The following is a 72,089-nucleotide window of genomic DNA, read 5'->3' on the forward strand; positions in this document are numbered from 1 at the left end:
CTGATTAATTTTGGTTTGAAGTTCACTTTATCTGACATTAGAATAGTAACCCGTACATGTTTATAAGACCCACGTGAATAGTATGTTTTTCCCCAACCTTTCACGTTTAGTCTGTGGATGTCTTTGCTGATAAGGTATCTCTTGGAGACATATAGGGTTGGGTCTTGTTTTAAATACAATCTTCCATTCTGAAGGAGATCCTAATTAGAATAAGTCATAATCCATGTATGTATAAGTCAAAATACACTCTACTGTCATGTATATATAAAAAGAACAAATAAAAAATTACATGAAAAATAAAGTTTGAGGCAATCATTTTAGACATACTTCTTTTCCCAACTGTATGAATTAGGTTGTTGGTATCCAGGTGTATTAAAGGGGGTAAATAATGAAAATTCTATAAAACTGCTAAAAACCAAAATAAACCCAATATCTCAATTATGTCTTTTGATTTTAGAGTTTAGACCATTTACATTCATTTAAACCATTACTGAGAGATGAGTATTTCCTCTCATTTTGATTTTTTGCTCTGGTGTTTTAAATTGAATTCTTTTAGAGAATCAAATTCACAACTAGAAAGCCTGCACTACAAAGCGTACTCAATATTTCATAAAGAAGAAATAAAAAAATAAAAATAAAAACCAACAGAAGGAGGAACTACTAGAATAGTCAAAGAATTGAAATCCAATGTTAAGTAGAAAAATGACTCAAGTCAATGAATTGATAATATTCTTATGGACTATCAAAACTATGTTTATAACCTAGGTTGGTGTTTGGCCTCAGTTTTATTATTACTAAAAACAAGCTTATTCACTATTAGAATTTAGATGTATTTAAAATTTTTCACATGTGTAAGGTAGAATATTATCAAAGATAATAAGGTTTACTTTTTGTCAGACAATTTTATGTAGGTATCATTTTAGAAAATTGAAGATTTTGTTAATCTAACCTTTGTACTATTTAACAGTCATGATGGAATCAATGTGCCCAATTTGAAACATTTGGTTTTGTGGGCAGACTCAAAGGATTAAAACTAGACTAAAATTATACCAAAATTGTATTAAATATTTGGCTTAAAATGCTACTCCTTCATTAAAATTTTTATTATACTAAAGATCTTTGCAAATTGTTGTGAGAAACAATGTTACTTTTTTCTTGAACTACTTCCAAGAAAATTTCCACTTTGATCACTACAGGAAAACAAAGAACAATTTAAAGAAAACTTTAGAATAAAAAAGGTAAATTATACAACAACTACTTCATTTTTGCTTTATTTTAATTATACTTTTATTCTTGGCAATACTAGGGATTGAACCTAGTGCTTCAGACATGCTAGGCAAGTATTCTAATACTGAATACTTCTGTAGCCTTTGTTAAAATATTTTGAGATAGGGTCTTGTTAAGTAGCCCAGGATGGTCTCATACTTCCAATCCTCTTGCCTAATCCTCTCAAGTAGATGCAATTATATGCTGTGCCACCACAACAGGCCCTTAATCATATACTTTAAAATTGGGAAAACTAGAATAAGCAAACATCATTAGTGTCCAAAACACCAGCTCCAAGTAGTCATATACTTTAAGAATTAGTACCGTGTTACATAAGAACAGACTCACAAAAATGATGTGTTGGAAGAAATGGCAACTTATGCCTGGCACTCCTTGAAGATAGTCTACTGAATGAATGAAGCTGTTAAAAACCTAAGTCCACTGGGTGTAGTGGTGCACATCTATAATTCTAGCTTCCTGGTAGGCTGAGGCAGAGGATTCCAAGTTTGAGGTCGGCCTAGGAAACTCGCCAAAAAATAAAACGAAAAAAGTTGCCAAAAAATAAAACAAAAAAAGTTAAATGGTAGGGCACATGTTTAGCATGTGTAAGTCCTTTGTTTAATCTCTAGTAGCTAAACAAACAAAAAACCCTCAAATCTTCCAGCTGTTTTGAGAGATCCAAATGACATTGATATGACTATAGAAAACTTCCTGATGTATGTATGTATGATACAGGTTACCTAATCTGACTCCTGGGGGTTCCTGGCTTTGTAGCAGATTCCATAGGCACATGATGTAAGCCAAATTATTATTGACTTTTTTACTGCCTAAAAATGTTTCTCAGCTGGTATAGGAAATAATTTTATAGGTAACAATGTAAGTCCTTACACATTTGAATTCACGAACAGAACTCTGAATCAGATACCTGGAAGACCAGGAACAAGACTTACATTCCTTCTGCACATTCCTCAGTGTGCAAAAGTAGTAGTATGCATGCACTGGTGTGTTCAGTACATACTTTCCAGTCCTTTCTTTTTGGGATCCTTGTAGAAATAAGTCAATTCTGAAGAATTGAAGGCTTTAATTAATGAGTAAAAGACTCTTACATTATCAATTGTAATTTAAAAATTTGCTGGTAAATTTAAGGTTAGAAGTGGTTACTGTTCCATGAGCTGATATGTAGAAAAAGCAGAATCCAAGGTAGGGAGTTAAAAATATAAACAAAAATATGGAGAGAATATGAAAAGGGTTAGAGTTGAAAATGAATAGGTCTATTATTTTTTGTATAACTAGAATAGTCTATCCTGCTCCCCAATATTTTGTCATAAAGTGATAAGCAAAATTCTTCCAACACAATAAACCATAATATGAATAGGTTTTTAGAAAATGAAAAAGATTCTTTTATTGACTTCTGATCAATTTAAATTTGTACCACTCCATATATTTTGAATTATAACTAAACAACTACAGGTTACTCAGTTTTGTTAAAATGGAAGGAAAAAACTTTGAATCTCAACAACTCTGAAACTAAAAGAGCCCATTCTAGAATTATATACTTGATTTTCTTAAAAAAATAACTTCAGTTATTATGCCAATATCTGAAAAAGCAGCCCCTGATAGTAAACGAATAACTGGAATAAATAACCACACAGTATCTATGTGATCTACAGTAAAGTCTTTAAAATTATCTTTCCTATTTGAATAATGAATAGATTGAAAACCATAACTATGGGGGAAATTAGTGTAAATAAATGATACAGGTCAAAAGAAAACTCAAAAGGCAAATTACGTAAATATTGGAGGTATCTATCAGTGGCAAAATTTTTATGAAAACAATTTCAGAAAAATAAACAAATCTTTAAAATATAGAGCTCTAAATACTTGATATATTTGGGGGTAGGTACTCTATAATGCCCATTTAATTGTTGTAATTTTTTCCCCCTTGGATTTTTTTTTTTTTTCCAGATGATAGGGCAGTCTATAGCATTTTTTTTGCACTTACAAGTGTTGCAAAAAGTTTTTTCAATTATGAAAAATTTAAAGCATTTCTTCAACCTTTAAAAGATGAAATGGAGATACAGCATGAAAACAGGTATCTGTGTATTTTTCTATTGCATGGGTGTTTTTTAAAAACAAAATATATGGTCACATGGTTTTTAGGAGGTGACCAGAAACCAATTTGCCTCTTTCCAGGTCAGCCAAAATACTGCAAGTAGGGAGGAAAAAAAAAAAAAAAAAAATCCACTTTGTACAGTATGTAGATAACAGCAGAGTAGACTCATTAGAGCCAGACATTCAAAACACCATTTCTAGGAGTTAGCACTGTAGGCCCAAAGACTGAATTTGGCCTGTGGTTTATACTTTGTATGGCCCTGAGCTAAGAATGGGTTTTTCTATTTTTTAAAAGGATCATTACAGACAACAAAGAAAATTTAACAAAAAACCATATATGGTCTGCAAAACTTAAAACATTTATGATCTGGCCCTTTACAGGAAGTTTGCAGACCTTTCATTTTATACCAATGTTGTTCAGAATTCAGGCAGTGCAATTACACGTCCAAGGTAATGTTCATTAATTTCCACCAGGAACATAGTTAGCATTCTTTCTTAAAAGGTGTCTTCTGATGCTATTTTCAGACTTTTTTTTTCTTTTCAATTTTTCTTCCATTTTTCAACATCAAAGTTCATCCTGTGTTAATAATGTAAAGGTGATTGAAAAGTATGACTGTAATGTTTACAATAAGGTGAAATATAAACTAACAAACATTTTACCTTTTTAAATGTACTCATTATTCTTAATGAATAACCATGAAACATACCTTTCTTAATTGTAACAATGGGAAGGGAAAAAAACAAAAACAGAATATCTACTAGTTTGCACCTGACACCAACAGATACATTAAATCACATCTGGCATGCTTTTAAAGTTAACTTCAGTTATGATATTCTTTAAGACTAAACTTTTTTATTTTGAATATTTATAATTTCAGATATGTCACAAATTTAAAAATAACCTGAGAAACTAATATTCAAAACACTTCAATAAAACAAGAAAATATAGAACTATTTTTGTAGAATTTTTTTCCCTAACCTCTAGATTTGGATAAAATACTTGGGAAGCAGGCTGTAAGGCTTTCTCTACTGGGGTCTATCTAACAATTTTTAACTGGATTATAACAGAACCTATATCCTTTATTTTTCGTACTCTTGACTGAACCAGGAGTACTTTACCACTGGGTTACATCCCTATCCCTTTTTACTTTGAGACAGGGTCTCACCAAGTTGCTGAGGATGGCCTTGAACTTACAAATTCCCACGTTAGCCTCCAGTGTTGCTGAGATTACAGGTATGTCCACCAGGCCAGGCAAAAAGAACCTGTATTCTAATGGGTTGTAAAAAGCTAGATTTCTTTAGAGTTCTCCAGAGATTTTGCTGTTGTCTTTAACCTTATAAAGAAAGAACCCGGGGCTGGAGTTGTGGCTCAGTGGGAGAGTGCTTGCCTCGCACTTGTGAGACCGTGGGTTCGATCCTCAGCACCACACAGACACAATACCTTTATTTCACTTATTTATGTTTAACTACAACTAAAAATAAATATTAAAAAAAAAGAAAGAACCCAAGATAATTCATGTGATTGTTTTAAATTCCATTCAAAAACTACTCTAATATTCACAACTCTTTGGTCTGTTTCTAAGTACTCCCTAGAATGACACTGAATTAGGAGGAAAGAAATGAACTGCCTTTTGATGAATAAAAGCAAAGTTTATAATGCTGCTTAATACATTAAAAATTCAAGGAGGAACCAAGATGAATAATGGGTTTAAACGTACATTTTCATTATACCAAGAACAAAAGAAAATTTGCTATCCAAAATGTGTTGGGGCTTTATATATTTATTCCTAACAATTATATTTGAATAAAATTTAAATAGTTAATGGCCAACTCATTTTTTTTTTACAGCTTTATTATACATTTAACATGCCATAAAATTCCCACAATTAAAGGAGTCCAGTGTTTTTAATAATATCTACAGTTGAGCAACTAATTTTAGAACAGTCCATACTCCAAAAGAAACTTTCACCCATTAGCAGTCACCCCCAATTTCTCCTCTTTTCCACTCTATCCCAGGCAATCACTAGTCTACATTCTGTCTCTATGAATTGACCTATTCTGAACATTGTATATAGATAAAAGGCCACATATATGATTCTATGGCTGGCTTCCTTGACTAAACATAGGTTTTCAAAGTTACTTAAGTAGCAAGCATCACTCCTTTTAGCGCTAAAAATTACTCCATTGCATAGATAAACACCATATTTTATTCATTATGAATAAAATATTGATGGACATTTTTTCCTATTGCGAATGTTTAAGCATTCACATACAAGTTTTTGTATGGATCTTAGTCATTATTTTCTGCTAACTGGTGTTACTTGTACAAATTTCTAAGCATTTCAGTGTCTAAAGGCTATGTTTTGATTGGAAATTTCTACTTTGGGAAATATATCATTTTTATATATTTTTTAAGCTTCACTTTACATGAACTGCATACTGAGAATACATTTTGGTAACTTTTGCCAGTTAGTTCTAGGTTCAGTTCTCACCTTATTTCTCTTTTCTTGATTTTGAAGAGTTTCCAATTTTCCATGAATAAAGGCAGCAATTGTTTTTGCATCTCTGGCATTTACTTGCTCTTCCCAAATATTTTTCTAAAATTAAAAACATTATCATTAAATACTTAATCAAAATACAATACTTCTGTCTAAGAAACTAGGTTAAATATGCCTTGAAGTTCTTTTGTTCTAAAATTTTAAGTGTTTGAAATTCAGATTTCTTTGAGGTCATAGTGGGAACATATGGGAAAAATGTATTGCTGACCTCAAAAAACATTAACTGAATAAGAAAAGATATCCCTAGGGATGAAATCATTCTAAACTATAATAAGGGAAAGCAAGCAGTAGCTCCTAGTTTTCATCAGCCCACGCCAGAAGGATGGCTAAAAATCAGGGGCAGGAGTAGGTTACTGTATCCCGACCTGCTTAGTTTAGATCTTAAGCCACTGGTTTCTTATACTTTGTTAATCCCAAACTGTATGCTACCATTTTGCTGTTGTGAGTTGGTTTGCATTCATTTACTTCAATCATTATTCTTCTTTGGTTTTCCTCTCTGGCCTGAACTTCTGGATTACCCATCTTTCAGTATGGACAACTTTGTCCTCTGGATACATAGTAATATCATCTTTTCAAATACCTTTATGTCCTGGTTCAGTCTGACTTCTCATTGTATAAATATTTTGCTAGGATCATTCTACCTGAATAATACACTGACTTATGTCACCCATTTCTAAGTTATTGTGAAAACTTAAGATGGAACAATTGATTCCAAAAGAATATTCAGGTATCTTACCTCCATGGTGCCGTTTACCTTGCAAATATGCTAGGCAAGTTGTCTACTACTGAGCTATATCCCCGCCCCAGAGATCAATTCTTGATAAATCTTTCACTGAAAAACCTAGATTTGTGATAATTCTAGGTTTCTAAAATTTGTTACTTAATTTCTTTAGTTATTTCAAATGTATTATAACTATCAACAAATAATATCAGGTGTTAACCTGGTTAGTCTCCCTAAAAAGCATAAAAACATCTGGAATTATTTACTTTGAATGGTTTGCCAGAAAATAGTACATGGCAAATACTTGTTTTATCAGTTTTTTTCTTCCAAAGGAAGTAAGCTCATTACTTGAAAATGAATTCAAGCAGCATAGAACATTTTGAATAGAAATTCTGAAAGTAAATATTTGAAGTATAGTATGTATTACAGGTGTTCTTAAGTCACTATATAACAACCTTTTGAGACACAATTGTTCTTTTTTTTGTTGTTCAACTGGCCACATCATCAAGATTAATAACTTTGTCATTAGCTGCATTCTGGGTAGAATACCACCCATTTACTTAAGAAGACCACTCAAATCTGCCTTCCTTAATTTGAATTTTACTGGACATCAGTGTCATTTATTTAGTTCTTCCACACCTTTTTTTTTTTTTTTTTTTTTAAATTTTAGCTTTACCTATTATAATTAGAATCCTCTTTCTATTTTTGGAATAGAAAATATTTTTTCTTCTTTTGGTAGCTAAGTGATATTCAAAGGTACATTATTTTCTTTCTTTTTCTAGGATCCTACAAGAGAATACATTTTATTTTTCACCACATTATATAATCTCCTTAGTCTTCCTCCTTTTACTTGTTGGGTTTAAAAAAAAAAAACAAAAACCAAAAAAACCTGGTTGTTTTTATACTTATTCATCATTCTCATCATGCTTTCATTACTTTTTTTTTTCTTCAGTGCCGGGAATCTAAATCTAGAACCTGTGTATGTCAGACAAGTGTTCTACCACTGAATTATATTCCTTCATTTACTTACAAATTAATTTAGTATAAGAAATTTAGTCTTCTACTGTCTGAAAGAATAAATTCTTATTAAAATAATATCATAGCTTGTCAAGAAACTTTTTTACTCTGGAAAACAAAAGTCATAAGTACTTTCAGTTAACAAGTTACACTGGCTAAAAGACAGCTTCTGTATCAGTGATCACTCACTTGCATTTTGTAAAAAGCACCTCACTAGTAGAACCTTAGTTTTGCTTTTAAGTAATAACAAATGAAAAAACAAAAAAGTATACTGTTAGTCGTGCCCACAAGTAATTATGACTTAAACAAGGGACCCAAATTTTTATTTTGTAATCTAAGTCCCTGATGAATATTCCTGAAGATATATGCTCATTACTAAGGCTATTTCAAAAGTACAATAAAAGTATTCTTTTAAGTTTTCATAGAACTTAAAAATACATATTCATTCTATAAAAATATAGAAATACAGCCAGGTGTGGTGGTGCATGCCTGTAATCTGCTCTGGTGGCTGAGGCAGAAGGACTATAAGTTCAAAGCCAGCTTAAGCAATTTAGCAAGGGTCTAAGCAACTTGGTGAGAACTTGGCTCTAAATAAAATATGAAAAAGGGCTGGGGATATGGTTCAATGTTTAAGCAATCCTTAATACAACCCCCCCCCCAAAAAAAAAGATAGGAATACAAAATACAAAACTTCACAGAAGGGCTGTGGGTTGTGGCTCAGTGGTAGAGCACTTGCCTAGCATGTGTGAGGCCCTGGGTTCAATTCTCAGCACTGCATATAAATAAAATAAAAAGTAAAATAAACGGTCCATAAACAAATAAAAAAAAATTAAAAAATGAATTAAAAAAAACTTCACAGAAAATAAGTACCTTGAATTCTACCACCTAACCATGTTAATATTTTGTTAGGTCTCTTTTTATGCATGAGCATAAAAATTTCAAGGCTACTGAGGTCCTATCAATAAGACAGAAATCTTTTTTAAGATCCCCTAAATAAAAAGCTTCTTTTAATATTAAAAAATGACAAATGGAGAAGAAAGTGGAAGAAAGCAGTACTCAGACTGAACAAATTCCCTTTGGAGACTGTCATGCTAAAAAAGGAAAACAGAAAGCCTATACATACCTTTGTTTTTTCGTAGGAATAAAATTTAACAGTTGGATAGGCTTTAATACCAGCATTTTGACATGTTTGGGCATAAGCCTGACAGTCTACTTTCCCAGCTTTCACTTTTCCTTTAACCATCTGAAAAAACCAAAAATATGTTTTGCCATTTTTTTTCCTCTTTGGCATAAACTCTTCTGGCAACCATAAAACAATATGACATTACTTCATCCTTTATATATTTAAAATTTCTTAGTCCTTCCTATCAGGTCTCTCATTCCTTTCAGTATATACACATGTGATCACACAAGGATGGCAATGATTCCTGAAGCTACCAGCATCCATCTCATTTTTTTTCCTAAGCAGCAGTCTATTCTTTCACCATTTCAGTCTGGTTTCTGGTCTTATTACTCCATTTACTCAAAACTGTTCTAAGATTATCAGTGACCTCTACCTAACACTATTTGGTCATTTTAGGACGCTGCTAACTACTCCTTCTCCTCTTGGCATTTGTCACTGCTCCTTGTGCTCTTCTTTCTTTTTTAAGCATGGTAAGCTCCTTTACCCTCAAGTTGTAATATCTGATCAGAGTTCCATCTTTGGCCAACAATCTTTTCTTTATAAACAGTGTTTCAGGGTGATTTTATGTATGACTGTGCTTATGAACCCCAATTTCTCCCCTTGACTTCATATTCAACTGTGAATCTGCTTACTTTACATGAATGTCTCATAGGTACCTCAAGATACAACTTGCCTAAAATTGATCCTTTGCCCTTGACATATTACTTTTCCTATCCTACCATTCACTCAGTTCAAGCCAGAAACTAGGGTTATCCTAGACTTTTCTATTTCTCATCTACAGCAAACATTAAATTCTGTTTATTCTTATCTCTCTCATATTTTTCCCCTTCTTTCTATCACCACTGTCCTAATACTGGTTCAAGTTATCTCTCACTTAGGGAAGATTAAAATATCTCTGCTACCTCCACTTTGATCTTCAAACCTATTGGGGACCTCCACTTTGATCTTCAAACCTATTGGTGCACACAAATTTGTATTAGGATACCAGCAAAGTTGCAAGAATTAGAATGTATATGGCTCACATGCGCGCGTGCACATACACACACCCCAATCTCATATTGAAGGTTTGAGAAATCTAAAAGTGTGATTTAAAAAAATTTCTGTCATTCGCAAAATGTTTCAGTTTACCTGTATTTTTAAAATAACTCATGGGAGGGCCCCATATTATTTTTGGTGCTCTAAAAATCTTTCTGTTGGCTCTTGTTTGTCCATCAAGGTAACCTTTCTAAAACGTAAAATGGGTTCTTGCCATAAACTATTAATAAGGAAGATATTCTAAATGGTATGTAATCACTGAGGTAGAATGTGCATTCTGATAGTATGGGAAAAAGGACTAAACTCCTGGTTCCTGCCTGTTTTTTTGAGCTTCAAGTTTTACTATTCACCTTCCATGTTTGGACTCTGTTAATACTACACTATCAATAAATATTCCAGAACTGCTTTTCTCACTTCTTGGTACATAAGAAAATACTGTCTCTATACGAGTATTCTCTAGCCAATTCTTTCAAGCGCTAAGTCATGTAATTCTTACCTCAAATACTAACTTTCCTGTATAGATTTTTGTTTCCTCCTAGTATATATTTGCTCATGGTATAATTTCATTCTAATCTTATTATGGCAATTACCCTGTTGTGTCATCTATATTTATTTGTATTTAATCTTCCCACTAGCTTAACCTCCTTTAATATGGCTTTTCATCATTGTAGCCATAGTATCTAGTATGCTTTTTACTTGATGCTCAGGATTTGTTGAATGAGTAATCCTCCTCATGTTTAATAGTTTTCTGCTATGTTCCAGGAATAATTGCATCACAAAATTTATAACAAAGCTGTTTTCAGTACATAAGGGATGAGGGAGTAAAACACTGGTAAATTCTGTGAGAAAAGGAATCATGAGGAAAACATTTGATTAGGTGGAAAGAAAGAAAACCTCTTATTTGAAGAACCAGTCATTAATCTTTTACAGTTTAAAGAACCTTTCAAAAACAATCCCTTTGTTAAAAAATATTCCTGTGGCATGGGACACAAATATTTTTATTTCAGTTTGGTGGAACTGTTGTTGATTTTAAAATTTTCATTCTGAGTGTTATGAACCAGCAACTCTGAGTTCCTTGAGTTACGTAGGCAAGAAAGCTATGAATTTGGAATAGGTCATCAATATGACTGTTATGACAGAAACATCAAGAACTCAGACTGCATTGAGTTACATATTCCAGTTCAATTTTATAAGCATTTACTGAGTCAGGCACTAGGAATACAAGGATAAGACAAGAACCTCAGTCTTCTGTAAGAGATAGATAAATACACAAATAGTGTGCACTGTATAAATACACTGTTGGAATATATGATATCTAGGTAACATTGATTTAATGAGATAGGCAGAGGACACAGAACCAGTGGCACTGGAGGTGGGTTTCACAGGATGAGGAAAAGACAATTCAGGGAACTAAGGTAAAGATGGGACATTTCAGAAACAGAGGAGCACATAAAGAAACATGTTCAGAGAACCTATAGTGTGAGCTATAGGGCAGAGGTAAAGCTGAGAGGCAGGAAGAATCAGACCAGAGACCTGAAGTAAAATACACATGAAAGAACCTGGTTAACATGCCAGAGAAGGCACTGTTTTAGAAAGATCACCAGGGCAACACTGTACAGGGAACAATGGCAAGTATGACAAGACTAGGTGAGAGATGAAGGCTTACACAAATGAAGCCAGCAGTGGAGATGGATAGATGACAGATCTGAAAGACATTTAGGAGACAGAACTGATAGGATCTTGTGTTTGTTTCTGACGTTTATGGCTAGGTAGAGGACGATTTTATCAGCCAAAATAGAAAATACTGGCTGAAAGCTTCAATTAAAAAGAAATCAACTGCAAAGATTAGCATCACAGAAATGGAATAGTTTTCTAAAACTCAGAAGAAACTTTACAACTAAATTACGAATTATATTTGTTTTGACCAATTACTAAAACATGCATATAATTACAACTTAAGAATATAGACAAGACTTACCCTAGCCAAGAGCTCAAATTCTGGAGCAAAATTTTGGCAAGGCCCACACCAAGGAGCATAGAAATCAACCACCCAATGATTTTTCCCTTGTAAAACTTTTTCACTGAAAGTCTGAGGTGTTAAATCTATGGATACTTGAGGTAAAAATCTGTGAAAAGGGATCAAAATAACTTTTCATTAAATAAAGCCAAAGCAAACACTAATAATATTGTAAGGCTAGGTTAAAAATTATTCCAAAGAAGAGTAATGTAATAAAGTTCAGCTTTATTGTGGTAAATATAATCCTTTTCTAAGTAATTTTAATTGCTAGAATCTTAATCCACAGAAATTTAACTATACACCTATGAGGAAGGTAAATTGATTTGACTATTTTATACAATGAACTTTGATTACTCACCCTAGAGCCCAGATTCTTAGGGAATAAGCATCTCTATTCCAACCATTGTAACTACTAAAAAAAGAGGAAAAAAAGGTAAGATGCAAATGGTATTTTTTGTTATTAGATATATATTCAGAAAGTAATCTTATTTTTAGCAATTTTAAAAATACATTTAGTTAACATCTTTCTTCTAAGAAATACCTAACTACAAATACTGATTACATGGCTTCCAAAATATTATTTTTCTTGGTTTATTTTTTTTAGGGAAGAGGAGAGGTGCTGGCGATTGAACCCAGGGCTTCATGAATGTTAAGAATGCATTCTACCATTGAGTTACATCCCCAGCCCTACTATCTTTTTTTGCTTCAGATAAACCAGAATGTTGAACATCTCTGCAGCCCTACAGGAAGTTCAAAATTAAAAATGTCCAAACCTTTAGGAGTTTCTAAATTTTATTCAAGTTATTATCTATAAAATTCCCATCTGCTTTAGGATGCATGTCAAAAGCTATCTCAAAAATGCACTTTCCCTACAGCTGTGATTCTTTCCTCCTTTGAAACACATGGCTCATTTTGACTTTTAAAAATAACATTCATCATATTCTACATTTGAGTTTTTTATATGAAATACTATGTTGTGGTTGGAGACAGCCTGGGTTCAAGTTAGGCCTGGGTTCAAAACTCAGCTTCAAACCTTAGTAGGAATGTGACTTCGGAAAGTTTTCTAAAGGCTAAGAATCTGTTTTCTTCTCTGAAATGGTAGGAAGGGTAGTAATTCCTTCCTCAGAGCATATGTGAGGATTATTGGAAATAATATGAGTACAGTGCCTGAAACCAGACTATTAAGATTCTTCAAATGTCTTACTATTCAATTCTTGGTCTTCTGAAGTGCTCACTAATACACTATCTTAAACATGGTGGGTTCCCAATAAATATTTGTTAGGCTAATTTCTATTTAGTTAGGATAACTTAGATGTTACTTGTATAATTAAATGTTTATAATAAATGTTTTCAAATTTGAGAGAATACTTACTGATACTGATAATCTTTATTTGATTTTTTAGGAAAAAATCTTATCTCAGGGTATCTTTGAACATTTTCTTGGGCACAAAAAGAATGATACTGTTGGCAGTCTACACTGCCTACATTGATCAGTCCAGTTAATGTCTATAAAAGAAAATGGTATACATATATCAATGATTAGAATAAAATTACCTCCTTTTCTATATTGAACCCAGGGCTTCATGAATGTTAAGAATGCATTCGACCATTGAGTTACTTCCCCAGCCCTACTATGTAATTATTATTTGCCAGTGATTATCGCCAAACAACAACAACTAAGGACTCAACACAGACCATTTATACTAGGGATTTGAAATCTAATAATCACTTTCCACAACTACTGCAGGTTAAATAATTAAATTCATCCATTAATTACGTAAGAAAAATGTATTTCTAAAATTTAGTGTTTAAAAACTCAACACTAAAGGAATCTCAATGCAATGTATTTCAAAGAATTACTTTTTCTAATGGAGGCAATCATTACAGGTATCTTTTGACTCAAAGGTCTCACCCAAATTAAAATTTATTGAAAAGAGCATAAAAACATAATATTCAATATGAAGATATTAAAAATAACTTCAATTGCACTTTCTTTTCTGGTATTTAAACATTTGCTTCCAATCTTTTGTAATTTGCCACACCGTGCCTATTTGTAGAAAATTTTCTAATTTTTTTTGCTCAAGGCTATTTTTACTAATTTTTAAGCTCTAAAAATAAAATGGTAGAAAAATTTAAACAGAAGGGGACACTGGCAAGAATTTGGTCAAAAATGTACCACATACCACACCAAAAAAGGTAGACTATTTTGTACAGTTCGCATAATAGAAATAGAGGTAGAATCTTAATGGTAGGATCAGAGCTATTTTCAGAATAACTGTTAAATAAACATTCTTTGTTAAGTGGTAAGACTTTAAATAAACTATTTTACTATACCCGGGCCATTCTTTTCCACTCTGGCATTAAGACTTGACATGGATGGCACCACGGAGAATAGAAATCTACCATCCAGACTTCGTCATGTTTTCTTTGTTTAACTAGTTCACTGAAAGTGGTCGGTGTAAGAGTGATCACTGAAGGATTCCTAAGATCCTAAAGAAAATATATGCTATTACGTTAGACATACAAGAAGAGTTGTTGATATATTCTTTAAAAAATTGCTGGTAGGTGTCATTCAGAAAGTTCTTGGTTTAGAAAGAGCAGTAGAATACAGGGAAGGGAATGGGAAGTGGAATGAAGAGTGGTGAAGGGGAAGTGCTGGGGACTGAATTAGAACAAGTTATATCCCATGCTTTTATAATTATGTCAAGATAAATTCTAACATCATACATAACTAAAAAGAACTAATAAAAAACCAAAAACCAAAAAAAGTTCCTGCTGTAGAGAAATAAAAAAATGCTAAAGGAAATTTAAGTAAAATCTATAGTAAATTGTTTTTAATATGAAAATGATAACTAAGCAAAATCCAAATTTAGGATTTTCAGTTTTCTTAAATCAGGGTATGGTTTTCTCTTATTTCTTGGGCTGGGAAAAGGGGCAACTTTATTTATTATGAGTAGATAATATAATAGAGTTCTAAGAATTAACTCTAGGCCATATATAGTTCTGTTGAGGAAACAAGAAAAACTGGTTTGGAAATGACCTTTTAATAAATTTGCCATTCATAATTTTATTTTTTATTTTTCATTTTGACTGGAGATTGCACAACCTATTTAGAGAGCAAGTATTTAAATGCTATTTCAATAAACCTTCAGTATATAATGATCAGGTAATACTAACAAAAGTGGTCAGCTTCACTGAAAAAACACAAAACATTACTTTGAAGGAGAAGGGATTAGATAAGTAGAATAGAGTAGGATGGTCATTAAATGGAAAATAATAAGCCAGAATTTATCCCTTCTTCGGAGGTCCCAATAACAATTTTAGTTAAGACTATACGAAGGGAATTAGATGCTGCAGTTGCAGGGTACTTTTACTAAGTAGCAGTCTTGGAATTGCTGTGCTCAGAGAGAACAAGTCAAGGGGATGGGTAAAATTCTATGTGAAAGTATGATTTCATGTATTTAATAAATAGCTGCATCTGTTATGCACAAGGTATTCTAGGCAAAAAAAACACAACATAGACAAAAAATTTCCTTGTCAGAAAATATGGTAGCATAAAAAAAGAGTAAGTCCCATTATTAAACATTATTATTCATTCACAATGTACATATACAGAGAAGGATTTCTAGTCAGAGGCTGTAATGTAAAATACCTCTATGAACTCCAAGATCTGTTTAGCAGAGTGATGTCCTTCATACTCATGGATACTGGACTGGTTGAACACCACTGTTGTTGGATAAGCCTGAATGTTATACTGTTAGGAAGGAGAATAAAAATTGAACAAAGATGTTATATATCTTACCAATTTATTTTAAATTTATAACTAGTTTTCCTTTAAGAGACAATAACAAGATTTAAAAAAAACCCACTGAATTTCTGGTGGCTGAAAAATTTTAACCTAGTCAAATTTAGCAAAGAAATAACTGATTTCTTCTTTATAGCTACTCTGAGCCTTAAAAATCAAAGGCACTGAAACATTAAGTGAGCATGGGTAATTATGTGATTTGTTTCTTTTTGTCCTACTAAACAAAGATGGGAAGAAGCTATAAAAAGTAGATTATATTTCTAATTTCAGTTTCTTTTTGAAATCATAGTTATGAACTCCTCATTTTTCTAGAGGTAGCTAATGACCATGTGAACAAAACAGCAAGTATAAAGAAATAAAAAATTACTGTGTACATAACTTTCTTTTGGTACTAGGGATTGAACCCAGAGGCACTTAACCACTGAACCACATCACCAGTCCTTTTTGAGAAAGTGCCTCAACAGATTGCTTATAGTCTAAGTTGTTGAGCATGGCTTCAACAAATCCTGCCTCAGCCTTCCAAGCCACTGGGATTACAGGCATGTGCCACCATGCCTGGCTACATATAACTATTTTCAGTTAAAGAATTATAAATCATGCCCTAAGAATGTGGTCACTTTTTATTCTATATGCAAGATAATCTTCATGATTAAAAAATGCTTTATTTCTTGCTCAGAATTAATATGGGTGCCAGTTTTCATTTTTGAAGAAGTTAGGGACCCCTATCTGCAGATTTGCTATATCTGATCTTTGCAGGCTTCAAGGTGATAAACACTCACTAGCAAATTAGAAGCTTAATTTCAGGGAAAAAAAAAAAAAAAAACAACAACGCAACATTTATCAAAGTTTTGAAAAATGTACAAATTCAAATAATTGATTGGATTAACAAGTTTTGTGTCAAGCACTAAACATGTGGTTTCTCATTTATTCCTCAGTTCTGCTTAGCAGTTAAAATTTCAAAATCTCCTTAAAAGATGAGGAAACTGAGTTATTGAGAGGCTAATGACATGGTCAAGATGAATCAACTAGTGAGTAGCAACTCACTTCTTTTTCAAGTGAATTGGATACCCCATATTTTAGACTCTTTATCTCAAGTCATTAAATATCACATCATAGGTGTAAAAGTAGAAAAACTACAGGAACTCAAAGAAAATAATTTTTTTTCACAATAATTTTACATTTTTTGTTGGCATTTATTTTCTAAGTCCCACATGACTTTAGAAACTGAAGGACCTATTTACTTCTTAAAACCCCCCAAAAGCATAGTTTAATAAAAATTCAAACTTACTGAAAATAAGAGAATAATTAATAAACATCTACATCTTTCTCCCTTCTAATAAACATTAGATAAAAAATAACAAAGATTAGATAACAAACCTATATATCCCTCACCTATATTTAACAAGAATGAACTTTGACCATACTTGCAGATTGTTGATGTTCTCTTTCTTGATTTCATTCACTTCCTTCCCCCTTACAAGGTACATCAATATCCTGAAATTAGTGTGTATCTACTGATGTTTTTATATTTTTGCTAATATGTATATACTCTTAAGCAGTATGTGGTAATGTCTGAATATATATAAATTTTTATCATACTTTATGCTATTCTTTAACCTGCTTTTCTTACACACACACACACACACACACACACACACATATGCAAAATATGTAACAAAAAAATTGGGGGGGAGGGCTGGTACTGGGGATTGAACTCGGGGACACTTGACCATTGTGCCACATCCCTAGCCCTATTTTGTATTTTATTTAGAGACAGTTCTGAGTTGCTTAGTGCCTCATTCTTGCTGAGGCTGGCTTTGAACTTGGAATCCTCTTGCCTAAGCCTTCTGAGCCACTGGGATTATAGGCGTGGACCACTGTACTTGGTCCTTATATTTTTGAGATTTACCCATTCTGGTAAATACATTCATATGTATGTATATATTCTTTTTGTAGTGTCAGGGATCAAAACCATGACCTTGTGCATGATAGCCAGGTGCTCCACCACTAAGCTACATATATTCTCAGCCCAATATACCTTTTTTTAAATATTCTGCAATCCCAGAGTGTGACTATTCATCTATCTGCTCTTGTTAGATTTCTAAATTTTTGTTCATTTGGTGAAGTTAGCTAATTTTTGATATAATTTGCATTCTCAATCACTACTAAAGTCATAATGTCACTTTGGCAACAGTTCAAACACGTAGTCAAATTCATTAGTTTTTTTATCCTTATAGTTTGTACTTTAAGTATGGAGGCAAGAAATTATTTCCCCACACAGATACTATAAAGATTTTCTACTACATTTACTTCTGTTTTTAAAACACAATATATTTTTTTTGTTTCCCTTCTTTCCATCATTCAGCATTTTAGTTTGAGTCAAAACATCACAAAAATAGAAAGGAAATACTTTCATGTACTCATGTAGTTATGATAATCTATAGAATGGCTTCTCTTATATCATCTATACCTTCTTTCTATTCCTATCAAAATTATTTTAAAGCAAATTTCAGATCTATCATATTCATATACTATCCATCAACAATATATTTAAAACAAAGATTTTCCCAAGTAATATAACCATTGTATTAATTTCACATCTAAAAATTAGCAAGTCTTTGAATAATCAGATACCCTGTGCTAGAAACTGAATTGACACTTCTCAGAAATAAAGATGGTCAAAGAATATATGAAAAAATGTTCAACATTTTTAGCAACTAGAGAATGCAAATTAAAACTACACTGAAAAACGCACTGAAATTTCATCTCACTCTAGTCAGAATGGCAATAATCAAGAATACAAGTAACAATAAATGTTGGTGAGGATGATATATTGATGGTGAGGTGGCAAATAGGTGCAACCTCTCTGAAAAGCAATATGGAGATTCTTTAGAAAGCTTGGAATGGAACCCTCATTTGATGCAGTTATCCCATTTCTCATTATATATCCAAAGAATTTTAAATCGGCACACTTCAAGTGACATTGCCACATCGATATTTAAAGTAGCAGAATTCACAACAGCTAAGCTATGGAGTCAACCTAGTTGCCCCTCATGGATGAATGGATAAAGAAAACGTGGAATATGTATACTAAGCTATAAAGAAGAATGAATTTATGACATTTGCCATGGATTGAAGACTTTTACGCTAAGTCAAATAAGCCAGGCCCCCAAAGCCAAAGGTGGAATGTTTTCACACCCGTGGAATGTGGAAGCAAACCCATAATAAGGGGGGAGAGGGTAAGAACAGACATTTAGTAGATTAGACAAAGGGGAATAAAGGACAGAGGGATAGGAAAAAAGTGGAATGAATCCAAAATAATTTTCCTATGTACATATATGAATACACCATAGTGAATCCCACCATTGTGTACAACCATAAGAATGGGGTCTTGGAGTAATATACATTACATGTTTGTATAATACCTCTGTCATGTATAACTAAAAAGAAATATAACCACCCCCACCCACCAAAAACAAAAATCCACTGCATTCTAGTTAATCTTTTATGTCTTTTTCATTTTTCCTCCTATACCCTCTTCAATTGAATTTGTTGCATAGAGTATCCTGAAAAGTTCTCTACATGCTAGGATTCGTATGTTGTGTGTTCATGGTATCAATTGGATTTCCTCTGCAGTCACAGATCTGGAAATTTGATTTGCTTAAGGATCAATTTCCATCCCCACATCCCCATTATTATTTTACAGATGGTATTATATACCTCCATCATGAGGTGTAACATGTCTGGTGTTTGTTGAAACTGAGGAGTGAATATTTACCCTAAGAAAATATTTTCATGAAAACAAAAGTTTCAAAAATTTCCTTCTGTGACCTACACTTAGAACAAATATGGGGAAAGCCAAAGGAAAAAAACTGAACTACCAAAAAAAGTAGTATTAAAAAGATCTTTAATGGAAAATTGCAAGCATATCATCTAGTCAAAGTATTTGCTTAACTGTGATAAATAAGACCTTATCTATATTCAACCACGTTTTCTACTCATGATTTAATCCAATCATAATTTTATCAATTTGTTGGAATGGTTACTACTACAAATAGAAAATGTATTCTTGAAAAAGTACTTTGTTTTAATATTAAACTGCCCAAAGTCTCTATTTTATAAAAATATTAGAATAAATCTTTTACGCTTTGCCTTACCATGTTACAGAGTTGTCCATGAACTGTACAGTCTAGTGTACCAAATTTAAGTTGACCATAAAGAAGTGTTGATGCTTTTCGAAGCTCTGGCAATAAAGCTCGACATGGTGGACACCACTAGGAAGAAAGTATAAGCACTGAGCCAAATGAAACAAATCTCTCCAGTCTTGTAACAAGCAACATGCTAATAAGTAAGACAAACTATACTTAGTGGCATCTGTTCTGGGTATATATTTAATATTCAGAGGAGTAATTACATTGGCACTCATTTAGAAGCATGAAGTAGTAGTTCTAGTATTAACAGTCAAATCATCTTATATATCATATCCTTTTGTCATGACGAGAGAAAATATGACAATACCGAAATCTGACTGATTAAAAATAACTTACCGGGGCAAAAAAGTCAACAAGCCATGGTTCTTTGTCATTGGAAGGAAAATTTTGAGGTCCAAGTGTGGTAACATGAGAATTAACACTTTCTTTGGCAAAGGCAAGTATGTCATATAAAATCTTCTTTCCTTTAAAATTGAGTAAGAGAAAACTTAAAATCTGCATTATGTCTTTTACATTCATAAAAACATTCAAGAGTTTTACACTCAAGTTTGTCTTGTTTTAATATTTTATCAACATGTTGATTTTGGAAAGGTTTTAGTGTTCTGTATACTGCACACAAATTGGCTCTCCTAGGAGTATCCCTTCCTTGCATGCTCTTCTGGTTTTTGGACTAGTTAAAATGTCAAGACCTCTGTGAAATATTTCTTCATCAGAGGTAGAATAATCTTTATGGTGTTCTTTGAATTCTTTATTTACCACACTCTAACTACTACATCTGTTTCTTCAACCTAAACTAGTCTTAGGAATCAAAACCTGTATTATTAACTACCCCATAAACACTTCAAACACATTTCCTTCTAATTTTGTTCCTTTTCCCACCTTTTTTTTTTTTTTTTTTTTATCATCAACCACATGGCTAAATAAGATTCTCCAGAGTGATTTTTGCCTTCTCTGTCTTTGTATCATAACTTCATCTATTTTCTCTTACCATAGCTTCAGCACCAATGCCACCACCTGAATTCAATTTACCTACAGCAGTAGCCATGCTGCTATTTGTCCCAGCCCTTAACCAATTCACTTTCTACATTACAACCACAGTTTTTAAAGAACTGTATTTCTCCTTGCTTAAATGCCTCTAATTATTTGCCAGTGCCTAAAGAATACACTCTTTTGATTTGGCAAATAATCTTTCTCAACTAGAGAATATTTCCCCAAGAGCCTTTTGACTCATTTGCTCCACAGTCAAAATTACTTCTTTTATGTGTCAGAACCTGTTTAAAAGGCAATATAAGTTCAGTACAAATGAGGAGGGGAGGGAACTCCTTATGGGGTTCATGGTCCAGCAGAAGAGATGCAAGACACTTACATTATTATTCAAATATGAAAATAATGGTACCACATTCTCCTGCCTTTTTCTTATGCTTCAATTGCTTTACAGATTTCTCTCTCTGACCATCCTTAAACGTGATCTAGTTCACTCCAATTCTGATCTTTTACTTCTCTATTCACTCTTAAACAACTCAACCTTACTCAGGTTTTAATTAACAAGATAATTTAAATCTACGCTTTCAGCCCAAATTTTTCCTGAAGCCCAAGTCTCTATATTCAAAAGTGAAATGGATGTGTCTGTTTCTTGTAAACTCCTCAGCTAATATTTCTCCCCTCAATGAGAAATAACAACAATTATTCAATGGTGAACTCACAAAGTAAAAAGCATGAATACAGAAGAGACATTTTCTCTTACTTATATGACTTACATCAGGCTTCTGCCTGTTCTCCCTCTAATCTTGTTCCCACCTATACTAGTAATGAATAGCCACCTAAAATGTAAACCCATTTAAATCATTTCTCTACTTAAAACCCATGATCTCTGCTTTGCCCTCAGATTAGACACAATTTTGGACTCCTACTGCCCTCTGCATTTTCAAGTCTTATTCCTTTCAACACTACACTATCTAGCTATCCTAAAATTCTCGCTTGTCTAAGGTCTATATTGGATCCCTCACCTTAGAACCCATAAATACATCTGCTGGGTCTTGTGCCTGGAATGTCTATCACTTCTTTGGGTAACTTACAACACAGATTGTTTCTCCTTAATTTGTTCCTAAATACAAACTATACTTATCCCTTGTGATTGCTGGTTTCCAAGATGACCCCAAAGATCTCATACCATTTCACAAATTTGTATGTAATGGGTTGGTGCATCCCATCAACATAATACAGGCATGTAATAGTTTATCTTGTCTGAAATTAGGTCATAAAAATATTATTGCTTCTGTCTTGGTGACTCTTCTCTTAGATTACTCATTATGGAAGAGGTCAGCTACTATATTGTGAGCAGACCTATAGGAAGCTATACGTGGTGTGAAGAATTTAAGTCTCCTGCCATATGAGACTTCCTGATATTCCATGCGTCAGCTTGAATCCAGATCCAGGAACTGTGGCCCTTGCCTACTGTGACTGCAACATCATGAGAAAACGTGAGTTCAAAACTACCTGACTAAGCTATTATATTCTTGACCACCCAAAATTGAATTATTTATTTTGAGCTGTTAAGATTTGGAATAACTTGCTACTCGGCAGTAGACACATAAAACTACTTGCCTTAGACATTTAAAAAATGTGTTCATTTACTTGTCTGTTTTTCTTTCTAGTCTATTATGTTCCTTAAGGCAGAGATTAAGTATAGTTCACATACTGTCCTATTTACCATACTGTACTTGGGACACAAAGATACTCAATTCCTATTTAAAGCTAGAGTCATATGTGGTAGTGCACACCTATAATCCTAAAAACTGAGGCACGAGAATTGCAAGTCTGATGCTAGCCTCAGCAACTCAGATTCTTTCAAAATAAATTAAAAGGGCCAGAGATGTAGCTCAGTGGCAAAACACCTCCCAGGTTCAATTTTAATCTCTAGCATTGCTATTAAAAAAAAAAGCGGGGGGACAATACAAGGTATATTATAAAGGTATATCAGTAAATAGCAAATGAAAGAGCTTAATGATGCTCAGTATACTTCCTGGGGGAGAAACTATGTTAAGTTATAGTTGTTATAAGAATTATTTGGAACTTACAAAATATTTTGAGGAGCTAGAAGAGTTACAGTGCAGAAAAAAAAAGAATCACATGTGAAAACATAAAGGAGTGAAAGGATCCAAAAGCAGTAGGAGCTATGATTACTGGGCAGACCATGAAATTACTCCATTTACTACAACTATTTACTGAGTTACTATGTACCATTCTAAGTGCCAGAAAAAGAATAGTGAGCAAAACAAAGTCATTGCTCCTATGCTGAGAAATCTGAAACTGAATCTAAAAGAAATTGTAGTCAAGGCAGAAAAGTGATGTGAAAATGGTGTTCTGGGTACCAACTCTGCAAACAAGACAAGGAACCAACTGCAGGAGGAAGGATTAAGACAACTATAGTCCTACAGGAAAATATTTACAATAGATGAAGGAGGTGATGAACCTGAAACAAGACAGAAAACTGACAAGAGTGGGGTCTGAGGAAGTTTCAGAGGTGAAAAAGAATAAATCTCTTTTGTAAAAATTTAGTAATTTCTAGCACTTTGAGGATCTGATATAGTTTATAAGCACCTATACTGTAGGATTTTGTAATAGACACAATGCATTCAAAATCTACCTAGACTCATTTCTAGTTCTTTCTCATAGGGCAAGATGCTTATTTTTCTGAGGCTGTTTTCTCATTTACTAGTGGTTGTGAAAATGAAAATAAATCTTAAGTTGTAATGAAGTTATTGCAACTTAGTAGTAACTGTAAGGGTTATCTTGCCAAGCCTTTTTGATATAGTTCCTTCAGCCCAGAGGGCTTAACTTCTTTTACCTCTATATTTGTTTTGGGAAATTGAGCATTTTATACTCAATTCAAATAGCACTTTTATTGTAATTTATGAATAATGGCCATTAAAATATTTTTTGTTTCATTATACATCTCCCTTCTCCTGATCCTACCAGACTGTATTTTAATCTTCTTGAGAGCAAAGTTTATGTCTTACAAGTTTGTAGCCCTAACAAATAAGGGAGTGCTTGTTACCTATTAGGCATTTCATAAATACCTGTTATTCATTTAACTGTATTACAGTTGATGGTTTGTATCTTTCGCTACATTTGTCCTCTTTCAGGGAAGGGACTCTGATGTCTTCCAAACTCTAGGAAAACTAAAGTCCCAAATAAGCTGAAATATAGAGATGCGATTATAAATTCAAGAGAAATAACAAAGCAGTTAATGGAGAAGTATGATAGTCTAATAGCAGATAAATCCAAAAACAATGTCTAGAAATTGTCTATGATGGCTAAGATGCTATCTGTGGCACACTGTTCTGCCAACAAGCCAATAAATTCCTCACTACTGTGACATGTTACCATGTTACTTTTGATGAAACAGTGATCAAAATACTGAAAAGTTTTACTTTAAAAAGAAGGGTAAAAAGAATATGTTAATTTAAAAAGATTTTCCCCATATTTACTAAGAAATGAGAACAAACATTATGTCCACACAAAACAAAGTAAAAAGCACAAATGGAACATTTGTATTAGAAGATAGTTATCATTTTTTCCCATTCTTACCATGATGAATTTCATATTCTTTGGTTCCTTGTCCTTTAAATACTGCTAGACAAGGTTGAAAAACATAGAGATTGCTACAGATGTCTGGTGCAGAGGAGCAGTCAAACCTTCCGACCTACAGTAGAAAGTGAAGGTTGAATTTGATGGAAACAAAATTCTTATCCATTCCACTTTTAAATATCCATAAAGACAACCTCAAAATGACCCCATTTTAATGACACTGCTTCTCAACAGAAGCTAATAGTTATTAAACAAAGAAATAGTTCATTGACAATACTGAAACTCAATTTAAAGAATACTTCTTAAAGAGTTCAAAAATCTGAGAAAATGTGAAGCAAGAAATATATCCTCCAAAAAATGTAGGGGCTGTTTATCTAATCTTGGGATGGAAGAGGATCCAAAATGAATGAATAGAAGTGCACTATCCTGTTAGCATCACAGAGAAGAACAAGGGCAACAATGAACTAAATGCAACTTGAGAAGAAATAAAAACATAAAAAACCCAAAGAGAAACCCCAAAACTAAATAATTCAACTGGCGAGGTAAAAAAACAAAACAAAATTTCAAAAATAGGCTAAAGCAAGTAAAAAAAGAATTTCTGAACTTGAAGACTTGGATAAAGAACTCCCCTCTGCAAAAAGTAAATCAAGAATATTATATCCAGCAAAGCTATTCTTAAAAAATGAAGGTGAAGTCTTTCCTAGACTAGCAAAAAATGAGGAAATTAATCACCACTAGACTAGCCTTATAAACATGCTAAACAGAATTTTGCATCTGCAAATGAAAGAATAATAACTACCATTGTGAAAACGTGCAAAGAGTAAAAGAGAAACGCAAATGAAAAAAAAAAAAAAGTTATTTCTAAAGAAAAGCACTAGGCCGCAAAGACAATAACTGGTAGAAAGGAACAAAGAATATACAGAGAATAATTAACAAAACACAGGAATTAAGTTCTTATGTATCAATAAAAACCTCAGGGTTATTACCATAAATTGATTAAATTCTCCAATCAAAGGATTGACTATTGGTTACATATGTAAAACAAACAAGATCCAACTATTTGCTGCCTATAAGAAGCTTACTTTGCTGATAAAGAGCTATACAGATTGAAAGCGAACAACTGAAAAAAGACAATTCTATGCAAACAACCAAAGGGGGCAGGAGAATTTATATCAGGTGAAACAAATTTTAATTAAAAACCCAAAAAACAGAACATTACATATTGATTAAAGGGTCAACTCAGCAAGAGTATGTAACAGTTGTAAATATATATGAACCTAACATCAGACCACTCAAATATATCTAGTATTTGCTTTATGTAAAGACAGACTCCAAAACAATACTTCACTTTAATCAATGGACAGATTAACATACAAAATATCAAACAAGGATACATCAGAGTTGAATTATACTATAGAGCAAGTGGACCTACCATTTACAGGACATTTCATGCAACAGTTGCAGAACACACATTCTTATCAGCATACAAAACATTCTCCAGGATAGACCACAAATCATACATCAAACTTCAATATATTTTTAAAAAGTGAAAATCATGCATCTTCTCTGACCACAATGAAATAAAACTAGAATTCAATAAAATATGATGCAAAACATACAGGCACCTGGACTCTGTGTTCTTGAATAACCAATGTGTCAACTAAAGAAAAATAAGAAAAAATCTCTTGATAGAAAAATGAAAAACATCAAAAACTGGGATACACAAAAGCAGTAATAAGAGATTTATAGCAATAAATAATGCACTAAATTATAAAACCTAATGATATACCTCAATGACCTAGAGAAGAAAAAATCAAATCCCAAATTAGAAGACAAAAAGATCAGAGCACAAATAAATGAAGCAGTAATCTACCATCAAAGATAAACAGCTGAGGACTTCACAACTGAATGTTAAAACATCAACAAATAACTAACTCTAATTCTCAAACTATTCCAAAAGACTGAAAAGGTAAACACTGCCTAATTCACTACATGAAACTATGACCCAAACCAGACAAGAACACAATAAATAAAACTATATACCAATATTCCTGATGAACACAGATGCCAAAATTAACAAAATACTAGTAAACCGAATCCAACAGCTCATTATGGAGATTACATACCATGATCAGGTGAGATTTAGTGCAAGGCTGATTTCAACATATATAAATCAATAAATGTATCAACAGAATGAAGGACAAAAGATATGATTATCTCAATAAATGAAGAAAAAAATTCTGTAAGACTCAACATTTCTTCTTGCTAAAAATTAACAAATTACGTACAGAAGAAACATCTCAACATATGTGACAAACTTATATCTACCATTCTATGGTGGATGGGAAAATGCTGAAAGCATTTCCTCTAAAGGATCTAGAATAAGACAAGGATGTTCATTTTCACGAGTCTTATTTCACAGAATATTGGAAGCCTTAGCAGAAGTAAATAGCCAAGAGGTTATCCAAAGTGGAAAGAAGGAAGTCATATTATGCTTGTTTGCAGATGATATGATTTTATATATAGAAAAATCCAAACATTCCACCAAAAAACTGAACTCTTAAGTTAGTAAAGGGTACAGCATACAAAACCAACAAATTAGGAGCATTTTTATATGATTAAACTAAAATGAAATCAAGAAAGCAATCCCACCTATAATAGCTAGGAAAAAAATCTAGAAATATTTAAATCAAGGAGGTGAAAAATCTCTACAATGACATTTCTAAAACACCGATGAAAGAAACTTTACCAGAACACACAAACAATAGGACATCCATGTTCATTAATCAGAAGAATCAAAATGCCCACACTATCCAAAGCAATCTACATTTTCAATGCATTTCCGATTGAATACCAATGATATTCTTCATATGAGAAATAAACAAACCCTAAAATTCATATAGAACCACAAAGACCAAAAATAAACAAGATAATCTATGTAAAAAGAACAAAGCTGGACTAGGTGTGGTGGCGTACACTTGTGTCAATTTACTCAGGGGGCTATGGCAGGATTGCTTGAGCCCTGGAGGTCAAGGACAGCTTAACATAGTGAAACACATCTCAAAAAACAAAGATGGAAGCATCACAGTATTCAATTCCTGATTTCAAAATAGAATATTGAACTATAGTAAGGAAAAAGCCTAGTACTAAGATAAAAATCATTATGCACACCAATGGAATAAAATAGCTCAGAAACTAATATACATTTACACTGTCAACTGATATTTTACCAAAGTACCAAGAAGACATAGTGGAGAAACAAGAGTGTCTTCAGGAAATGTGTTGGCAAAAATGGACAAACACATGCAGAATAAAACTGGATCTCTTTCTCACTGCACACAAAAATCAACTCAAAATGAATTAAAGACCTGAATGTTAAACCTGGAATTATGAAGTTACTATAAGAAAACAGGGGAAATCTTTCAAAATATTGGTGCACGCAATTATTTTTGGATAGGACCCAAAAGTCTCAGGCACCAAAAAGGCAAATGGGCTTAAATCAAACTAAGAAGCTTCTATTATTTCTATTAAAGAAAAATGTTAAAATAGGAAAAGATAACCTGCAGAAAAGATCTAAATAGACATCAAAGGATGACAAAAATAAATGGTCAACTGGCATATGGAAAAATGCTCAATATCACTATCAGAATAATTCAAGTGCAAACAACAAGATTACCACTCCAATCCAGTAGAATGGACATTATCAAAAGAAAAATCAATCCTGATGAGGATGTGGAGAAAGAGGAACTCTTAAACACTGCTGGTGAAAATGTAAATTGGTACAGCCATTAAGAAAAATAATATTGAGGTTCCTTAAAAACAAAAACAAAAACAAAAAAACCTAAGAACTATCTTATGGTCCAGTTATCCCAGCACAAGGCACATATCCAGAGCAAATGAAACCACTGGATCAAAGATATTCTTACAATTCCCAAGTTTATCATAAGTACTAATCACAAAAGCTAAGCAATGCAATCAACCAAAGTGTGTACTGATCGATCAATGATAAAGAAAATGTGATGTGTGTGTGTGTGTGTGTGTATATAGATATATATATACACATACACAATAGAAAATTAGATGTTAAAAAATGTCACAGCAACATGAATGAAATCGAGAACCTCATGTTAAGAGACATGTTTTCATTCACTGTGAAAGCTAAAAAAAAAAAAAAAAAGTGGTCTCACAGACAATGAGTAGGACTGGGAAAAGGAGTGAGGAAAAGGGGGGAGAGGCTGGATAATGAGTAATAAAACAGTTAAACAGGAGGAATTAATAGTGGTGTTATATATAGCATGGTAGAGCATCATGCTCTACCACAATATATTTCAAAATAACTAAAGAGTCTGAAGGTTTCTAATACATAGAAATGATAAATGTTTGAGGTGAAAATGCTAACAACCCTGATACGATCATTATACTATATACATGTATTGAGTTATCATAGTGTACCCTATTAAGTATATACAAATAATGTGCCAGTTTTAAAAAAAAATTCATATTGAAATATTTTGGATCAAGAGGTTAAATAAAACATGTACTAAAAAAAAGGAAAAGATACTCTTCTATAACATCTTTCAGAAAATCTGTAAGATACAAATTTGTCAAATGCTAGAAAAGATGAAAATTCACACTTTTAAATATCATGTCCATGTTTAATAGAAAAAACATAAATAAAAAAACAAATGAAAACCAACACAACCAAAACCAAAATACTTAAGGGCTTCTTAATCTACCAAGTCAATAAACATTTTTGTTATTTAAAATTTAATCATATGTATTGGACTAACAAGGAAGCACACCATCAGAAGACAAGGCAAAATACATTTTTCTTACCTGAATATGATCATTTTTAAGTAGAGTTTTCAGTTTTTTCAACTCAGGATCATCTGAATTTTCATTTTTTCCAAAATAAAAAAATAAGAGCCACCGATGATGTGCCAAACGATCCTTGAAAGTGGTAAAGAAACATCAGATGGGAAATTCTAAGGTAGATCTAATCTTTATTTCTTTGACTTTGAGGTTAGTTTTAGCTATCCTGCTCAGTTTCAAATATAATCTAAAATCTAAAATCCAGACCATTCATGCTCTTATTTTATAGCTTACTGGGAATAATGCTATGTAAATCAATTTTATAATATTATAGGTGGCTAAATCATTGGGTCATAAAATGTTCAAGCAGATGACTGTGCCAAGAAAAAAATATAGTTTAACTAATATACAGCTAAAATTTTGGGGAGGGGTTGAAGAAGTAAGTTTTGCAGGTTTAATAAAACTTATATTTGGTAGAAATATATACTTGGATAGCTCTGGAATCAGAAAGTAGAATACGTGATTCTAACTGAATATTTCTAAGAATTCTAATCACAAATAATGCTTAGTTTTCAGTGAACAACAGAAAGAGTACTATAAGCAAGAACATTAAGTTCCAATTCAGATCCAAAGTTCCTTTGTGATCAAAATCTTGCCTTTTCAACCTTCAAGTTGGGTAGGTTCTTAAATTATAGATTTACTTTGAATTACCAATATCTCAGTTCCAGGAATCCAAATGTAACCTAGAACTGCTTAATACAGAATTCTTGGAAACTGTTACATTTAGTTCTCTTTAGTGATGAATAAAACAATGCTGACTTTAATATTTAAGGACTTGAAAAGTTACTAATATTTATTACTATATGCCACTATTAATAAAATCATTACCTCTAATGTGCTTGCCGAAAGTAGTTCAAAATCTGGAAGATTACGTATTATTTCCAAATATATTTCTTTAGCATCCAATGAATTAAGAAACTAGAATAAGAGAATCATGTTGTAATCTTTGAGTAAACAAGAAGAAATCTGAAGTTTTTCAAAATATTTCAAAATGTCTTTTAATTTTTAAAAAAGTATCACATTTGGGCAATTATTTAAAATACTGAATAATCATATGACCAGGCTTTTAAAAAAATACTGAAAAAGAAATTCCATTATTAGGTGTTTTAGTATATGAAATTTTCTATGGAATCCTTATAGTAATTTGCTAAATCACCACAGAAATATACTATGTTCAGTTTAATTTTAATGCTAACTATGTTTACATGTCTTATGTATTCTTTTAGATTTTTAAAAAATTTTTTGTTTTTAGACATTTACTTATTTATTTTTATGTGGTGCTGACGATTGAACCCAGCCAGTGCAAGCATTCTACCACTGAGCCACAACCCTAGCCTAGAATTTTTAAATCGAATTTTGATGATCTAAGACATTTTACACCCCAACTAATTAATAGTGGTAAGGTAAGAAAAACTTATAACCACAAAACTGAAATGGTTTTCAGAATACTGTTCACAAACCAAACAATATAGGAGTATTTATACTAAAATATACATAGATCTTAAGCATGTTTTAGAGCCATGTCTATTTAAGACAAAAACTGAAAAAAGGCACATCTCCCTTCTAACAAATCTCCTTTATTTCTGTCTCACAGAACCCCCTCTGCTGGTCCAATTCTCCATGAAGCAGCTGTTACAATAAAGAATGCAGCAATGTTTTACATCAAGTAGATCTATATGAAAGTTGAAAAAACAATTTTATATCTTTAATCATGAATCATCTGTTTAATAATTAAGAAATACTACTTGAAAATAGCTTAATATAAAAATAAATCTTTAATGCTTCAATTAAAAAAATTTTGGTTGTAGATGGACACAATATCTTTATTTTGTTTAGTGTTTTTTTAATTTGGTACTGGGGATCAAACCCAGTGCCTCACTCATGCTAAACAAGCACTCTACTACTGAGCCACAATTCCAGCCCTTAATGTCTCAATTTTATAGCTTATAGTTTCATACTTTAATCAGTCATTATAAAGATCACACTAAAAATACTCATAACAGCTTTATATACGTGTATGATTAGTATATTATAAACTCATTATAAACCGTGTTTGTCTTATAGAATTTGCTGGTTACACTTTTAAAGGACTGTTTGAACCTCACCTTTCAGATATATTTAGCTGAGATAATACTTTACAGTTTTAAAACTTGAATAAGTGAATTAAGATGAACATACAACATTACTTATTATAGCACTGCTTATAGCCTTCAAAAATAGATTTTATCAGTCCTCTCTTGATACTTATTTCTAAGTATATCATATTTACTTAGTGAATTATGCTAAGAAATTGTTAATTATTGAAAGTGTATACACTTTAATAAAGTAAATGAGTTACTGAAGTATATATGTGTGTATATATACACACACACAACACTGTTGAAAATATATACCTAGAGTATATATATACAATACAAACTCATACATACACATAGAGATGCCATACAAACACACAATAATCACCAGAATACTTCTAGGCATTTGGTATACACCAGTGAACAAATATAAACTTAAAGTTCAATGCAGGAGAAAAATAATGGAAAAGTAAATAAATAACAGCGTATGTTATAAAGTGATAAGTACTCTGTAGCCATAGAGGCAAATTATAAAACATCTTAAAGATAGTCAGATTTTACTGACAAACTGGTTATAGGGTACAAGAAAAAGAGCAATCAAAATTGACTGCAAGATATTTGGCCTGAAAGAGAAAGGACAGAGTTTTCATAAACTAAAATGGAGAAAATTGGGGAGAAGCAGATTTATATATGGGATTATTAGCAAGATAATTATAGGCATTTAAATCATATTGACTAGTATCTCGGGAGATGCTGAAAGGCAGTGTATATATGTGTACATATCCATGCATGTATATAATATTTCTGGAGTGCAGGGCAAAGGTCTGAGCCATAAACTATGGACAGTCATTATAGAGTGTATATGTAAAGGATCTGCAGGGTATTTACCAAGACTTGATGGTGGTTGTTCACAAGTGATTGAATTTTAGGAAATGTTGGATCTTTATATATTTCTGTACTGTGCATGAATTTCTGAAATGAGTATGTGTTATAATTATCAACATTTAAAAAGCAGAATTAAAATAAAGAAAACTGAAAGAAATTTGTCTTTATTATTCTTTATATTTTTTGGGGAGTCCCCAGGAAATCCCATTATTTAGCTCACTTCCTTGACAACTAGCTTGAGTCTCAAGTTTCCTGGTTCAGAAACACAGGGAGGTGAACTGTATCAGATTTCCAAATTTCTAGATTTCTGAGTTTACATCAGAATCCCATAGGGTACTTAAAAACATAACTGGGTCCTAGCCAAACCTAATAGGGATCTATTTTTACCATTAGAAAATACAAAAATAAAAACTTAGGTTAAATGAAAGAGTATTTTTACCATAACAATGTATTTCATATCTTTGAAGTTTAAAACTATAATGGTTTTAAATGTAATAATACAAATGCCAGTTTGTAAAGAATTTTATAAGGATTATTTTTAAACTAAAGTATATAATAAACAAAATCCCAAGAATTTACATATTCTAATTAATGAAATGCTCCATATAAACTGTTTCATTTCCTTGCTAACTGCTTATAAAAGGATACATTTTTAAATGTGTGTGCATGTACACATTTATAAGTAAAGAAATTTCCTTAAAGTTATTCATACCAAAATACTGTTTTTCTCCTTGCTATTTAAAGTGGCTCCAGGAGGAAAATAAGCAGTAGTACTTGTTGTAATATCCAAACTTTTACAAAGGTTGTCCTGGGTGGCACAGTCCATCCATCCTACGTTAACAAGGCCATCCTAAAAATGTTAAACAAAAAACATACTATGTTGTAAATTAAGAAAAAGTTAAAACCCAACATTTCTATTATAAAATTACAACTTTTTAAATAGTACTCAATAACCTGAGATAATAGTTTTCCATTTTCCCCTGATGTTAAACATCTACTTTTTAGAATTTGTACAAATCTACAAAAAAACTAAATTTATCATTTTTTAAAAAATAGAAAACAGGCTGCTCAATAATCTTTTAGGTTAAAATCAAATGTGACTTGTTTAAGAGTCGTCATTATTAACTGCACTTTCAATACGTATCATAGTTTATCAGACATTCTGTCTACAGCATACATTTAAATTAGTACCTTCCCAGTGTTCACCTATTGGTGTCTAAGTTACTTTAATGTGCTCTAATGTCCTATATGAAAAGTACATTTCTCGGAACCTCAAGTTACTGAAAAAATTTTCTGGACTACTCAAGTTAGTAAACAAACAGAAGAGTAACATGCATTCAAGTACAATTCCAAAAAACAAAGAATGGGACATTAATAATAATTGATATAAAGTGTACCATCTTTTATAATATACCTTTTTTTTTTTAGAGAGAATTTTTTAATATTTATTTTTAGTTTTCAGTGGACACATCTTTATTTTATTTTTATGTGGTGCTTAGGATCAAACCCAGGGCCTAGCATGTGCTAGGCGAGTGCTCTGCCGCTGAGCCACAACCCCAGCCCAATATACTTTTATTGTACTTTTTCTATGGCTAGATACATTAATACTTAACCACTGTGCTACAACAACCCCTATAGCAACATTTATAGCAAGTTTTAGTCTAGAAGCAATAGGCTACATATAGATTAGGTGTGAAGCAGGCTACACCTTCTAGGTTTGTGTAAGTATACTCTGATATTCATCTGATGAAGAAATTATATAATGTCAATTTCTTAGGACATATTCCTCCTGCAGGACTCTATATAAAAATGAATAGGACAGAGAGAAACACATCAACCATTCAGTTGGAAGTTTTAATATGCCTGCTCAGAAATTACGGTTCTATATCAAGTAGAAAAAAACTAAATGATACTGATATGAATAACATGATTAAATGTGATCTGATACAAAAATTATACCCAACATACATATACATAGACTTATTATTTGAGCTCACATAGAAGTTTCCCAACTTTTACAACTGAAAAACTCCCAAGCCAATGCATGCTATCATAACATTAAATAATCAACAAATAGACGACATTCTTCAACTCTTAACATGATATGAGAATAAGAAATAACAAAGTAAAATCAAAACAACAGGAAACAAATTTTGGAAACGATAAGAACACTAATATATAACTAGAGGAATTCATAATAAATGTAGAATACTTACACAAATGAAAGCACCACATGAAAAGGTACTTAACACAAATAATTATTTAGAAAGTTTTATCTATGAATACATCATTCAGAAAATAAGAAAAATTACAAAAATATGAGTTAAGTGTTCAAGAAAATATTAAAAAAATTTGAAGTCAACTTATAATGATGTAGTTTTACAAAAAGGATGGATGCTTACCAACATGCCGCTAAGCCTAAGTCGTGTCTGTGAAGTCAAACAATCTGAGGGGAAAAAAAAAACTTTATGAGGCTATTTAAGCTTAAAGCCTATCCTTTCATGCCTTTTCCTCAAATTACCATGTTGATTCTAAGACCATTAACTGAAATAAATAATGAAACATTACTTAGTAGTCTCATTTTATATACACAAATTCTCACTCCTTCTCATTAATTTTTCAGGATTTCTAGCTACAGAAAAGTAAGCGTTTCTTAGGGTCTTCACAAATCTGAAAATATGTTCTTCACTAGTTTTATGAAAGTTCTGTAAATATGAATGGTAGGATACATTTGAGTTTAGATTTGGAGCTGTAGTATCATACAGCCTACAGAGATAGGTAAAATCAAATTACTTGGGTTCAAAAACAAGACAAAAGAATGTTAAAAAGTTTAAAATGTTTTGTGGATGGACAACAATCTGGGCATTAGGTCAAAATGAAACAAAATCCCTTTGCAAAAAAGTTTAAGGCTGATTTTTGTTCAAAAGCAGTATCTTCCTGATATTGGTCTTATAGGAGGGGTTGAATGGTTAATTTTAGTTATATATTATAATACATTCCTAACAAAGGGGCATTATGGTTGAGAGGTAAAGTTTGGGGAAAAGATTCATGTTGGGATTAACATATAAAAATCTATTAAATTAATGAATTAGGATATTTTGTAACATTGGGACCAATTTTAATCAATCTCATTGAATGCAGTTTATGTTATAGTTTGGCATGTAGGGTACTGAATTTCAACTTAGTTCACGGAGGGAAAGGTCCTAGAAATGAAAAGGTATCATTTTCATATACACAACTTTATGAGCCAAACATATTCATTTTAATATCTAACAAGGAAAAATTCACACTTCCAACTACTATTATTTGGGAGGAATTATAGTTGTTAACAATAATTATTTTTGCAATATGCCAAATATACTAGTGGTTACCTAAGCTACAATTTATCATGAATACAAGTAAGCTGAAAAACTTGTCCAACAAATATATGTCACATTAACAAATTAACAATGTGATAACATCTTATGTAACAAAAATGGTACATATTCAGTAAGTAAAAAATTATAATCTTGTGTCTAAATCATGGTTTCAAATCATCAATTATTTAATGAAAAGGTAATTACAGTAGCATATTTAGAACTGCCACCTAAAATTTAAATGTTACAGTCTTCATTTTAGGATGACAAAATAATAAAATTACCTCCTCCTTTGGAACAAAAGGTGATCAGCCAGCCAATACCAGCAGCAAAAGCAGTTTGTATGGAGTTAACAAAATTTCCTTTAAAGAAAATAAAAGCAAATTTCTGATCACCTATTACTCAATATTGCAACAGTCTTCCAAATGAATTTGTCTTTCTAATCTTATCCTCTTCTAATTCACTGTATTATTAAGTTATCTTTCTAAAAATCCTCTAAGTTTGTCAAAATCCTTTACTGGCTCTCCAATTTTTCATCACATAAATCTAAATTCATTATTTCCTTAAGAAGAATATTCAAGATGGCAAGAAAGGCCTCTTGTAATCTGAGTTTTATCTAAATATGTAGACAAAACTCCTGTGTCTCCCCACACCACTCTTAACACATTACATCTTTTTGTCAGAAACAGAAGCTATTGCCAATTCCCAAATGCACAGTGCTCTCTGAAGACTTCCTATTCATTTCCATTGGAGACTGGATATGACATCTTCCAAGAAGTATTTTCTAACCTTTCCTCAACTAGGTTATTTCATCTTTTTTTAAAAGTATTTATTTTTTAGTTATAGTTGGACACAATACCTTTATTTTATTTATTTATTTTTATGTGGTGCTGAGGATTGAACCCAGGGCCTTGAACATGCTAGGTAAGCACTCTGTCACTGAGCCACAACTCCAGCCGGGGTTATTTCATATATTTTATGCCTCTCTAAGCTTATGTCTATCATAAGAGTTACTGTACTGTATTTTAATTTTTCATTAGTATTTTCCTCATTAAAATAATGAGGTTGTTGATGGCAGGAATTATATATTTCATTTCTGCAGCCCTAGTAATAAACAGTTTCTGATATATAAGTGGTACCCAAAGAATTAAATAAATATCCCTTTAACCATAAATACTGTCATTTCAAGAATAGTTCAGAGAAATAAGCCTAAAATCACTTGATGAATTAAAAGCCTAAGAAATGTTTTTGAACTTAAATCTGGATAGGCATGAACTTATTACTTCCTATGCTTATAAAAGCAATAAAACATACATTACTAAACATTTAGCTGCATTTTAAAAACCACCTTGTCACCTATATCCATCTTAGATCCATTTCTCATACCTTGTTAAGTTTCTGTAAAAATAACTAGGTATGGGGCTGGGGATGTGGCTCAAGAGGTAATGTGCTTGCCTGGCATGCGCGGGGCGCTGGGTTCGATCCTCAGCACCACATAAAAATAAAATAAAAAAATGTTGTGTCCACCAAAAACTAAAAAATAAATATTAAAAAAAATTATCTCTCTCTCTTTAACTAGGTTGTTAAATATTTACTATTCAGTTGAAGTCAGAGCAATGACACAATTCCTCTTTAAGAAATATGGAAAAGATACTTCAAAATTTCAGTATTATGACCAAAATATTAATACTGCCATTGTAAAACTTAAAATTCCCATTTAAAAGTATCCTTGAACATCAAGCACATTAAGAAATTAAAATTACCTGTTGATAATTCCGACACTGTGCTTCTAATATGCTGCATGGCAAAACTCACTAAACTTTCCTTTGATCTGTCTCCATAATATTTCACTGCAGCCTATTGAATTTTATAAAAAGAGAAATATTTACCTTTTCTTTTTAAAACTCACTATGAGAGTATCAAACACTTTGATTTTACATTATTTTAAACAGGTATCTCTCAACAGTGTAGTATCATTTCCAATGAGATTCTGAGAAAATGGATAGTACAGATTCTTCAGAAAGAATCTGATTAATACTAATAGTTTTAGTTCTATCACAGGAAACTTGGAAAAAGGAGATTGGAGCTTAATATTCAACAAGTTAACATCTACAAAATACTCTGTGAACAACAAACCACAATATGCATGTTGAATAAATTAAGACAGAAACTGAAACTGGAAAACTTTTAATTTTGGAATACACCAAAGTTAAAGTAATGGCATTTAAAAGTATTCATAAAATAATCCCAAAGTGAAAAGTGTAGGAGTCAATGATCACCTATATTTCAACAAGACAGATCTAAAGAATATTACTATGAGTTCTATGGATATTACTATGAGTATGCATTATTATTATTTAGATGGCACCTAAAGTAACACTTAAAAACCTATATATATGTATACTGTACTTTATCTAGCCATTTCACTTATTATAAAGTTCAACAGATTTGAAAATTGCTAATCATCTCTTACCATTCCAGATCTAAAAATGAGGAGGCTAGGATAACTGTTGACTCCTTTCATTCGGCAAAGCATTCTATCATCACCACAATTCACAGCTCCAATTCGAAGTAATCCATCCACTTCTCTAGCAAAGTCTCTCCACTATGACAGAAAAAGTATATCTCTATTCATTTTTTCTCCTTAAAAACATCTCAAGCTATGAAGCCTTAAAGGAAAAAAATTTTATCAAATAAAACTATACATATGTGAAAGTATTTGATAATTATTTAATAGTCATAATTATTACAAATAGAAAAATCCCAACATATTAAAAAATAAAAATGCAACAAAATCAGAAGGTAAAAAATACATACAGTGGGAGCTAAATCATGGCAGTGTGAACATCCTGAGGAGTAAAAGTTTACAAACCACACTTCTCCAGAATTAACAGCAGCATCTAAAAGTACATAAAACAATTTACTAAACGTTACTGTTTATTTTAGTTAAAAAACTTTGAGATTAATAGAAAAAAACAGTCAAATCTTTCATAACTACCTTTATCATTTTCTATAAAAACTTTTTATATGAAAATATTTCAAATGTCAAACGAACAATAACTTTTTAAAAAAACTTTCTTAAACCCATATTTGGTAAGAAGCATGCATGAACTGCAAGAAAAATATGGCTCTGAAACTTAAATAAAAAAGACACATGGAAATAACAGCCAACCTTATGTAAGAGCTTGTGTGGATAAGAGAAATAGAGAACCAGTGAGAAAGATTCAGAGTGAGGTTCCCCTACTATCTATTGCATAGTTTAAGTATGTGGTCAAATCAATTCTGATGCCTATTTTAAAAGAATGAGAAACCTACACAATATAGCAAGGATTGTAGAATTAAATTTAATCTTTGCCATAGATAAGACATTTACCTTGGAAAATCATGTTGTTCAAGAAGTACTAGATAAAGGTTCTTATTATTTAAAGACAAATACATATTTGCTAAAATAGATTTGAACATGTCTAACCAACAATATATGTTATATAATCTGTAAATGACTTGATGAGGGTAAAGAAACTTAATTCGTTTTATAATTTTAACATTGTAAGGGTGTATATGTACATTCAAAGGCACAGGCAATTTGCTTTTGGTTAAGGGTTTTCATACAATTCTACATCAAAATCAGTTATTGGTAATTTTATTTTTTTACTTTTCCCCCCCACAATCTATTTGTAATTTTAAAATAAAATTTTCATAAATTATAGTGAGACATCAAAACAAGCATATTATATTAACTATGCATGATTAACTCAAGTTAATTTGATATATGTATGAGTCAATATTCACCTGTGTTTCAATAAGATAGATTTATGGAAAAACAGTTAATTGTACACTATAGGCAAAATAATTTATAACTTTATCAACTGTTTTTAGCAATGCTTAGAAAGTGACAGACAACTCTGTCTAGGTTAAAACAATTCCCATGTTGGCTCTGATGACTAATGGATGCTAATTTAATTAAAAATCTCAGTAGAATATAAGCTTTACTAGAAAAAGTGATTACCTTATTAGTTATAACTGTGAAAATGTGTAATTTTGGTACTTTGTTTTTATGGACACTTCTAACACATCTACCCAGTTCTGGATGATTAAGAGTAATAAGATTAATAAGTATTTTCATTAATTTTTTTTTCTTTTTTGAGACAGTCTTGATGTTGTCTAGGTTGGGCTTGAACTCATGATCCTCCTGGGATCAGAGGTATGTTCCACTGTGCCCAGCTACAATTTTTTTTTAATACTACATTTTCAGAGCACAAAGAAATGCTTTTACATAACTCAGTGACCTAAAAGACTTCAGTATATTTCAAAATCCAATTTTTGGTCTCTGAATTATCCAACTAAAACTGGTATCTGTTAATAATTAGACAACTATAACTAATAGTTTCTTTAAACACAGAAAAATGCAACAAAAGGCAGAAGTGCTTTGAGATCCTCTTTCTTATACTATTTTCTAAAGGATGCCTATATTATATGGTACTACTAAGAATGACCAGTACACATGTGAGACATTCTCCACTTTTGCAAATACCATCCAGAACTTGATTATAAAGACTGAAACACTACTGTGCTATAACATATAAAAAGATAAAATGAATATTTACTGAGAAAGATGAGAACATTTAAAAGCCGTGAAAGTGTAATCAGATTTTTCCTTCTAAACAAAACTTGAACATTTTGGGCTTTCCCTCCTGGTAAAATTTAACTATGTAATTTGGACTAATTCTGCCACTATTAACAATTGGAAAACTGGACAAAATATAAAAGACCTTTGTTAAAAGTATTAGAGAGTTACCAAACAGTGAAGAATCAGGGGCTAATGGTATGAAAAAGGTAAAAATTAAAGAGTCAGTGTTTGTCACTTTGAGAAAATGTAGCAGCTGACAAGGAAGAAATGAGCAGAGATTTCAAATGATTTATTGGGCCAGAAGGACAAAAGGGCATTCAGGGCACATCTCAAGAAGGTTTCTGTATATAAAGAACAACTGGAAAGTGACGAATCCTCTCAAAATTCAAAGCACAGCTTTTGAATTACTTTATTTGAAACTGCTGGTGATCCTAACTGGAAGAAAATACATTATCTTTCCTAGAGGAAGAAAACAAAACTAAAATAATTCTATATTTATGAAAACATAAGACTAAACAACTCAAAGCAAAAGAAAACAACTGGTAATAGACATACAATTGAGGGTAGTGTGATATTTACATAAGTACAAATTGATTCTACCATCTGTTTGACATCTTACTTCTGCTTCTTCAACTACAACTTCAGAATTATCTTGTCTAAGTCTAGTAATATGAAGAGTAGTATTAGATATCAAGTGGAATAATGGCAAATATGTAATGAACTATCAATATTAGCTAGTAATCTAGTCTTACATTTTGTGGCTGTAATAATTTAAAACTACTATTTGGAGTTCTACGTGAACTGTTAGTGGTTCTCAGCCTTTTCCACATAGTGACACAGCTGAAAAAGCTTGAACTAATGTGCAATATCAGTAAAGTCTCATTCTAGGTGGACTCATAAACTAGTTCATTTGCAGGTTTTGTTCAGTTCCTTTTATTCTATCTGTAATTCCAATGTTTTCTGCCTTCTTGGTCCACACAACACTCACTAAAATAGTAGAAGATGAGTGACAATAACAACCACACAGGAAAAGCTACAGATTTATATAGTGAACATGCTGTAAAGTTATGTCCACCAGTTCATCACATGGGTGTTAATTTATCCTACCAATAATCCAAACGATTCAAAATTTTCCTACTTCCTTTGTAGGGAAGATATATTTTCTCTTTACTCAGAACTTGTATTCACATACAAAACTTATAACAGAGTATAGTTATTTTTTATGCCTGAATTCACTGATATAAAAAATCAGAATAAAAGGTAATACTTGCTTAGAAGTAATAAATGGTACAAAATCAAGTGACTGTAATACATCTTTTATGATGATAATACATAAAAAACATAAAATATATACTTTTTGCAACTGGTATGCTATTTAAGTTTTCTAAATTAAATCTGATTATAATACAGAAGAATAAAATGAGAATTTAATTTGAGGTTCAATTTACTGCTTTGAAATACAAAAGAATGAATAAACCTATTATTATTGTATAAAGACTGAAAATGTAAGAATTGAATCCAGTTTTTGTTAGTTTCTGAAATGAAATATGCATAACTATATTCTTAATACTCATTTTCACACAAATCACAGATCAAATTAAAACTGATTCTAAAATAACCATATACTAATCCAAAATTTTAAAATAAAAAAGCTCAGACACTGGAAGTTTTTCTTTTTCCTTTTTTCCCCTTTCTGGTTCTTTTTAGTTATACAAAACATTAGGATTCATTTTGACACAATTATAAAAGCATGGAATATAATTTGCTTTAATTCAGTCCCAAGTATTTCCCAGTTCCTTCCCTCCCTCCCTCTACTGATCTTTCTTCTATTTATGGAAATTTTTTTGTTTTACAAATATGCAGCAAGCTAATTTGGCATCCAAATCTGGCCTGAAAGGACACAGAGCTACATATTATTTTTATTTCTTTTGTTTGATTTACTTACAAATATATAAATATATATATATATATTACAAATATATATATATACACACACACACACACACACACACATATGTATACATATATATGCATTTTTTTCATACATATGCATTTTGCTACAGAAATACTAGTGTCTTCATTAATGGCATACTACCTCACATTCTTCTGGAAACACTGTTTAAGATATAAACAATATTCCATTATTACCTTTCTAAAATCCAAAATGTTTCTAACTTCTGAACACATTTAGATCCAAGAGATGACATTGAGATTGAACTAGTTTTAGAAAATCATGTCTACAAACTTACCAAATTCTCTTCTTTCCAATGTTATGATTTCAGGATCATCATCATAAATACCTAATTTTAAAAATATACAAAAATTATAAACACTTCTCCATAAAAGTAAATTACCATGTAATATTCATTTTTGTTTTAAACATGAAAAAATAAAATTTTTATATAAATTCTCAAACTTGCATAATGTGTAGTAAACTAACAGAAAAACCAACAGGAAATAATACTATTGGTGATACATCTGCAAAGTGATATAAAAATATTAGTTTTCTCAGGCTGGGGCTGTAGCTCAGTGGCAGAGTGCAGTTACTGCCCATGTGTGAGGCACTGGGTTTGATCCTCAGCACCACATAAAAATAAACAAATAAAATAAAGGCTTGCTGTCCATCTACAACTACTAAAAACAAAAATAAAACAACAAAAAAAAGACATTAGTTTTCTGATCTGGACTGTCAAGAATGTGAGTATTTTGGGGGGTAGAGAAAGTTCCTAATATTTACATCTCCACAGAAAATTTCATCTCCACAGAAAATTTCTATTTTCTAACATTTAGCAGTAAATATGAATTTTACTTACCATAATTAAAATCAATGTGAGAAAATTTCTCATTACTATATAAAATATCCAAATAGTACTAACAATGGATATAAAACCAGGAGTCAGCAACCTTTTTCTATATAGGCCATTAGTAAACATTTGGGGCTTTTGAAGACCTATGATTTTTAATCACAAATACTAAACTCTGCCTTCAAAATGTGAACGTATAGCCAATATGAAAACAATTAAGCATAACTGCACTCCAATAAAACATTTTATATAAACAGGTGGTGAGCCAGATTTAAATGGTCAGTAAAATATAGTTTGCCAACAGCTGACACAGTTATGGAGTTGCAGAAAATATACTTGAAAATATGATTTTGAAAACAAAATCAGTCTTGAGAAACCTTTTCTAAAAACAAATTTAAAATATTTTTGTCAGTTTAATATAAAAGCATATTTCAGTTGTTAAACTGCATTTGAGGTTAATTAATGACTGAGAAATACTGGTTATTCTGCCTTCATATCAGTGTTTGTTTTCTGTCTCCCTTGGTTCCTTTGTTTCCTCCCTCTGTTCTTACCTTATTTTTTGTTACACAGGAGAAGGATGGCATTTCTACTGAAGTAACCACTATTAAACTTAAAAGACTATTTACCCTTTTTGGAAAACAGATGTTCTAGAAATTAATTTTAATGCAAACATATGTAAATGTATACACACACACACACACACACACACACACACACTTTTTTTTAAGTAGGAATTTTTGGCCAATACACTTTCATATCTGTACAGATAACCTCTGTATACCAAGTGACCTGCCTTTAGAATTCCACTCCCAGAGTAAATTCAAAAAAGCAAATCAAGATGATACATATTAAATTCACAAGCTAAGTGGTGAAACAAAATTAACTTTTTTTTAAAAATCAGATAATAAAATTCACAATATATGACCTTACCAAAATCATAACGATAATAGTTCCAGCTTTCATACTGGCCTCCTTGATTATCTTCAAGTCCTTTTTCTCCATATTTGTCATACTTCTTCCGAAGATCTTCATCTTTAAGTACTTCATATGCTCTATTTATTTTTAAAAAATCACCATGTGCATTTGGGTTATTCTGTTAAAAAATATTACAAACGACAGTTATTTAAGATACATAATCCAAGTCCTTTCAGAACCTATGTGTAGATTAATTAAAACAAAGATTTCTCGAATACTATATACCAACATGATGGGGGTTAGTACAAAGCGATATGAGTAATCATGGGATAAAAATCAAGAAATATTTTCTAATTACAAATGCAATTGAATAAAAACAAGACTGAAATCCTTAATTTTTAAAATATTATTTTTGAAACAATCATAGATTGTAGAATATTTTTCTGAGGCAGATCAACATAAACTTAAAAAAGTATGTGCTCCAATCCCTCAGATAATTACATAAGAACTAATATAAGCAATGATTCAAACTGGATTGGCAGTTTCTCTTTTATTATATTTTGGTTTTTGAAGGATGCTTTCATTTAAATAATATACGAATGTAGGTCTACCATCTTTCATATTCTGAAAATTTAAAAGAAAAACTGAAAAAAAGTGAAAATCCTAAATATAGATCACAAAGATAATTAACGAGAGTTCTAAAGAAATACTGTTTCTATTGCTCAGCTTTATGTTTCAGAAATAAAATCCTTTTAAAAAAAATTCTACCTTGAAAAAAAAAAAAACTTGATCATTTGATTCTTAATAATGATGAAAGCTATTATTGAGTTCATTACACAAATTACAAACAGACCATAAAAATTAAAAGTAATTTTAAAGATCACATTATTGGATACACAATCAAATATTTATAAATGGAAGTACATCTGAATACTCTCAAGTTTTAATATATAAAACTTTCTAACTGGTCTTATGTGTGAAAAAAAAAGGGAAGTTAAAGCACATAATTATCAGTTATTATTGTCATTTTTGGCAAGACACTGAGTTCTGAAAATTATTTTCTTCTCTAAAACAGTTTATCATAACCTAGTCTACACTAAAAACTCCTTTACAGACATGATAATTTGAGAATTATTATCTTTAATATATGTGATGAAAATAATTTTCAAATTAAGAGGGAACTGCCTATTTGGAATGACATTCCTTCCCAGCATTCCTGACGAGAATATTTTTCTTCTTCTGTTTTTAACTGAATTGTCACTTCTGGCATGTGACTGTTCCTCAGCACTTTAAACTCTTCTTCAAAATATTTTAAATATCAAAATGTACTAAAATAATCAGATATTTTCAAAAGCAAAACTTTACTTACTGGGTTTTTATCAGGATGTAACTTCAATGCTAATTTCTTAAAAGCTTGTCTTATTTCTCTACTGCTTGCAGTTTTGGATACTCCAAGTAAACTGTAAAAATCCTGATCTGTGCCCACTAAAACAGCCATATACACTATGAGAAGACAGAGACTGATTCTTTTTAAGTCTCTGATATAGTCATCCTTATTTAACCAGACTCCCATTCTCTTTCTTATACAAGCTCTGGTTTAAGTGAACATTAAGACAGACTGCTGGGTCCAGCTGATGTAATACGCAAATTTGAGAACTTCTGTCCGCATTACTTCAAGGGTGAATCAAGTATCAACGGATTGTCTCCAAAAATGTTAATCTAAACAGAGAAAACCAGGCAGTTAAAACACATTTCAAATGAAACAGCAATAACATAAATTATTTCAAATAGCATGGTCAAGCCATAAAATGTCCATCAAATGGCAAATCTGTATGAATGATGCAAGATCTAGTCTTCATGGCCTTTCCTCACAGCTTCCATATTTTGGTGGCCAATTTTGTGTCAATCTCAAGACAGCAGATAAAGGTATTGACTGGTGGTAACTAGCTAGAACACTCAATTGGGAGCACACACACACAAAGAGCAATTTATACAATGGGGAAAAACCTCTGATCAGCATCAGAACACAAGGGCAAGAAAAGGATGTATTTTCTTTTTTCTACCTAGCATAGGTGTTGTCCTTTTGTAATACCTTTTTCTTTTTCAGCTATTTTTACACTCCTTAAAGCTGTGTGGTTTTCTTTTTATTAGATCTCATTTGTAGGAAATATCTTTTCAGGGGACTGGGAGGAAGCACAGTGTTTTTCCACAGGGTCTCTACTTTTCACATAACCTTTTAAAATACATCAGTTAATTACCCTGTTACAATATGTAACTTAGATGGCAGGCCATCTTTCCCGAGTTTTCTAAGGTGCTTATACTAAATTTGAGTAGAGGCTGTTTTACAAAAATAGAATAATAGTTAATGTATTTATACCACAAAGTTCACGTTCAATATGAATAAAAATAGAAACAATAAGAAAAGGAGAATCAGTTATTTAGACAAGTTCACCTCTGAAGGGTAAACAGAATCATTATTTCATCATATCACAAACTAGTATACTTTAGTACCCAAGATTTCAAAATGCTTTGAAAAACTTAACTTTCCGAGCATCCTCAGCCAGTTCTGCCTTTCTTCCTTTAATCCCAAATGCCTTGTTTTAAAAATTCCTCCTTACCTGTGAATGATCTTCGTCTCGTTTCTAATCCCACCTTTTCATGCCCCAAAACTATACCTTTGGGAAACATACTGATGAAGAAGAAATACCCAGGCTGAAAACAACCTTCAGAAAAAGAGAACATCTCAAACATCACTTTGGGATGAGGTGTTCCTCCCCTAGGGGTTGTTCTGTCAGCGTGGGTGTGGTTGAACTGCCCAAGCTGGAGCTCTGGGACAGGTGGAAGCTGCAGGTAAACGCTAAAAGCGTTTCTCGAAATGCGAAAGCCTCCCGCAGACATCTCCCCGGAGTGAAATGGGGAGAGAGTGGAGACGCGGAAACAGGGCTGTCTAGCGCGAGTCCCAAGTGTCAGGTCTGATCAAGAGACAAGGCTACCCGAGTTGACCGAAGCTAAAGTGAGAAATGGGAGCAGGAAGCCGGGAACCCACAAACAGAGGGCGGAGCGGGTAGATGGGAGGAAGAGCTGAACAAGAACACCTCACGCCGGTCGTCCGAGCTAAAAAGGCGGGGGTTCAGGAGCACCAGCACGCCGACCCTCCCTCCCGGGAGGGCCCAGGCCGCCGCCGGCTCCGGGACAGCCCCAGCCCCCGGCCCATGCCCACCTCTGTGAAGCCTCCAGCGGCTACTCCCCCATCCTCAATCCCCGGCGGATCCTGTCCAGTCGAACCCAAACTGTGCGCGGAGAAGGAAAGCACGCACTCTCCGACCGCCAGGCCGCCGAGCTCGGGATGGGGGAGCACGCGCCGCACCGGCAGCGAGAGCGCGCGGACAGCTCCGGTCCGCTCCTCGTTCCTCGCGCGCCGCTCTCCACGGCGAGCCGGGGCGGAGCCTACTGCGGGGCATTGTGGGAAAGGCGTGGAGGACGCGGCCGGAGACCCGCCGCAGCGGCGCGGTGGGGAGGGTGGTGTAGGTTTAAGTTGACGTGGCTGTCTGTCCGGGATCCGGCTCCAGCTCCGGGTCCATCCCGGAGCTGAGGGACGCGGGAAGATTGCGCAGCCAACGCCCCCGCATTAAATGAGGCAGGCGCCGGCCGCCGGCGGAAGAAAGGATGGGGAAGCCCGCCCCTTCCTGGTCCGGTTGCCTGGGTGACGGCGAAACCCTGAGGGAGGGTTTGGGCGTGAGATTTCCTTAAATCCCCGGTTTTAATAAGAAGTCGAGGACGTGCAAGTTTTGTCTGGTTGATGGATGGGAGACACCCCCAAAAGGGAAATTTGGCAGGAAAAGGGGAGCTTCCCCGTCCTGACACTTCAGGGTGACCCTAGAGAACTAAACAGGCAAAGGGAAACTTGCAAGAAATAAAAATGTGAGTGTACCAACAAACCTTTGAGCGTTCTCCAGTAGTTCCTGGCTTCTGAGTCGTTCAAACCAGATACTAGGGCGTTATCCATACTCCTTTCTTTCACTTTGTATCTACATGATCTAGTACAGAATGCATTTTGAACCTGGAGCAATATAACAACGGAAGTAGCTACACTTAGGACCATCAAAAGAGAACAACACAACGAAGCTGATACCTATTTATGACATTATGCCCAACACGAAATAAGTTGTAGTGGGTAGCAACTTCATTGGTAGTATGCCAAATATCAGCTTATAAAAATTTTATGAATACATGGGATCTATGGCTAATATTGCAGGAAACCAGAAGAAGTAGAATGAACAAAGGAAGAAATATTAGAAGCAGCCTGATGTGATAATTGTCAACATGTACCAGGAAATGGTCTAAGAATATATATATACATGTATTAACTCAGACCTCCTATTAGATAATGGCTATTATTATACGCATTACACAGTTGCTGAAATTGTGATTAATATGTGTTTGAGCTGAGATTCACGCCTAAGCAACCTGGCTCCAGGGACTATGATGTTAATTATTATGCCACACTGTAAACCACCATTTTTTCTTTTTAAAAATTGTTCTAATTAGTTATACATGACAGTAGAATGCATTTTGACACATCATACATAAATGGAGTATAACTTCTCATTCTTCTGGTTGTTCATGATGTAGAATCACACTGGTTGTATAATCATATATGTACATTCATTCCACTATCCTTTCTACCCCCAACCCCTCCCTCCCTTCACTCCCCTCTGCCTAATCCAAAGTATATCTGTTTTTCCCCAGCACCCCCTTATTGTGAAGTTAGCATCCACATATCAGAACATTCTGCCTTTGGGGATTGGCTTATTTCACTTAGCATGATATTCTCCAGCTCCATCCTTTTACCTGCAAATGCTATAGTTTCTTTATTCTTTAAGGCTGAGTATTGTGTATGTATAACATATTTTCTTTTTCCATTCATCTGTTGAAGGGCATCTAGGTTGGTTCCATAGTTTGGATGTTGTGAATTGAGCTGCTATAAACATTGCTGTAGCTGCTGATTTTAAGTCTTGTGGGTATAAACTGAGGAATGGGATAGCTTGAAAAACAAACTGAAAACTGGAGAATTAAGCTGGGCCCAGGTCATCTTTTTATAAATGCCATAACGGATGAAGACTTAGATATTTTAGATGCTGAAGAAGCTTTTTAAAGCTTTTAAGTAAAGGACTGAGTATTTTACATAACTATCTCAGAAATTGGCAAGATGATACAAAGGGGAGAAAGCTGGAAAAGGGAGAGTAGTTTGGAGAATATTAGGCCAAATGTAGCAATTTAAAGCAGTTTATTAAAACTGTTTATTGTTCTCTGGGCTAGATCCTTTGGGATCTTGTACTGAGTAAAGATATGGTTCTGCTCTCAGAAAGCAGTATAATAGAGTTTATATCAATTATTCAGACAAGTCTGTAATACTTAGTGCTGTGAGGACAAATAATGGGAAGACGAACTACTCCTGGAGACAAAGGTTTGGAAAAGGTCATACCAAATTTAAAAAAAGAAAGGAAGAAAATCATAGAAGAAATTTAATATAATATGAGGCCAGGAAATGGAGAATGTTCTGGGCAGAGGGCACAACAAGTGGATAGCCCTGTACTTCAAGAATGTTTAGGGAACAAAAAGAACAACAGAATGCAACATGCCAAAAGGAGAGAGTTAGCAGAACAAAACTGAAATGTAGGAACAAGATTATGCAGTCTTGTTCATAAAAATCCTCATTTTAAGGATTTTTGTCTTTTTTCCTAAGAGCAACAGGAAGCTACAGAACAGTTTCATGTAATGGAATGCCATTGTATGTTTATTACTTAAACTTGGAGATAATCTCAAAGCTATAAAACATTAAATTTATAGTACAAATACTTTATTTTTCTCAACCATATGGGAGTAATTGCTAATTTGTCTCATTATCTTCCCAACCTGTGGTCTGTCTGCCTGCCTGCTTTTTCTTTTCACATATAAGAACATAACCACAACACAGTCATCAAAACCAGGAAATTAAACTACTACATTATTATTGTCTAATCCAAAGACCCTATTCATATTTTGCCAATTGTCCCAATAATGTCTTTTCAGTAAAAGGATCTAGTAAGGAACTACTTTCTTCATTCAGTGTCATAACATTTTAGACTCCTTCAGTCAGTTTCCCAGTTTTTTCTTGACTTTTAAGGCCTTGGCAATTGTAAATGACACATGCCAGTTATTTCATACATAACTTTCTGTTTGGTGTGTCTCACATTTTCTCATGAATAAATTATGCAGTTATGACAGGGACACAATAGAAATGGCACTATATTCTTTTCGTTGTATCTTGTTATTAGGTAGCCCAGAGTTTGATTTGTCTCATTGTTCATAGTATTCACTTAGATTGCTTGATTATAAACTTTTTGTGACACTTTTCCCCTATAAAGTTACATTTTTCCTTTTTAAAATAAGTACTTTGTGAAAGAGTTACTTTGATCCTCTGCAAATTTCCTAATTATCACTAAACTTTCAATTATTCATTAATTAATATTTTTGTAGATTCATGGATTTCCATTTCATTAAATGGACATCTATTACTATCACTTATTTAGATGTTTAAGTGGTTCCAGACTTTGAATATGTTGTTTTGTGCACAGTATGAAGTTATAGGCTCCTGTAGGACTTTCACTGTCTCAGACCTGACAGCAAATTCTTTAAAAAGTCTTGGTTCTTTTGAAGAACAGTAATTTGATAGTGAGATCAGGGAGCTAGGCATGCTCCATGCTGTTGGGACTATTGCTTCTCTGTAGACAAAGGTAGGGAACATATGCTCCTATATAGATACATATACACACACAATATTCACATTTACATGCATACAACTATCAGTTTACAGTGATACTTCTCCTTGCAAGGCAATAACACAGAACTCAGAATTCATCCATTTTAATTTTATTTCTTTTTACATGTGTAGTTCCTTTCTTTGAAAACTGGTCTTCATTATCCTTGATATTCTCATTTGTTCAATTCCCCTTGTGTTAGTTATCTTTCATTGCTGTGACAAAAATACATGAGAGGAGCAACTTAGAGGAAGAAAAGTTTACTTTGGCTAATGGTTTTAGAGGTCTTAGTTCATGGTCCACCACCTCCATTGCTCTCGTGGGTAGAGTTCTTGTGGAGTTAGATGAACAGATTCAAGAAGAAAGCATAACTCAAGTTCATTGCAGCACTATTCATAATTGCCAAGATGCGGAGACAACCTAAGTATCTATTGACAGATAAATGGGTAAGGAAAATGTGGCATATATACAAGGAAATTTATTTAACAATAGGAAAGAAGGAAATACTGCCTTTGTGATAACATGAAGAATGAGAAAGACTTTGTGCTAAGTGGAATAATCCAGAAAATTAAATGCAAATACTGTACAATCTCATTTATCTGTGGAATCTTAAAATGTTGAACTAATAGAAGCAGAGAGAAGAATAGTGATTTCCAGGAGCAGGCATAGGGGATATGGGGAAATGTTGGTCAAATAAAATAAAGTTTTTCAGTTTAATGAATAGATTCTAGGTCTAGTGTACAGCACAGTGATTATAGTTAATACTGCATTGTCTACCTAAAATTTGATGAGAGCAGATTTTGAGTGTCCTTACTACATATGATGCCCATACACAGAGGTAACTTGAGTGGTGATGAACATGTTAATTTAACTATGGCAATTAGTGTACTGTGTATACATATATCAAATCATGTTGTACATCTTAAATATATTCAGTTGTTAAACGTTTTTAAATAGAAGAGAGAAAGTAGAAGATAATATAGAGGATTTGGTAATGAATTCATCAGTATGGAGTAGAGAAAGATATAGGAACATCCATCTCTGCAGAGAATTAACAACAGGATGTCTGGTTCAAGGGGTCCAAGACCTTGTCAACTCCGATATAATAAATCAACTCAATACAATAACTCCATCATGTATACACAAGATCATTTCGCCATTTCACCTTTTAATTCTATCAGGGGAATTACCTTTCAAGATCCAATATATGTTGCTTCTGAAATCATTTATTGTGAACCATTCAAGGATATTTGATCTCTCCATCCATTATTATTGCATCTGTCACAACACAGTGAACTTAAACTTTATTGGTTGGTTTACTAAAGTAAATTCTTTGAAATCAGAAATCAGAAATTTGGTTTCATATTTTCTCAATGCCTTATTTTAACAATGTTTGGCATCCATTCAATACATCCATTCAATACATGATTATAGTTAATACTGCATTAGTGTAGTATTAACACTAATGTTAATGAAGAATCAATATTTATTATGGGCAAAGAGAAAAGAATGTCCCTTTGTTCCTAAATTTATCATTGTCTGATATGGTGGGGATTGGTTAAACACATTCACACATAGACACAAAATAAATGTTAAAAGAGTGATATAAACAAAATGGTATATAGGGACTTAAGTTTTGAGTGAATTGCTCAGAGGACAATTAGGGGAAACTATGGGTATTCCTAGATAAATTTAAAAGACAAAATAATTCTTTAAAATATTTGGAAATTTTGAACCAGGTAGAATCTTTTTAAAAATATTTATTTTTTAGTTGTAGTTGGACACAATGCCTTTATTTTATTTATTTGTATGTGGTGCTAAGGATTGAACCCATGGTCTTACACATGAAAAGCAAGTGCTTTACCACTAAGCCACAATCCCAGCACCCAGATAAAATCTTTGAGATCATAAATTCCATTCCTTGGATAAAAAAGTGGCATTTATACACAATGGAATATTACTCAGCACTAAAAAGTAACAATATCATGGCATTTGCAGGGAAATGGATGGCATTAGAGCAGATTATGCTAAGTGAAGTTAGCCAATCCCCAAAAAACGAATGCCGAATGTCTTCTCTGATATAAGGGAGGTGACTCAAAAAAGGGTAGGGAGGAAGAACATGAGAAGAAAATTACCTCTAGATAGGGAAGAGAGGTGGAAGGGAAAGGGAGGGGGAATGGGAATTGCATGGAAGAGGGAAGGAGACCCCCTTCATTATACAGAATACAGGTATGATGAGGGAAAAAAAAAGAAGTGGGCCACATAAGATTGGGTAGAGAGAAGTGATGGGAAGGGAGGGGAGGGGAAGGGAGGAATGGAAGGACAGAAGAATAAAATAGACATTATTATTGCTGTGGGTATATACGTGACTACATGACCAACGTAATTCTGCAACCTGTACACTCAGAAAAAAGAGAAATTATATCCCATCTGATTCAAATGAATGATATGTCAAGATCAAAAGAAAGAAAGAAAGAAAGAAAATAAAAAATAAAATAAAAAAATAAATTCCATTCCTTCACAATATAGGACATGGAAGCTGAGAAATTTGAGTGCCTTACCCATTGACACTCAAATGTAAATGGTAATATAACTTACATTTCCTGATTTCTTGGCCAGTTTAAAATGATAACTAAAACATACATGTTTATATGTTTCAGGAACTCTTTTAAGCAATTATACACTCAATTGTCACAATGATCCTAAAGGTAGTGCTGTTATTGTCACTTTCACTGATGAGTGATGAGGCAAAGAAAGAGTAGGCCACTTGCTCCACGTCACACAGTGACTAGTGGAATATGGATTCCAACATGAGTTGTCTGGACTGGGAGTCCATAAAGGACATCGTGATGGGTTAACTGAAATATTTTTAATAGCATTTATTTAAGCTAGAGGAGGTGTTCTTTTCATTAAAATGTTCATAATATCGTGAGCTTGATTTGAGAGGTTTAGTAATCCTTTATGGATATTAAAAATCATTTGTCGATGTCTTGAAATCACCAATAGCATTTGCTAATGCAGTTGGCATTCAGTTGAATTTGCAGAGTTACTGCAATTGCAATTTCATATTTCTACCTCCAATCAATGGCTTTCCCTTTAGTTATAACTAACCTTGCTTTTATGCTTATTTCTCTACATACCAATTATTTTGACACTACAGTTTTTATGTTAAAATGATTTGTTGGCAAATAAACACTTAATCTAACAAAAGTTAAAGTCAAGCAGACATAGGAACATATACACACATATGTCTATATACATATATAAGTACATATATCTTGTATTCCTTGGCTTTTCTTAGCACTAATCCATAAATCAATTCTTGCTAAATTGAACCTCCCAAAGACTTAAAGACAAATACAAGTTAATAGTCCTAGTTAAATTTATTTTCTTTCCTTTTTGCTAAACAGAGACTGAGTGGTGGAATATCTGTTAACAGGCTGACAAAATTTGTCTACATATATATATCCCAAATCTTTAGAAATGATTGAGCAGTTTTTTGCGGGGAGGGGGAATGGGAGGGTGAGGTGCACTGGGGATTGAATTCAGGGGCACTTGGCCACTTAGTCACATCCCCAGTCCTATTTTGTATTTTATTTAGTTACAGGGTCTCACTGAGCTGCTTAGTACCTTGCTGTTGCTGAGGTTGGCTTTGAACTCTGGATCCTCCTGCCTCAGCCTCCTCAGCTGCTGGGATTACAGGCATGCACCACCATACCTGGCTGAGATGGTTATTTTTTAAAGATAATTTTACATCATGGCTATAGGAAAAGAAACACACTGAATGAACCAGAAAATTTGAAGAATTCTTGAAATGCGAAAGACAAAGAGTTGAATTGACAGAAGTAACTACTGAGCAATATATCAAGAAGAAGAATGCTGCAAACTGTGAGATGGCTCTGGAGTTGGGAAGGAGAGACTGACAAGGAATGAGGGAACTTGAAGATGATGGCTAGTATAGTACCACATCTAGGGTAGCATTTGTGATTGGTCCCCATGTGGGGTGTCTCCAGAACACCCCTAGCTTTGATGATTGACTAAAATGACTCATAGGACATAGTTGTTCTCATGCCTATGGTTATTATAGAGATAAATCACAAGGCAAAATAGCAGAGGACAATGGTGCCTGGGCAAAGTATAGAGGAAACACTGTACAGGCTTCCAAATCCTTTTGCAGTGGAGCTTGCAGAATACACAATTCTAACAATAAGTTGTGACAACACATGCAAAGGATTGTCTATGAGGGAGGTTTATTAGATACTAAATGCCTAATGTTTTCATTGGGAGCTGCACACATAGACACCCTCTGCTTAGCAGGTACCAAAATTCTAAACTCTCAGAAGGAAAAGTAGGTGTTCAGTTCAAATCACCTTGTTTTTAGAGTTCAGGCACAGTGAGTCATCCTTATATGAAGAAAAGTTTTACATCAGTACAGGAAATTGTTTACTAGCCAAGTGCCTGGATGCCGTCAAGGGCCAACCTTCTAAGTACAACTTCCTAAGATAGCAATCCCAGGCTTTCTATGTTACCTCTTTTCTTCACAGTCCCTTTACACTCTAACTTCCATCCCTGCCCCCAACCAATTAAGCAGTAAACTGCAGAGGCTGCTGCCAGCCTTTTAGTATTGTGTGGCCAGAATGAGAAAACAAAGAAAGAACATGAGTACTAAAATTAAAACAAAACAAACATCTTGCTGCTCTGTGATTGTCTTGTTCATTCAGAAAAGTTTACTTTGGCCAACTTGGAGTATAGTACTTATTTCAACCGTCTCCAAGTTATATGATTCCTTCTTCTTGAGGAACCTATTCTGAACCTGAAGGCACTTCTTTTCATTCCCAGGGGCTTTTCTCTCCTCAACATTTAAAAACAACAAACAACTGAGTGTGCTGTTGCCCAAGTTAATATAATAGAAACCAAGATTGAATAAAAATTTTAAATTTCAAGTGTAGACTAATATCCTGAGAATTCTATTCAATGGAGGCGGTAAATAAGTAGGAGTTCTCTGTCCCTAAAGGGAAGGAGACGAGAGGAGAAAGGAGCAGAGGTGGAAAGTCTTTTTCAGCCTTTAAACCCTGAACCACTGTTCTAGTCTGGATGCAAATGACTGGAAATGGCTGCTTCTGGGTTGGCAACACCTAACAGCCAACTTTTCACATCTTGCTATAAACTTCTATCCTGTTCTCCTTTTAGAGGCTTTAGTTCCTGAACAGATTTAGATTTAACAATTCTCTTGGAGTAAATGACCACAAGATCCAACAGCAGATTCTTTTAAGCAATTATTCCATTTGAAAAACATGAAATCAATACTATTCTCTGCAGTGAAATTTATCTCAAATACCTAATCTATTTCTTATAAAAATGTTCTCATCAATGCCTTTTCCTTGATTAATTAACAATGTTAATTACTTTAAAAATTATTTTGTTATTAAAATGCTAAAGGGCAGATTGCCACCACATTGATGACAACAAACATATTGTCCCTACTATTTGTTTTAGTTCAGTTTGTAAAAATGGTACTGAGGCAGCAAAAGGTGTCATCCTTTTCATGAGAAAAGTGACTTTCTCATGAGAAAGTCTTCATTTCCTACAGGATTTTTGGTTAAAAATTATCATACACAATATTTGGCCTTCCAGGGTACCTGGACATTTTTTACATTGGTCTATTCATAAACACTAAACTTTAAATTTTTTTTTTAAATCAATTTGACAGTTGCAGAAGGAAGGAAACCTACAGGTTGCAGTTTGCCATATTCTCCAAGATATACCTAAGAATTTAAAAAATCTGTCTTTTTTAAAGATTTCAACCATTAGGATACAAGGATTCATGAATTGTGACCTCGAGACTTTTGGGAGCCCCCCAACCTCTTTTAGGAATGTATGAGGTCAAAACTATTTTATGGTAATAAAAAAATGGAGAGTCATGGAAATTTCAAGAGCTGTGAGAATTAATGAGATAGACAGACCTTTTTCTTCTTTGGATTTTACATTGCTAGGTCTTGACCATAACACATTAATAAATTCTTTCTTGTAGAATGAAGGTATAAATTTGACAAAATTTAGGCTGAATCCTGATTAGCTGTTGGAATATTTTTTCTTTTCTCTCATTTCATTACATCCCTGATCAGACTCAGAATTTCTTTTATAAGAGAGATTGAAATTAGTCTAACAGGAACTTAAAAGTAAATTCTCAATATTGAGTTATGAGAAGGAAATCACAAGTAGAATTTTTATGTAACATGAAATATACATATTCATTCACACCCCCATATTCCCTCCTGAAAAGAAATTCTGTCTTGCTTTTATTAGGCTATCTGGACCAATTTGGCTAGCTCAGTTCCACTTTGGTAATCAGCTTAAATGCATGAATGAGTTCATATTATTAACTTTCATCTCTATTTGCCATTATAACATAGGTCTTAAAAATAATAGTTATTCTTTCAGAAAGTACTCTGTGTAATTTTTCTCTGTGAAAGATCACAGGAAAGATAATGAATAATTCACACAAGTCAAAAGTAACGCATTTTAACTGTCACCAGCTTACTTATTTTATTTGTAATAGGAAAATACTTGAATTTAACTCAGTCACATTAATGGAGTGGGGGAGCAACCCTAGCCACTTTTCTAATAGTTTAGATCAACTCAGAGCAAATGCTTATTAAGATGGCATATGATAATAGCTAAGAGAATTCTAAATAACTAGAAAATAGTGTTAAAAATATTTATTTGATTTACTGTAATATTATTTATATATTACTTTAAGCAAAGTCTTTTTTCATAGCTTTTGTAGTTATGAAAAAGAAGACATGTCCCTATTTCCTCTGCCCCATATTAATTTATTGCACACATTTTATGATGTGCATTACATACCACTTTTTCTCTATAGTTTTCTTCTCCCTCACTTGAATGTAAGCTGGTAAGGGCAGAGAATTGATTATTTATCTTTGATTCCTTCACTAAAAGCAGCACAATACTTTGTAGATTATGTATACCAAATAAATATTGATGGAAATAAATTATTCATGCAACATGCAGAAGTTTTTCTCAAGATTTAAATTTTCATTCTATGTGGATGTTTTTGAAAAGAAGAACCTAGAACTTAGAACCCCAAATTTAACTGTCTTCCTTACTTTTTAAAAATATTTATTTGTATTCTTTAAATAAGTGTTAACATAAAATGCAGAAATCACCTAAATAATAAATAGGATTCCTCTCGTTAGTGTTATCTGGATCAGTTAGTTTTGTTGGAATAAAAGCTGTGTTCTTAGATTATAGACTCTGGAGACCCCATCTTTATCTGGTCTTTGAAGGCTGCTTAGAATAAGGATAGGGACAGTGAATAACTGGTTTGGGATAAATCTAGTACTCTAGTTATCAGACACAATTTTAAAAGATAAATATTAACATTTAGGCTGAAATAAAAATATTACTAGAACAGAAGGTCAGGAAGCAAATATAATACTATTGTTAGGAAAAGTATTTTCTTTAATGAAAGTGAATTAGGATATGAAGTCCACAGGTTAATTATTTTTAAATGCAAAATTTTCCCAGAAATATTGGCTGTACGTTGTATTTTGGAGATGGTAAATTCTCTGGAGTAAGGTATCCTCATAATGCAGTCAACTTGAGAGTAAGTTGCTAGTTTTTATTTTTAGGAAATGTGGTTTACAAAGGTATTTGTGTTCACTTTAAGAAGAGTGGCATAATGACAGTAAGGTTGAGATAGTGGTTTGTCTCCTGAGAGTATTGTTCCTTAAGAAGGAAAAAGTTGGAGAATAGTCTTGCTAATTTTTTCCAGGAAAAGAGAATGGTTGGACACAATAGTGGCTGACAGCAGGCTGAGTCTTGTGGTGAAGAGCAGGAATTACAGGAGTATGAGGCAGACAGGGTTTGGATGCCAGCTCTGCCATCTTAGCACTGCACAAATTGGTTAACCTCTTTTCTCCTTATCTGTAAAACAGTTATAATTCTTCCTTATCTCACATGATTGCTTTAATAATTTTAAAACACTATGTTTTTAAAAAGCCTGGTACATAATAAGCATTTATCAAATAGTAACAATAAAGAAAAACAAACTTGTTCCTTCTACAAAAAAATATTCTTACAGCAGAGAATGGTATTTCATCATGCTATTTTAGGTTGAGAAAAGTATTTCCTAAGAGCCTGCAACAGTCATCTAAAATTCTACAGACTCAAAGTAACCTCCTGTATCCTATTTTTGTTTTGAAGAGGAATTAAATCAGAAGATATGGTAGAACATAGTAAATACATTGGCAATCCCGATTTTCCATTAGTATCTTATAAAATACATTATTTGCTTCAAAATCACCAGTGCTTTACTATCCCTTCAGTGACTTGATAAAATATACTTTTGAAAACCCAACAATAAGAAAAAATTCAGATCTGAAATTTGTTGTATTTACTAGAATGGACAACTTGTGGACCTGAAACAATCAGTATAGCTCACCCATCTCTTGACTGGGAAAAGGACTAGAGTGAACTGCCTCCATTGAACAGTCAATTACTAGTCAGTGCTCTGCCTAGAAGCCTTGATTTTCCTGATGAAGGTAACTACTCTACTCTCCTTTATAAAGTTTCAGGTTGAAGGCTGCGGCTGAATATTACCACATATTCCTTTTTTTCCTTCATTATGATCAGAAGAGATTTGCGTCAAATAGGGGTCAAGATATAATTTATTATTATGAATAAAGAACTATGTTAGAGATAGAAATGCAGTCTTTAATACTTAGGAATAATAAATATATTACTGTCTGATCTTCCTGTTAGTTGACAAGCATTACCAAGCGCCTGTTTTCCTTGGGAACTCAAGGTTTCAGGGCCAAATACACTATGTTCTCATGTTCTCCCACATGAGTATATTTAGAGATGAAATCAGCTTGAAATGAACATTAAGAACAGCCTTAAAGGGGGAACAAAGTTGTAGTTTTTTCCTTTGCTTTGGTGATGGGGATGCGATGTGCTCACTGTAGGCAAATTTCTCTGGGTCTTAAAAGGAAAGATTTGTTCATGATAAGAATAGGTATTTTTTTTTTTTAAAAAAAGTAGAAAAAGGAAAAAAGAGTTCCTGTACATCATCAATAATTACTATTAGCATTTTCTATCATTTGGTTTTTAAAATTAAAAAAAAATGAACGTATTTTATTCTGCTCTATTTAAAATCATAACCAATATCATCCAGGCTATAATCTTTATGAAAATACTTAACAATGCTATAGCACCTATGTTTTTCAACTGAAGGATTTACATAATTCAACCAGTCACCCATTGTCATTTCCAGTTTTTGAAGTTGTTTTCAGATTTTCCTTTACTATAAATAATGCTGCTGTAAATGTTATTCTGCTGTTGTAAGAAGGCCTTTGCTGTTTCAGATTTCTTATCTTAGGGTAGATTCCCAAAAGTTCAGGGGCCAAGAGTCTAAGGTACCTTCTTGCAAGACCTTTTGAATAGGAGGTAAAGAACCACTTTCTCCTTATGAAAACATAACCAGCTCTCTAACACCTGTTGGGTGAAGGTTGTCTTGAGGAGTCATATATTAGGAATGGTGACTTCTATATGGGAGTTGCCTTCTATTCCTGATCATCGTCTCAGCAGCAGTACTACCAGGAGAAAATGGTGGCCTTCAGTGCTATTCTTCTGATGTCTGAGAGTTTAACAGAAACAACACACTTTCAACTTGATGAATTCCTCAGAGAGGGGAGAGAAACTACCATGTACTGAAAGCCTGTTTGGCTCCAGATGCAGTGATAATTATTTCACATTTGTTATTGTTGGAGTCTCAGAGTAGAGTTTGTTGCCTCTTCTCCTTCCCCATCCCTTGGGGCCTGATCAATACAGCAGAGACCTGAGTCAAACACGGCTTGAGATCTTGCCCTGTTCCTGGTAAAACTAGACTAAGGTATGAGAAATGCCTCCTAGTTCCCTCCAAGCCTAGACTTTGGCACCTACCTGTCTCTGACATGTCTGCTGCTTACAGGTGAGAAGCTGGACTTGAGAAAGTAGGTTCACCTTGGTCAGCTTATCATGTAAAAATTAAAAACATAGGTGCCCACTGAGTAAGGGAGCAGACCCACCAAAGAGGACAAGAGAGAAACAGGAATCTGCCTGGCAGTGTCACATCTTGCCCTATGGGTAGCTGCCTCTCCATCAGGTCAGGTTTGTCATTCCAGAAGGGAATGGAGCAGAGGATAAGTGCCCTCAAGGAGACAGTAGGAAGGGAGCCAGCATTCAGATTTCTCACTTCACCAAATTGCCATACATAGTCTTTAAAAGAATATCACGAGAACTGGAATGTTATTTGTAGTAAAGAACCTGAGGTTCAGATATGTCAAGCAACTTCTTGAGGTCACATAGCTAAGTGGCAAGTGGTTAAGCCAACATTCAGACCCAGGTGTTTAAGACCCCAGATGGGAGTTCTTTCCATAGTGTTTCAAATGCTTCTGCTTTCCTGAACTCTACCTCCCTCTAGTATGTTTGTATTTTAACACAGGCTTTCTGTACAATGACATCTATAGGGGTGGGACTGACTCACATGGTAGGAATTTTTGATCTCCTGATTGACCATAAGGGTTGAGATTTGGGGCAAATTTGAATTCAGACATTTCTCAAATGATGAACACATCTATTATTATTAGGAATAGCTTAAATTCTAGATGGAAAAATATGAAAGAAAAATGCCTAGATATAAGACAACATTTTGCTATGAGAAATAACTTTTAAAATGAGACTTCGACTGTTATGTAGTTATATTATTTAAACTTAAAACACGACTTTATAACATAATGATCTGTAAGAATTTTATTTTTTCATACTTCATTTTATAGACATTTAAAAATATACTTTATTGCCTATAGAATGGGAGAAATTCTTTGCCATGTGCACCTTTAAATAGAGCATTAATCTCCAGGATACATAAAGAACTCAAAAAATTGACACCCAAAACCCAAATAAACCAAACAATAAATTGGCTAAGGAACTGAACAGACACTTCACAGAAGAACAAATGCCATTGGTCAACAAGTATATGAAAAAAATGGATGGAACTGGAGAATATCATGCTAAGTGAAATAAGCCAATCCAAAAAGGTATTTGTGTCTCTTGTGTGGTTACTTTGTACAGCCCAGTTAGCCCAGATCAACTGGAGTAACTCCTGAGCCTTTTAGTCGCGAGAACAGAAACCCGGCAAAAATACACTTCATTTTGTAGATCAGTTTTAGGTTTACAGCAAGACTTCATGGAAGCTACAGAAATTTCCCATATGCTACCTTCTCCAACACATGCACAGTCTTGCCTATTATCAATACCCATCTCAGAGTAGAGCATTCCTTACAACTTGATGAACCAGCATTGATACATCATCTTCACCCAGAGTCCATAGTTCACATTAGGGCTCACTCTTGATGTTGCACATTATTGGGTTTGAACAAATGGATAAAACATGCAGCCACCATGATAGTATCATACAATAGGTAGCCTTTTCAGATTGACTTCTTTCACATGGTAATAACATTTTTCTTCCATATTATTTCATCACTTGATATCTCATTTCTTTTTAGTGTTCAATAATTCTCTTACCGGAATGTGCCAGAGTTTATCTATTCATTCACCTATTGAAGGTATCTTCATTGTTTCCACATTTTGGCAATCATGAATAAAGGTGCTAATAAAAATTCATGGGCAGGTTTTTGTGTGGGTGTACATTTTCAAATCCCTTGAGTAAATGCTAAGGAGCACAATTACTAGATTGTATGGCAAGAGTATGTTTAGTTTTGTAAGAAACTGCCAAATTGTCTCCCAAAGTGTCTATCCCATTTTGCATCTCACTAACAATGAACCCATGTTCCTGTTGCTCTGCATCCTCGCAAGCATTTAGTGCTGTCACTGTTTTGGATTTTGGCCATTCTAATAGATATAGGATGATATCTCATTGTTTAATTTGGATTTTCCAGATGACATTTTATATGAAACCTTTTTTCATGTGCTTATTGCCATTCATACCTCTTCAGTGAGGGGTGTTTTAAGGTCTTTGGCCTGATTTTAAATCGGGTAGTTGCTTTCCTTATTGTTGAGATTAAGAGTTCTTTATAAATTTTGATAATCATTCTTTATGTCTTTTGCAAATATTTTCTCACAGTTCTGGCTTATCTTTTAAATATTTTACTAGTGTCTTCTCATAGTAGAAGTTTTTAGTTTCAATAAGTTTTTAAACTTCAGACTTGTTCACACTGAATCCTTAGCAATTAGCAATTATAGTTTAGATTTTTCCTACCCTGACAGTGGTCCCCGTGGAGGTTTCTGCTTGTGGTTTTCAAGTCTGTTAAGTTGTGATTCTCTGTATTTGCCTGTCTCCCAAGTTTTTGGGGTAGTGGTTTGCCTTATGACCGCACTTGTCTTAAGATCCAAGAAGAATTGTAGATTTTTCAGTTTGTTCAGATTTGGTGATGTCCAAGCTCCTTAGATGCTACACTGGCCATGCTTGTTTTTAAAATGATGTGAAAAAAAAAAATTAAAAGATATCTTTCAAAGAAAGAAACAGAGATACTTTATCAGTTATAGCTACTAAATTCTTTAATCTTTTTTTAAAATCTATTTTTCAGTTGTAGTTGGACACAATACCCTTATTTTAAAATATTTATTTATTTTTATGTGATGCTGAGGATTAAACTCAGGGCCTTGCATGTGCTAAATGAATGCTCTACCGCTGAGCCACAACCCCCACCCAAATTCTTTAATCTTATAATATTTTTTCTAATTTAAAAAATGGCCACTTTTTAGATTTCAAAAATAAGTGGTTACTTTCCAAAAAAAGGAAAAGTAAATGAAAATAACATCAAAAATCCCAAATACTTAAGTATCTCTTTTGTATTTCTTATCCTTTATAAATACACACACACACACACACACACACACACACACACACATCCCTTTGGCCATTTTTTAGGCAATACCAATAGTATTTCATTTTTTTTTTAAAAAATAACCAGAGCTCTAGATTCCATAATTCATTTTTTAAGGTATCTTCTTCCATCAATAGCACATCTTCATCCTGAATATTTAAACATTCTTCTCTGATTTTTATTTTTCAGCATTGAATTCACTGAATTAGTCAAGGCCTTTCTGTAAACATTTGTTTGAATGCAGACATTTCTGTCCTATCTAGTTCTAAGCCCTTCCCCCTGTTGGGAGAAACTACTTTTTCATGGGTCTCTTTTGATCCTCTTTGTCTGCCATATGTGCTAAAATTGTAAGGCCCTGATTGCTTTTATGCTTGAGCCATTTTTTTCAGACAAAGAGAGGCTTGATTACTGCTTTCTGTACAAGTGGTGTATTCCATAAACTCAAGAGTCGTTCAGGTGCAATGCAGAACCACTGCATGTGCTGCAGCCACCTGAGTTCATTGTATCATAGGCTCTGTGGTACTGGCATAAAAATATCAGTGTAAGAGAATCGAGAGTTCAGAAATAAACACATACGTTTATGGACCATTGATTTTTGTCATAGGTACCAAAATAATTCAATAGGAAACTAGTCTTTTCAACAAATGGTGCTGGGACAGATGGCTATCCACATGCAAAAGAATGTAGTTGGAGCTCTACTCGTACCATATTAAGAATTAACCCAGAAATATCCATCTATATATTTAACTTAGAAGAAACTATAGGTTTTCTAAATAAGTCTGCATGAGCTTGGATTAGGCAATGGTCTCAGATATTTAAATATAGTACTAAAAATAGAAACAATGAAAGGAAAGCACATTAAACTAAATCAAAATTAAAGTTTTGTGCTTACAAATATACTGTCAAGAAAGTAAGCACACAACACTCAGAATGGGAAAATATTTAAAAAACATACTCGATAAAGGCCTACCATCCAGAATTTATAAAGAATTCTCCCAACTAAAAAGTAGAACAATTTTAAAAAATGACCAAAAAAAAATCCCTCCAAAGAAGACTTACAAATGTGCTTATAGGTACATGAAAATATGCTCAACATTATTATTCATCAGGAAAATAAAATAAAAATCCAACTTCACATGTATTAGAATAACTATATAGTTTATGAGTTTTGGCATGAATGTAGAGAAATTAGCATTCTCAGGTATTGCTGGTGGGAATGTAAAATGATTTAGTTGCTTTGAAAGTCAGCCTAGTAGTTCTTCAAAATGTTAAAAAGAGTTACCATTTGATCCCGTAATTTCATTCTTCAATGCAGTCCAAATACAATGAAATATTATTTGGCCATATGAAAGAATGAAGCTCATATGATTATCTCAATAGATGGAGAAAAAGCATTTGACAAAACACAGCACTAAAAAAATTAGGTATAGTAGGAATGTACCTCAATATCATAAAAACTATATATGCTAACCCAAAGGCCAACATCATTCTAAATGAAGAAAGATTAAAAGCATTCCCTCTAAAAACAGGAACAAGACAAGGATGCCCTCTTTCACCATTTTTACTCAACATTGTCCTTGAAACTCTAGTTGGAAGGCTGGGGTTGTGGATCAGTGGTAGAGCAATTGCCTCACACGTGCGAGACCCTGGGTTCAATACTCAGAACCACATAAAAATAAATGAGTGAAATAAAGGTATTGTGTTCAACTACAACTAAAAAAAAATAAATTTAAAAAAGAGAAACTCTAGTTGGAGACAGAAGAAATAAATTAAAGGGATAGGAATAGAAAAAGAAGAACACAAACTATCCCTGTTTTCTGGTGACATGCTTTTATATTTAGAAGACCTGAAAACTTTCCACAAGAAACTTCTAGAACTCATAAATAAATTCAGCAAAGTAGCAGGACATAAAACTAACACCCATAATCAAATGCATTTCTATACATCAGTGATGAATCTACTGAAAGAGAAATTATAAAAACTACTACGTTCACAATAGCCTCAAAAATATACTTGGGAATCAATCTAACAAAAGAGGTGAAAGACCTCTACAATGAAAATTACAGAACACTAAAGAAAGAAATTGTAGAAGATAGAAAGATCTCCCATGCTCTTGGATAGGCAGAATTAATATTGTCAAAATGACCATATTATGCAAAGCACTATGCAGATTTAATGTTATTCCTATTAAAATCCCAATGGCAATCATTGTAGAAATAGAAAAAGCAGTCATGAAATTCATTTGGAAAAATAAGAGACCCAGAATAGCCAAAGCAGTCCTTAGCAAGAAAAGTGAAACAAGAGGCATCATAATACCAGACCTTCAATTATACTACAGAGCTATAGTAACAAAAACAGCATGGTTTTGGCACCAAAACAGATACATAGGTCAATAGTACAAAATAGAAGACACAGAGACAAACCCTCATAAATACAGTTATCTCATACTAGATAAAGGTGCCGAAAACATATGTTGGGGAAAAGATAGCCTCTTCAACAAATGGTGCTGGGAAAACTGGAAGTACATATGTAGCAAAATGAAATTAAACCCCTATTTCTCACCCTGCACAAAACTCAACTCAAAGTGGATAAAGTACTTAGGCATTAGAAAAGAGACCTTGTAACTAATAGAAGAAAAAGTAGGTCCAAATTTACATCATATCAGCTTAGGAATTGACTTCCTTAACAAGACTTTTAAAGCACAAGAAGTAAAATCAAGAATTAATGAATGCAATGGAATCAAACTACAAAGCTTCTTCACAGCAAAGGAAACAATCAAGAACATAAAGAGAGAGCTACAGTATGAGAGAAAATCTTTGTCACCTGTACCCCAGAGACAGCATTAATCTCCAGAATATATGAAGAACTCAAAAAACTTAACACACACACATACACACACAAATCAATATATGGGCAAAGAAATTGAACAGACACTTCACAGAAGACATACCATTGGACAACAAATATATGAAAAAATATTCAACATCTCTAGCAATTATAGAAAAGGCAAATTAAAACTATACTGAGATTTCATCTCTCTCCAGTCAGAATGGCATTATCAAGAATACAAGTAAAATAAATGGTGGCGAGGATGTGGGGAAAAAGGTACATTCATATATTGCTGGTAGGACTGCAAATTGGTGCAACCACTTTGGAAAGCAGTATGGAGATTCCTCAGAAAACTTGGAATGGAACCACCATTTGATCCAATTATCCCATTCCTCCACATATATAACCAAAGAACTTAAAATCAGCATACTATAGGGATACAGCCACACCAATGTTCATAGCAGCATAATTCATGATAGTTGAATATGGAACAAGCCCAGGTGCTCTTCAACAGATGGAAGGATAAAGAAAATGTGGTCTATATACACAGTGGAATATTTTTCAGCCATAAAGAGAAATGAAATTATGGCATTTGCCAGCAAATGGATGGAACTGGAGAATATCATGCTAAGTGAAATAAGCCAATCCAAAAAAAAACAAGTGTTCTTTCTAATATGTGGATGGATGCTAACTCACAATAAGGGGAGGGAGTAGGGAAGAACGGAAGTATTTTGGATTAGAAAAAGGGGAATGAAGGGAAGGGATAAGGAATGGGAATAGGAAAGATAGTAGAATTAATCAGACATTACTATCCTATGTGCATATATGTTTATACAACCAATGTAATTCTACATCATGTACAACCAGAAGAATGAGAATTTATACTCCATATATGTATAATATGTCAAAATATATTCACTATCATGTATAACTAATTAGAACAACAACAACAACAAGAAAACAGAATGAAGCTTTCATGCCTGCTACCACACAGATGAAGCTTGTAAGTGAAAGAAGCCAGACACAAAAGGCCAAAACACAAGAAAACTTTGCTGGGCCATAATCCAAAATCAGGTGAAGTGAATTAATGGAATAACATCGCACAAGTTTTATTTCCCCATAGGAAAGGAACTTTGAAAGAGAGCTAAAGCAGGAATCTCTTAGATAGGACTGGTAGATCAATACACAGAGATTTACTTTTGATGATATAATATATATATATGGTGGCTTGATATAGTACACAAATTCTTTTGTGGGAATTGAAACTGAGGCCTTTTAGTTTTTACATTTATCTTTGAAAACCAAAAGGGAAAGTGGGAGAGGAGATGGATACTCCAAGATGTGAAGGTTTTGACTTCCCCTGGTAACCACAGGCTAGGAGAAGGAAAGCCAGTGTCCTTCCTGAAAAATATGTCTCTGACAAACATCAAATACTAGAACTAGCCCCTGAACTCTTGGCAGGCTTGTCGGGTGCTGCTACATCATTCCACTTAGAGAATGTGGTGGGGTGTGCAACTCTGGGTAGCACGAACCGGGTCTTGAGATTTATATTCTTGTGGATATATAATTGATTGATGGCTACATCCAAACTGAAATTCAAACTATTTGTGTGAGTGAAAAATCTCATATCTGTGGTCTTTGGGGTCCTAAATGTCTGTAGCAAAAATACCATATGAATCTTAGCTGCTGCATAGGATATATCTGGTCACTGGGAACCTCTGTAGTTACCTTAAGTGGTATTTTTATTGGAAAATTTCAAATGTATTTCATCTGTTTAAAAAAGCACTGGTTTAACCCAATATGTCCCTATTGTTTCCACCTACCCTCTCCCTCCTCCTTCTCTTCTTATTCTTTTTCTTTCTCCTCCTCCTCTTTCTCCTCCTCCTCCTCCTCCTTTTTCTCCTCTTCCTTCTCCTTCTTTCAGGGATTGAACTCAGTGGTACTCTATCACTGAGCCATATTCCCAGCCCTATTTTGTATTTTATTTAGAGATAGGGTCTCACCGAGTTGCTTAGCTTCTTGCTTTTGCTGAGGCTGGCTTTGAACTTGCGATCCTCCTGTTTAAGCCTCTCAAGCAGCTGGGATTACAGGAGTGCACCACTGCACCTGGCCTCCCTTCTTTAATGGAAATGTATTTGTAATTTAAATTGATTTTAACTGACACATAAAGATATAAACATTGTACCTATTTATGTGGTACCATGTGATGTTTCAATACATATATACATTGTTGAAATCTATCCACCACATTGTTTGCCCTCTTGTATTCTATTCAAGGTGAGTCAAATGTGCAGGCATCTGTTTTTCTTCAGATTGCAGCGTAGTTGTTACCCTAAGATATCTGATCTTTGGTAGATTCAAGAAAATATTTACTTTCATAGATTATCCAGATTTTTCTTATTGTTAGATTAAGAGGGGGAGTTCCTTTCAGTTTTTTTTTAACATTCTGAAGACAGAAGATGTATAATATGAAATAATTATTTTATTGATAATAATAATTGAAAGGACATCAACTATTCTAAATTCACATTTATACTTAGATATTTTATGTAATTTTCTTATAATGGATTTTAAAGGGTTATTTTGGATTTTAAAAATATACAAATGGAAATAAATGCCTATTTAATACACTATTTTTCTTCAATATTCCATTTATAATTAGTCCTTCATATCCATGGATTCTGCATCCTCAGATTCAATCTACCACAGATCAAAAAATTTGAAAAAATTGCCTCTGTTCTGAACAAGTATAGACATTTTTCTTGCCCTTATTCCCTACACAATAGAACATTTATATACATTTATGTTGTATTAGACATTATATATAATATAGACATGATTTTACATATATGGGAGAATTAGAATAGGTTATATTCAAATACTATGTCATTTTATATAAGGGACTTGAGCATACATGGATTTTGGTATCCTCAGGGGTCCTGGAACCAATTCCCTATAGATGCTGAAGGGCAACTGTATGTGGCCTAAATTATTATCTAGGACTTTCAGGAGGTTGTTCAGTATTACAGATAATGATAGTTCTTACTTTTTTGTTGATTTCAATGATAATTAATTTAGCATGTTACTCCTAACTTCATCGAAAAAGAGGCCACCAGATATCACATACCTCTTGATAGAAGAATACAAGTCCAGCTATAGCGAATTATTGCCCAAAATATAAAAGCCAAATTTCATCAACCTCAGATGTAACCATCAATTTACAGTAATCATAAAGGACCGAGGACAATATTAAACTGTAGCCCTGACATACAATTAACAAATTACAAATAATGGTCATCCCTTTAGGATGATATGCTTTTCTCAATAAAAAATATTTTATGGGGAGGAGGAGATAAAAGTAGTAACCTATTGATTAAAAACGTTTTAAGAATGGGAAGTTATACTTCATGTATAAACTTTACTGTTATGGATATCTAAGAAGAACAAATTTTTAAAAAAGTTTAAAAGGCATGTCAATCAATTTTAATCTGTGGGCTTATTGGGACAAAGTGATCTATTTTAAAATAATGACATTTACGAAGAAAATGGAAATTTGAACAATGGATATTTGATATTATTAAGAAATTCTTACCAACTCTTTTCATTGTGATAATAGAATTATGATTATGTTAAGAAGATTTCTTTCTATAGATAAGGAATATAAATATTTATGATGAAATCATATGGTATTTGTGATTTGACAATGTGTGGTGGAGAGCATTGGGTAGAAATTCAGTGAATAAAAGTTACCAAAATGGATAGTTGAAGTTGCACAATAGATATGTAGGAGTTCACTACACTCCTCACTATTTTGTTTATATTTGAAATTTGAAACAAAGGTTTGTAGGCTTTGAGGAAATTGCTCTAAGCCCCAAAATTCTGTCAAATAATTAGGACAATTAAAATGGAAGTGGATTTATAAAAAAGAGGAACCAATTAGGCAATCTCTGAATAGGTAAAATACAATCACGGATAATAAAACATAAATTACTTGAAATGACCCAAGAGAAGAGACATGTTTATACATATTTCTGTATAAAAAGTATCAGACATTATTATGGGTATCCATAAAGATCACCAGATCCAAATTAATTTACCTGGATTCAATCTAACTTTCAAAGAACATGCAATTTCTCTATTATTACTATTACAGACAAATTAAGGGAGTAGAGGAGGTTGCAAAATGACATAATTAATTTTTCAAAAATAACCTTAATATTGAATACTAGTAAAGATAGTTCAAACAAAAATATTTATGAAAATAGATACAAATAGTATTCATAAAATATTAGAGTGAGCAATGTATTAAGAGAATAAACAAACTATAAACAAGTAGTGTTTGGGCTTTTGGTTTACAGGTTTGAAAGACTAACATTTGAAAAACCATTAAAATAAATCATTACCTTAGTAGATTAAAGAAGAAAAATCATGTAATTATATTAATAGATATTTCTCCAATTTTGGTATTGTTAGGGGAAATTATATTGGGAAGTTTTGTGGGGGTTATCAGTTAACTCATACATTTACCTATTGCAGAGGGAGAATAGAAAGATAGAAAATATTTTTTTCAGTCTCCCTGGAAAAGCAGATTGCTAAGGTCATTCAAATCAAGTTCAAATTGGTTCAAATCAAGGTCATTTATGTGATACAGAATCATTATATGATGATTAAGATTGCTATAATGACTAATGAAATAAATTTTGTTTTATTAAAATGCAAATTATCTTTGTAGAAATTATGCATTCAGCTTCTTTTGTCAATTACCAGAGGAAACTTTGTTGGGGGGTGTGGAAAGGAGGGAAAATTCATTGAATACATAACATGGGGAGAAAGGTAAGTCATCAATGAGACCTAAAGACTCCAGGAGATAAATTTCGCTTATCTAACATTTTGGTTTATGGTGAGCCTTGAATGTCTGCTCTAATCATAGATTAGAAGGGCAGATCAAAAATAAAAGCAGACAGGAGAGGAGTTTAGCATTCAGGAGAGCCTTCCATGGTCTCAGCATTTGATAGACATTTTATAATGGTACTAGGATTGTCCACATTTTATAGATGAAGAAACTGAATTCTTAGAGACATTAAATCATTTGCTTGAAGTGATTCAACTATTACAATACTATGTTAAATTTTAATTCCAAGTTCACATGACTCCAAGATCAAGGTTTTTTTCCACTTAAATAATTAAAGGAAAGAATAATCAGCTATACCTTATTTTTCAATAATGAGAATATGAGATAAGTATTATATCATCATGTTATACATAGCATACAAATATTTCGTTGACTGATTTGTTAAACCTCCAGTGAGATTCAAAAGCAGAAAATGACCTTTTTTATTAAATACAAGGAAGAAAAGTAACCAGTGGGAATTATTTTATTTCTCTAGTATATATCCATTTAATGAAGCATTAAAACCAGGCAAGTCATCTGACTCCCATTTGATACTCAGGGTTTTAGGTATTTACTGTCTGCTAATGTATGTATATCTGTTGGAATAAG

The 72,089-nt window shown here is 33.1% G+C and overlaps 1 protein-coding gene across 1 annotated transcript; it reads right to left on the minus strand.

Annotated features, from left to right (window-relative positions):
• Nucleotides 1-2,642: 2,642 nt before the first annotated feature.
• Dnajc10 (DnaJ heat shock protein family (Hsp40) member C10) lies at nucleotides 2,643-47,475 on the minus strand. Its single transcript, XM_076866095.2, has 23 exons — nucleotides 47,270-47,475; nucleotides 45,419-45,768; nucleotides 44,065-44,227; nucleotides 42,580-42,630; nucleotides 38,521-38,603; nucleotides 38,177-38,308; nucleotides 37,467-37,560; nucleotides 35,988-36,065; nucleotides 34,750-34,793; nucleotides 33,060-33,197; nucleotides 30,216-30,305; nucleotides 29,352-29,465; nucleotides 24,516-24,630; nucleotides 20,262-20,389; nucleotides 19,872-19,988; nucleotides 15,562-15,663; nucleotides 14,244-14,399; nucleotides 13,282-13,415; nucleotides 12,268-12,321; nucleotides 11,871-12,018; nucleotides 8,798-8,917; nucleotides 5,871-5,975; nucleotides 2,643-3,955 (listed from the first exon to the last, which is right to left on the minus strand). The coding sequence occupies exons 2-23, from the start codon at nucleotides 45,620-45,622 to the stop codon at nucleotides 3,944-3,946; spliced, it is 2,382 nt and encodes a 793-aa protein (XP_076722210.2). The 5' UTR covers nucleotides 45,623-45,768; nucleotides 47,270-47,475; the 3' UTR covers nucleotides 2,643-3,943.
• Nucleotides 47,476-72,089: the final 24,614 nt, after the last annotated feature.

The sequence above is a fragment of the Callospermophilus lateralis genome, chromosome 9 (genome assembly GCF_048772815.1).
Source record: "Callospermophilus lateralis isolate mCalLat2 chromosome 9, mCalLat2.hap1, whole genome shotgun sequence".
NCBI classification, from domain to species: Eukaryota; Metazoa; Chordata; class Mammalia; order Rodentia; family Sciuridae; genus Callospermophilus; species Callospermophilus lateralis.

What these genes read in the sequence shown, in the direction of transcription:
- Dnajc10 (XM_076866095.2), bottom strand. Translation starts at nt 45,622, where the DNA reads ATGGGAGTCTGGTTAAATAAGGATGACTATATCAGAGACTTAAAAAGA. An exon ending in TTAAAAATGATCATATTCAG is followed by an intron (nt 24,631 to 29,351) that starts GTAAGAAAAATG and finishes TTTCTACTGTAG; the next exon opens with GTCGGAAGGTTTGACTGCTC. An exon ending in AGAATATGAAATTCATCATG is followed by an intron (nt 20,390 to 24,515) that starts GTAAGAATGGGA and finishes TCAATTTTAAAG; the next exon opens with GAAAGAAGATTTTATATGAC.